Here is a 72,089-nt window from a genome sequence, read left to right as displayed (position 1 = left end):
ATTATTGAGCTGTAGTTCCTGTGTCTTCAGTTTCGTCACAATCGGCCCACCACACAATTTGTTTTGTTGTTATTCTCGGAAATATACCACATTTACCTCAACAGCAGGTATATTAATTTTGTATGAGCATTGCAGACTCTTTACTAAATTTCAAAAATATTTTATAATGCAAGTGGCAATAATTTGTAGTTCAGACAATGTCTGTAGCAGTGCTTGTGGCCATTGGTCGACTTAATTTTAAGATCATGGTGTCTACGTCTGCGCCTACTCGTACGCACTGGCGGAGGGTACTTGTGTACCAGTGCCAGTTGCCCACTTGTCCTGCTCCAGTCGCGTGTGGTCCGCGGTAAGGCGACTAGCCGGTAAGCCTCCGTGTGGGCTCAACCACTCTCTCTGATGTCATCCTCATGGACTTTTCACGAAACATAAATAGAAGGAAGCAGTATTCAGACTAACTCTTGACCGCTCAAAATACCCAGTGTCTGAATTAACCGATTTTCAGTTTTCTACAGTTGACTTTCAGTAATAAACGTAGAATTCGAACAAATTCTGAAAAAACTAATGAAGTTGAAGGAACACGATATTTCAATCATTATGCGGTTGATGCTGTGGCAGAAATCGGTCTCAGTGTCTGCAGCAAAGATGGCGCAAGTGAAGGAGACAGGGCGCAGCGAATACGACAGGCCAGCTGTTGTGGCCGAGCGGTTCTAGGTGCTTCAGTCTGGAACCACGCGACCGCTACGGTCGCAGGTTCGAATCCTGCCTCGGGCATGGACGTGTTTGATGTCCTTACGTTACTTAGGTTTAATAGTTCTAAGTTCTAGGGGACTGATTACCTCAGATGTTAAGTCCCATAGTGCTCAGAGCCATTTGAACCATTTGAATGCCGGCCCGTGTGGCCAAGCGCTTCTAGGCGCTACAGTCTGGAACCGCGCTGCTGCTACGGTCGCAGGTTCGAATCCTGCCTCGGGCATGGATGTGTTTGATGTCCTTAGGTTAGTTAGGTTTAAGCAGTTCTAAGTTATAGGGGACTGATTACCTCAGATGTTAAGTCCCATAGTGCTCAGAGCCATTTGAACCATTTGAATACGACAGCGAAAGGCCACAAGTTGATCACTTTCCTGCATCCTCCCTGCTGGATGACATCCTTTGTTCACCCTGAAGCAACCAGAAAATTAAGGATTCAGTTATTATCCCAAGTTAAATGTACGTCAGTTAAATTATAGGTATATCAGTTAATTTTACCTTCTGTTCTAGGGAACATTGTGGACGTTTTCTTCTTATGTGAGAGAGAGAGAGAGAGAGAGAGAGAGAAGTTCGTACAATTTCAAGCCATTGACGTAAAAGTACAGGAGACTCGTCAAAGCACAAAAACTTGTTTACAATTTTCCTTATAATGCCAGTAATATAATATACAGTACTGAATAATTACTTAACCCTGCTGTTCTGTTCGGGTCTATATGACCCGAAACGAATATGAACGTTATTTTACATTATGTAAATACCAATATATATTTATGAAACTTTGTGACTTTGTCTGAAAATGGATGAGCAGCATGTGTTTTAAAAGGTTTTAAAAAAGTTTAAGAAGTTTGGGCTTCAACTGTAATAGTTGCATATGTAATGTTCGGGTCATAATGACCCGACACAAATATGTTTAGTGTAACTCGTATTTATTTCTAAAATCTGGAAATGGCGAAAATTATTTTTGTTGTGTTGTGTGGGAATAGTGACTGCATCATTCCAACTTACTCTCAACAATCACCTAAAGCTCCATGCGTTCACAACAATGGGCTTGTTTGTTGCTTTCCCCAGGAAATAATAATTGGCAGTTCTCAATAATTGGAATGCTTTGTTTCTGCCCAGTTTGACTTGTGACACCATGGCGATGAGACCATTGAATGATCGTGAGTTGGAAGAAATAGTAAATGCCTCACCAGATGAAGGATCACTTTCTGAGTTTGAAGATCACATCAGCAATGCATCTGAAAGCGAGTGTTCCGATGACAGTTACGACAGTCCACAGCCCATACAAAATAGTGTAGAGACTTTTCTTTCTAAAAATGGGAATATAGAATGGCAGTTGCATCCACCAGCACAACATGGTCGCCTACCAGCTTCGAACATCATCAAGAGTACCCCAGGAGTTACCAGGTATGCAGTCAGCAGAATATCTGATGTAAAATGTTCATTTGAAGCAGTATTTCACACAGCGCTTCAAAATGAAATAATAGAGATGACAAATATTGAAGGGCAGCGAGTTTATGGTGAACAGTGGACAGATATTGATGGTTCTGTTTTCCATGCATACTTAGGACTCTTACTCCTAGCGGGTGTATATCGATCTCATGGGGAGTCTACAAAAAGTTTGTGGGATAAAGATACTGGGCGAAACATATTTCGAGCAACCATGTCTCATGAAACATTCTGTAAGATATCACGTGTCCTGCGATTTGACAAGAAATCTACTAGAGAGGAAAGACGACGTACTGACAAACTTGCCGCAATTCGTAGTATTTGGGAGAAGTGGGTAGAGGTCCTTCCTAAACTGTATAATCCAGGAGAAAATGTTACTGTTGACGAGCAGTTAGTAGCATTTAGAGGTCGCTGTCCATTCAAGCAGTATATCCCAAGTAAACCGGCAAAATATGGGATCAAAATATGGACCATGTGTGACAGCAAAACTTCATACGTACTGAAAGCCCAAATTTATACAGGAAAGGTGAGTGGAGCGGCACCAGAAAGAAATCAGGGAATGAGGGTGGTATCTGATCTCACTTCTGAGTTACGTGGTCAGAATATCACGTGTGACAACTTTTTTACGTCGTACAATTTGGGGCAGCTGCTTCTGAAAAGGAAATTGACTATGTTGGGAACTATACGGAAAAATAAGCCGGAGCTTCCACACAAAATGACCAACAAGGAGGTACACAGCTCTTCATTTTACTTCACAAATGACACTACTGTGGTTAATTATATTCCTAAGAGACACAAGAATGTTGTACTTATGAGCACTCTCCACCATGATGCGGAAATCAGTGACAGGGCTGATAAGAAGCCAAAAATGATTTTGGACTATAATTCAACCAAAGGTGCTGTAGACACGCTTGATCAGTTATTAGGTACATATACATGCAAACGAAAAAGTAATAGGTGGCCAATGATAGTTTTCTACAATATTCTTGATGTTTCTGCTTATAATGCATACGTTTTGTGGATTTCGGTTGACCCTAATTGGAATGCAAGCAAATTGACTAGAAGGAGAATATTCTTGGAGGAACTTGGAAAGTCACTGATAAAAGAACATATTGCATCAAGAACGCATTTCCCAAGAACAGAAGATTCTTTGAGAATGGTCACAAGCATCCAAAACCCGAATGATGTGGGTGGTGTGTCAGAATCGGTAACAACAAGAAAATCTACAAAACGTGCACGCTGTAAGTTCTGTCCATCAAGTAATGACAATAAAACAAACATGGTGTGTGGAAAATGTAGTAAACATATTTGCAAGAAACATGTAACCTACTTGTGTCCACAGTGCAAGCAGTAAGAAAAGAACTGTAGTATTTTATAAGATGATTGTATTGAAAATTCTGTTGTTTCAAATTTATGTGAATACTTGTGCCTAAACTACAATCAGTAAGAAGAGAGGATTCTAAAGTTGTAGTGCTTTCTATGTTGGAATGTAATAAAAAAACTGTAGTGTGTTCTGTACTGTAGTGTGCTCTAAGATGAATATCTGTAATGACAACTGTCTGTTGTTAGAAAATGTCAATACTTACGTCTAAACTGTCAACAATAAGAATAGAAGTATGGAAAAACTGTAGTGCTTTCTAAGTTGAATGCCTGTAATGGAAACTGTCTGTTGTTTCAAATTTATGTGCATATTTAAATGAAAAATATCCCTCAATAAAGTTGTATGCATTGTTATTATTATTATTATTACCATTATTATTATTATTATTATTATTATTATTATTACTAACAAGGTACTGGAATAGAACAACAATGTCGATAGCTAAAACTGTACCAAAATTTATGTTTCTAAAGCATTTTGATATGTCGGGTCATATTGACCCGAACAGTATATATGTCAAGTAAAAGTGAACAGAACAGCAGGGTTAATTAAGCAATTAATAATTTTTCAAAGTAACATACTTTTAAGATTAGCGGTCCTAAGTAGTTGCTATCTCCTGCTCAAATTTTCAGCTTGTCATTTATGAATTCTTGTACTGAAAAGTAACATCTCTGCGCTAGTTTCTCATATAAGGATTTTTTCAATGTTTCTCAATTTATGCTGAGCAATTCTCTTCCTTTCACTTTGATATCAATTTTCATACCCATATAATGTGGACTTTGAGCATAAAGTTTTAAACGGTGGGTGGGCAGCATAAAATTCTTTTGATTTCTGATGTTGTAATCATGTTGAAAATGATTTGCTACAAATAAATAAGGGTTACTGTGTACAAAGATAATCAGTTCATATATATATATAGTGAGGGAACACTTAGTATACCCAGATTTTTTAGGAATGGGCGACATGCTTTCCTTCACCCTATATTGTGCATATTTCTAATAACGGTTTTCTGAAGTTTTAGTTGTTGTTATGGTCTTCAGTCCAGAGACTGGTTTGATGCAGCTCTCCATGCTACTCTATCCTGTGCAAGCTTCTTCATCTCCCAGTACCTACTGCAACCTACATCCTTCTGAATCTGCTTAGCGTATTCACCTCTTGGTCGCCCTCTACGATTTTTACCCTCCACGCTGCCCTCCAATACTAAACTGGTGATCCCTTGATGTCTCAGAATATGCCTTACCAACCGATCCCTTCTTCTAGTCAAGATGTGCCACAAACCTGAAGTTTTAGTATTCGACATATATCGTATGTGATTCTCCCACCTGTTTTTAATCTTTGAATGCAAAGCGAGCGCTGTGCTTCACTGCTGCCACACGTAGTAAAATGCTTCCAAACTAGGCCCGGTGCCATTCAACAACACCACCTGTAACGTACCCTCTCTATTATGTTACTGTTGTTTTGTGTTATTGTAGTTGTAGAGATATGAAATTATTGTAGCGGTTTGCTTAGTCAGCCGTACTTCCGAATTGTTTGACATTAAATGGAGCCTCAAATTTGCGTAATAAATACTTCGCGTGAAGTGCGATTTGCGGCATAAACAAAAATTAATTGCGGAGATGCAATCCACTGAATATTAACAGAAAAAGCTTTAGAACAATGCACACGACTGACTAGACACATTCAGAGGGTACGTACATTCGCGTGCGAGTGATTGCGATCTGATGAGAGAGGTCTATCTTAATTTTTTTCGTAAAATGATTACGTCGTAACACACTCGGAGATTGCGAACGTAGAATCAGGGTAGAGGCACGTGCGTTCTTTCATTCCCCATGGCCTGGCTACAAGAATTGCCATTATTTAAATTTAAGAATATTTCTTTTTCTATTTTTATACGAAAAGGAAGATTGCAGGTTCTGAATGTCTCGGCAAAAACACATCTTAGCGGCCACCAAAGGAAGGTGGTGAGCCCAGTCACGCACCTCTATTGTGGAGCACCGCCGTCGTGAAGATGGTCGCCCCCATCTGAAATTCGCCTTCTCGAATTAACAGAATAATTTGTACTCCATTTGTATGGGATTTAGGCTTGATCTTGACGGAAATTATAAAACACAATTTCCATCAATTTACACCTTCATTTAACACACACACAGAAATTATACAGTACGTCTTTACGCCAGCACATCAGAGCAAAAATTAGTTAATACTAGAAGTAATAAAAGAATCTCTAAATTAGTCCTTTGCCTATCAAGGATAAAACAGTTTTTCAGAGTATTCCTCTGGTATGACAGTCGAACAAATTTTCTTCTTGTATCTTTGAGATTAAATTACAACATTTTTTAGTTCCTTTTCACACAGTACAGACCGGGTGCGGGCGACTCTCCCCTCACACCGCACCCACACGCGTGGGCGGCTGCAGCTACGCTATTGTCTTGCCTGCCAGCACTGCACCTATTCTTGTTTCATCCTTCCTCGTTTCTAACTGTCGGCGTCGTTGTTAAAACAACACTGATCGCTTTTCCCTCTCTCTCCAATAATTCACTCTTTCAAAACAATGGAAAAAAAATGTGTGTGAAATCCTATGGGACTTAACTGCTAAGGTCATCAGTCCCTAAGCTTACACACTACTTGTTAACCTAAACTATCCTAAGGACAAACACACACACCCATGCCCGAGGGAGGGCTCGAACCTCCGCTGGGACCAGCCGCACAGTCCGTGACTGCAGTGCCCTAGACCGCTCGGCTAATCCGGCGAGGCAAGGCACTGGAAATTTTACAGATAAACATTACTAGTATTTTTTAAAAGTTTCCTTTAAAAACAAAAAAAAATATTAGCACTGCTGTCATAGCAAAATGATATGCCGCTTTTTTCCAACCCATTCTTAGTATAAATTGAAAACAGCTGTTAGAACCGAGGCCAAATAAATACACAAAAATACCGGTGACTTGTGACTAAAATACCGGTACCTGTTTTAACGGTTTTAACCGGCTCGTTTCTCCCATCCCCACCCTGGCTCCTCAATTACGCAGTTTGTCAAGCTGTGCGAAGCGACCTTCACACGTCTCAAAATATGCACTGCTGTTGATAAGTGTGGGGAATTCCGATAAGGCGGACTCGCCCATCAGCTTATCGCTTGTCAGCTCACTGGCGTTTCCAGATAAATCCTTCTTAGCGTGAGAGTATACTCTGATACCAATCGGAAAAAATGGTTCACCTTCTTACATAAATAATTTATCATTTTTTTCTCTTGAACCAGTAGGGTATAAAAATGTATAAATGTTTTCATCGGAGCAGTGACAGCTGGGATTTCCAAGAGCTTAAGAGACCGTACCTCACAAACGGCTTCTAATCAAATTGCGTGCCTATGGAGCACTGTTTCAGTTGTGGGACTAGATTCATAATCTCCAGTCGTAAATGTCACAGTTCGTAGTAACTGACGGAACGTCATCGAGTGATTCCTGGTATTCCCCAAGAAAGCGTTAGAGGTCCTTCGCCATTTATAATATACTGGGTGATCAAAAAGTCAGTATAAATTTGAAAACTTAATAAACCACGGAATTATATAGATAGATAGGTAAAAATTGACACACATGCTTGGAATGACATGGGGTTTTATTAAAAAAAAAACAAACAAAAAACCACCCCATATTGCTAGACACGTGAAACATCTCTTGCGCGAGTCGTTTGGTGACGATCGTGTGCTCAGCCGCCACTTTCGTCCTGCTTGGCCTCCCTGGTCCCCAGACCTCAATCCGTGCGATTATTCGTTTTGGGGTTACCTGAAGTCGCAAGTGTATCGTGATCGACCGACATCTCTAGGGATGCTGAAAGACAACATCCGACGCCAATGCTTCACCATAGCTCCGGACATGCTGTACAGCGCTGTTCACAACATTATTCCTCGACTACAGCTATTGTTGAGGAATTATGGTGGACATAATGAACATTTCCTGTAAAGAACATCATCTTTGCTTTCTCTTACTTTGTTATGCTAAATATTGCCATTCTAATCAGATGAAGCGCCATCTGTTTGACATTTTTTGAACTTTTGTATTTTTTTTTGTTCTAATAAAACCCCATGTCATTCCAAGCATGTGTGTCAATTTGTACCTCTCTATCGACATTATTCCGTGATTTATTCATTTTTCAAATTTATACTGACTTTTTTATCACCTGGTATATATATATATATATATATATATATATATATATATATATATATATATATATATATATAAATGATTTAGGAGACAATGTGACCACTGATCTTAGACTGTTTGCAGATGATGCTCTGATTTATTGTCTAGCAAAGTCATCGAAAAATCAAAACCAGTTGCAAAATCATTTATGCAACATATCAGTATCGTAGAATAATTGGTAACTACCCAAAAATAACGAAAAGTGTGAGGTCATCAACATGATTACTAAAAGAAATCCGTTAAATTCCGGTTACACGACGAACTGTACAAATCCAAAGGCTGTCAAATCAGTTAAATACATACGTTGAACCATTACGAACCACTTAATTAGAAAGACCACATAATAATACTTTGGGGGACAGCGTTTTATTGGCACATCACTTAGAAGTTGTGACAGGTCTACTTAAGAGACTGCCTACGCTAAACTTGTCCGTCCTGTGACAGAATATTGTTGGGTGAAGTGGGATTCTTACCAGACAGACCAGACTGACGGAAGACATCGATAAAGTTCAAAGAAAGATACTGTATATCACTGCCATACTAGCTGAAAACTGTGGGGTTATTCGTGTCACTAATGAGTAAAGGTGCATTGTCCTGCTGGAAAATGTTGTCTCACTGAATTTGCCAACCGTATCCTCAACGCTTCTATGTTCCCTCAAGAAACACTAAGGGTTAGTTTAGCTTAAAGTTTAGCACAACATGACACCACAATACGTTAGTACTGTGCAGCTGGGGTTGCGTCGCTGTGCGACTGAGCTGTTCTCATGCGTGATGTAGATTACGTACCCCAAGCATTCGTGTTTCCTCAGATAAGAACAGAGTTTACTTTACATTATAGTTTCCCATAACACGATACCCACATACTGTGCTGTATATCACTGCGAGATTAGCTTCATAGCATTTGCGTCGTCTGAGCTGCACTATGCAGTACTAGATCAAGGGGCGTTGTACTATTTGGAAAACTATGCCTCATTCATACCGTAATCGGTGCTGCAAAAAGGGCGGGCTGGTATCTCGATACTTCACGGTTCTCCAAAAAACCGGTAGGGATTACTTTAGGTGTCAGTCCCCTGCAACATAATAGTAAAAGGAGGTACAGTACGTAACTACCAGTTACGTCTGGGATTGTGCAACTGTCTGGTTCACTTATGAATATCCTTACTACATGATCCTGCTCCATTGTTTTTGCACGAAACATTGCAGAGGCAAGTCTCTTGAGCACACTTCCATGTTTCCTCAACAAACGCTAGTAGTCCAGTGAAATGATAGTTTACCTATAACAGAACTGCGGAAATTCTTTTCACAGCTATTCTGTGTGTTTTCCGGGCACGGAATCATAATTACATGTATGGTTGGTTGGCTTCAGAACTAAAAACTCAATATTTTCCCAATTTTTTCAGTTTGTCGTTTACATCTAGAAAACTACCCCTTTTTCAGAAAATGACCACTCTCTACAAAATTAGAGTAGACAAAATATCCCACAGATTACACTCGTCTCCATTTGGCTGCTGGTGGCCCAGGTAACGTTTCTTGGGCACCAGGAGGTCCAGGTGTTTCCTGCAATGTTTCCTGCAAAAACAATGGAGTAGGATCGTGTAGCGTCTTTGGGAATTGAAGGTCCAGGCGTAGTGTTAGTGGCGGTGGAAAGTAGCGGCTGAAAAGTGAGTTGTTGGTGTTCTTCAACTAAAAAAGTTGCAAATGAATCATTAATTTAATGATTGAGAGAAACTAATAAGTAAAGATAGCATAGTGCTGCAAAATATTTCACAAATGCCTCAGACAATGGTACTACAAGGATCTCATACAGATATGATCTTCTATATCTTCTATATCAAATTCGTCATTTTGGAGAACAACCCTTCACATTGCTGGCACAGTTTCCTGCAGAACACTCCTGCCCGCCTACCTTCACACCGCCCTTCGCAACCTGTCTTGCGTTTCCAAGATATCAGCTGAGGAGATCTCTCAGGAGTCGTGAGTTTCAGGGTGCTAATGGGAATCAACCAGTTTTTGTTTTTTATGACAGCGAACCGATTGTTCTGTACGGACAAGTTACTCTGTAACTGCAATAGATGATCTGAAGATGGGCAGCTAGTCCGAAACCGGTAATTGAAAATAAAGTATAGTGATCGAAGACTGAAACGCCATATTTTATTCAACCAGTTTTTGTCAACCCCCACCCCCACTGCTTGGCATCCACGAGGTACAGTGTAAGTGACTGATGTGGGATTTTTCTCCAACAGATCCGTACGGTGGAGTTGGCATACCTTCGAACAAATTTGTGATTCATATACTCGTTATTTACAAAGGAAGTATTATATGCACAAAGGAAGTTGACTCTCGGGCAGTGTTTGATGGGAACGACCATAAAGTCATTTCCCATTTACAGTCGCTCCCCTCACCCACTACGCTGAGTTTCAACTTAGTTTGCGCGAACATTATAAGCAAAGTGCGGCAGTTGTGTCTGATAGTACTCAGATGGACAGAAGACTACCAAATCCATATAGCACTTGAGAAGATCGACGAGAAAGCAGTGCTAGGAGATACAATTTAGCAGCACCCAGACAGTAACAGTTTCACAAGTACGTTTTTCTTTCAAATGCGAGAAAGAAGGGTAGACTAATCACTATGGTGGTGACAAATACAGCATAACTAGATACGTCTCCAAATGGGCAGCTGCTGATGCTGACACACTGATAGAGTAGATGTCAATATCCCTAGCTTTGGTTCAGAAGAGTGTCGCAATTCCGGAGGAAGATGTTGACCTTCTGTTCAAAATGATAGGTCTCGAAACTCACCCCCTGTTCTCCCCCCATTCCCCCCCCCCCCCCCGTCCCATCATTGCATTTTTCTTTATGCCAGGGAGAGGCACAGCCCGTCAGCTGCTCCTCAGACAAGAAAGTGCAGTGAGGAAGAGTACTGCAAACCTCGTGCTCTCCCTGTATCGAGGCAGTGGTTGCTATACTAGACTATGTGATCAAAAGTATCCGTACACCACCAAAATCATACATTTTAATATTAGGTGCATTGAGCTGCCACCTACTGCCAGGTATTCCATATTAGTAGTCATTAGAGATCGTGAGATAGAGCAGAGTGGGGCCCTCCACGGAACTCACGGACTTCGAACGTGGTCAGGTGACTGGGTGTCACTTGTGTCATACGTCTGTACGCGAGATTTCCACACTCCTAAACATACCTAGGTCCACTGCTTCCGATGTGATAGTGGGAACGTGAAGGGACACGTACAGCACAAAAGCGTACAGGCCCACCTCGTCTGTTGACTGACAGAGACCGCCGACAGTTGAAGAGGGTCGTAATGTGTAATAGGCAGACATCAATTCAGACCACCACACAGGAATTCCAAATTGCATGAGCATCCACTGCAGGTACTATGACAGTTCGGCGGGAGGTGAGAAAACTTGGATTTCATGGTCGAGTGGCTGCTCATATGCCACACATCACGCTGGTAAATGCCAAACGACGCGTCGCTTAGTTTGTTGTTTTAGGGCGCAAAAAACAACTGGGCTCATACGAGCCCAAGACAAAACTGTAGAAGACGAACACAGAGAGGAGGGAAACGACTGTACGTCAGTCCCAGTGGACAGAATAGGAGACAGCTAAAAACAGGCACGTGGAAAAAGGGCTAAAAGCCACCATACAAAAATGTAGTTCCGAAACTAAAAGATAAATGGCCTTCTTCATATTGCTTCGACGGATAAAAAGTAAAACGCGGTCGAAAGCCCGTGCGTCATTCGCTAAAACGGCTGATAAATCAGACGGCAGACCCAAGCTGGAACGTAAATTGTTAAAGAAAGTGCATTCCAGCAGAAAGTGGCGGAGAGTTAGAATTTAGGCACAGTGCGTACAAAACGACGCCTCGCTTAGTGTAAGGAACAGTGGAAAAGTGTTGTGTGGAGTGACAAATCACATTACACAATGTGGCGATCCGATGGTAGGGTGTGTGTATGGCGAATGCCCGGTGGACGTCATCTGCCAGCGTGTGTAGTCCCAACAGTAAAATGCAGAGATGGTGGTGCTACAGTGTCGTCGTGTACTTCATGGAGGGACTTTGCACTCCTTGTTGTTTCGCGTGGCACTATTACAGCACAGGCCTACATTGATATTTTAAGCACCTTCTTGCTCAGCCCTGTTGAAGAGCAATTCGGGGATTGCGATTGCACCTTTCAACACGATCGAGTATCTGTTCATAACGCACGGCCTGTGGCGGAGTGCTTACACGACAATAACATCCCTGTAATGGACTGGCCTGCAGAGAGTCCTGACATGAATCCTATAGAAGACCTTTGGGATGTTTTGGAACGCCCACTTCGTGTCAGGCGTCACCGACCGACATCGCTACCTCTCCTCAGTGCAGCACTCCGTGAAGAATGGGCTGTCATTCCCCAAGAAACCCTCCAGCACCTGATTGAATGTATGAATGCGAGAGAAGAAGCTGTCATCAAGGCTAAGGGTGGGCCAACACAATACTCAATTCCAGCATTACGAATATAGAGCGTCACTACCTTGAAAGTCGTTTTTAGCCAGGTGTCCGGATACTTTTGATCACATAGTGTATTTCACGTTATTCTACAAAGACAAAGTGAAATTTCTCAAGACAGTCGCCAAACATCTAGATCTCGAAACATATATTACTAAATTCGCTGATCCTTCAGCCCAGCCAAAGGAAACAACAGTCGCTGGTGAAAAAATTCTCATTGTCCTTTATAGTGGTAATCACCCAAACTCAATTCAACGAGTAATTAGTACGTGAGATCAGCGTGCAAGTCACCAGCAAACATGGCGTCCTACTGAAGCTGCATATCAACAAAACATCTTGAGAGTTTTCCATCAGGATCAAAAATGGATCGGAATGTACATGGATCCAGAACCGTGGGGGTGGAAATGTCGCTCTCACTGCCCTACTTAGAGCTCAGCTGCCGGGAGACTTCTTCAGTTGATATGTTGCCAATCCAAGACAAAATGGCTCTGAGCACTATGGGACTCAACTGCTGAGGTTATGAGTCCCCAATCCAAGACAGATAGCCAAGGTGGAGGTGAGTGTAAGGCTGCACCAATACTCTGCACGAAACTGTGCCATCATTGTGAAGGGTTGTGCGGCACATCGACGACAGTTTTGGTGTAGAAGATGACCTCGACGACCTGAATTAGCCTCTTGCACTACCAGTCTGACAATGAGACCCCTAAGTGCATTCGACGCCCAACATATTGTCTAGGATGCAACCACAATATTGACTGTTAATGGCAATAGGGGGCGGGACTAGAGGTATCCAGTAGTGAGCACAGGATGAGGCTATGGAATGTAGTTAAACTGCTTAGTCGACGAGCAGCTCACAACAGCGCTATAGTACTAGTGGTGTTGAGACAAAGCAGAACAATGGCAGCGATAAACAAAGCAGACACTGGATTATATCCTCAACAACAGTTGCCAAAATTGACATTCCGCCAGAAAGGAACCCAACAAATGTCGGAGAGTAAGAAAGAAGTGGCAGATGAAATATTAGCGTTTCTGCAAGATGAGTCAGTAGAATTTGTGGCGACATTACGCTGGTGGTTGCTCGTTTCAGGGACGCTCGGTACAGTTAACAGGATTTTTATGATACTGACCTACTGCGATATGAATTTTCAACATTGTGCATCTCTGTCAGCAACTGTGATAATTGAACATGTAACACGTCAGCCTCAGTTGCAAATACACTCCTGGAAATTGAAATAAGAACACCGTGAATTCATTGTCCCAGGAAGGGGAAACTTTATTGACACATTCCTGGGGTCAGATACATCACATGATCACACTGACAGATCCACAGGCACATAGACACAGGCAACAGAGCATGCACAATGTCGGCACTAGTACAGTGTATATCCACCTTTCGCAGCAATGCAGGCTGCTATTCTCCCATGGACACGATCGTAGAGATGCTGGATGTAGTCCTGTGGAACGGCTTGCCATGCCATTTCCACCTGGCGCCTCAGTTGGACCAGCGTTCGTGCTGGACGTGCAGAACGCGTGAGACGACGCTTCATCCAGTCCCAGACATGCTCAATGGGGGACAGATCCGGAGATCTTGCTGGCCAGGGTAGTTGACTTACACCTTCTAGAGCACGTTGGGTGGCACGGGATACATGCGGACGTGCATTGTCCTGTTGGAACAGCAAGTTCCCTTGCCGGTCTAGGAATGGTACAACGATGGGTTCGATGACGGTTTGGATGTACCGTGCACTATTCAGTGTCCCCTCGATGATCACCAGTGGTGTACGGCGAGTGTAGGAGATCGCTCCGCATACCATGATGCCGGGTGTTGGCCCTGTGTGCCTCGGTCGTATGCAGTCCTGATTGTGGCGCTCACCTGCACGGCGCCAAACACGCATACGACCATCATTGGCACCAAGGCAGAAGCGACTCTCATCGCTGAAGACGACACGTCTCCATTCGTCCCTCCATTCACGCCTGTCGCGACACCACTGGAGGCGGGCTGCACGATGTTGGGGCGTGAGCGGAAGACGGCATAACGGTGTGCGGGACCGTAGCCCAGCTTCATGGAGACGGTTGCGAATGGTCCTCGCCGATACCCCAGGAGCAACAGTGTCCCTAATTTGCTGGGAAGTGGCGGTGCGGTCCCCTACGGCACTGCGTAGGATCCTACGGTCTTGGCGTGCATCCGTGCGTCGCTGCGGTCCGGTCCCAGGTCGACGGGCACGTGCACCTTCCGCCGACCACTGGCGACAACATCGATGTACTGTGGAGACCTCACGCCCCACGTGTTGAGCAATTCGGCGGTACGTCCACCCGGCCTCCCGCATGCCCACTATACGCCCTCGCTCAAAGTCCGTCAACTGCACATACGGTTCACGTCTGCGCAGTCGCGGCGTGCTACCAGTGTTAAAGACTGCGATGGAGCTCCGTATGCCACGGCAAACTGGCTGACAGTGACGGCGGCGGTGCACAAATGCTGCGCAGCTAGCGCCATTCGACGGCCAACACCGCGGTTTCTGGTGTGTCCGCTGTGCCGTGCGTGTGATCATTGCTTGTACAGCCCTCTCGCAGTGTCCGGAGCAAGTATGGTGGGTCTGACACACCGGTGTCAATGTGTTCTTTTTTCCATTTCCAGGAGTGTAGAAACCAAACTTTACCCAAGTTTCGGCCAAAATAATTTGGCCTTCTTCAGAAGGGAGTGACACTAAACTACTGCATCCCAAAGTCTGGCCATGTCAAATATAAAAACTACAGCACCGTAGTAGCAAGTCATAATCTACACTACTTGGGCTGAAGAGAAACAGGGGGCCCCACTGGGCGGACGAGGTCGGTGGGCCCCGAGAGCTGCGCCGGAACTACGGTGCCACAGTTTTTACACTTGACATGGCCAAACTTTGGCATGCAGTAGTTTAGTGTCACTCGCTTCTGAAGAAGGCCAAATTATTTTGGCTGAAACTTGGGTAAAGTTTGGTTTCTATTTGCAAATGAGGCTGACGTGTTACATGTTCTACTGCATTCTTATTTCTTTTTTTAGTGTTCGACCCTGAGGTTGGTTTGCAGCAGAGCACCATTCCTCTCTTCTGTCTGGCTTCCTCTTCATTTCCACGTATGTGTTACACCCAATGTCATTAATGATCTGTTGCATGTATGTTATCCTTGGTCGCCCCCCGCCGATTCCTTCCCTCAATAGCTTCTTCTGCTATTGTTCCGATGATGTTGTTGTGTTCGTAGGATGTGCCCTAAAAGTTTGTCTCTCCTTGTTTGGATGTGCCTCCACAGACATCTGGTTTCCTGTACTCCTCTACTCTCTACTCTTCTCCACTACGTTATGCACATCAAATTGCGAGCGACATAGTCTACAGTCATTTCAAGGGAAGGAGTGGTTGCTTGCGTGACTGTAAATAGTTCGACAGAGTTGGAAGGCGTAAGATAGCGGAATTCCAAACAAATCGTCATCTTGACGATGCAGAGCAAACTGCGGAACCGACCCGAACATTTGTATTAGATAAACAAACTTTCCCTGTTGTTCAGTAGAGGAATTTGTCTGCTGCTTCGACCAATCGGCATTTGAAGAGGAAACGCATACGAAAGGAACCCTGGAAATTATTGATACCAGTAATGTCTATATCAACATCAAAGCCTTAGCGCATTCGTGTACAATAATCTGAATGGCAAATAAAAGTGTGCTTGGAGAAGCTGGAAGTGCTCTACCCCTTAAGATTCTTCCTCGTGTGCGTGGTCTTCGCAAGGGCAGTAGGGAATATTTACGTCACTGAAAACACTGCAAACAAGAGTGGGAAAGTGAGTATAACAGAGCTACAGCTATGATGTGGACAGTGCCATCGGCCAGCAGGTGCTCAAAACAACTTGGTTTCGCTTGATTGCCAGTCTGCAAATAAAATACATACTCCTTCAGAGCAAAGTATCCCTCCAGAAATGTGTGTGACATTGCAGTTCATCTACCACAAATTCAGCCTTTGGATGTTTGTTTTTCCCGTGCCTATAAAACACATTATCACACTATCTGCTGCTACGCCTTAAACGATAGTCGGTTCCACAACAACCTCCACGACAGGCTGTTTCGCATTCAGATGCATAACGGCACACTCCAACAGTTCTCGTCACCCTGTTACACCAACGTGATTTCTATATGCATGCTTTAAGAGTGGATACCTAGCTGAACGTCCTGCACTGTTTGTAACTCACAAGGAGTTCGCCTTCGATCTGAATGGTGCGAACCTCTGTGATCACTTTCTACATCTACATCCATACTCCGCAAGCCACCTGACGGTGTGTGGTGGAGGGTACCTTGAGTACCTCTATCGGTTCTCCCTTCTATTCCAGTCTCGAATTGTTCGTGGAAACAAATTGTCGGTATGCCTCTGTGTGGGCTCTAATCTCTATAATTTTCTCCTCATGGTCTCTTCGCGAGATACACGTACATATACGTAAGAGGGAGCAATATACTGCTTGACTCCTCGGTGAAGGTATGTTCTTGAAACTTCAACAAAAGCCCGTACCCAGCTACTGAGCGTCTCTCTTGCAGAGCCTTCCACTGGAGTTTATCAATCATCTCTGTCACGATTTCGCGATTACTAAATGTTCCTGTAACGAAGCGCGCTGCTCTCCGTTGGATCTTCTCTATCTCTTCTATCAACCCTATCTGGTACGGATCCCACACCGGTTAGGAATATTCAAGCAGTGGGCGGGAAAGTGTACTGTAACCTACTTCCTTTGTTTTCGGGCTGCATTTCCTTAGGATTCTTCCAATGAATTTCAGTGTGGCATCTGCTTTACAGACGATTAATTTTTATGGTCAATCCATTTTAAATTACTCCTAATGCCTACTCCCAGATAATTTATGGAATTAACTGCTTCCAGTTGCTGACCTGCTATATTGTAGCTAAATGATAAGGGATCTTTCTTTCTATGTATTCTCAGCACATTACACTTGTCTACATTGAGATTCAATTGCCATTCCCTGCACATGCGTCAATCCTCCTGCATTTCAGTACAATTTTCCATTGATACAACCTCCACAGCATCATACTTTAGCGCGTCATTCTTCATTCGGTGTTCTCGGTGCAAGTTGATGGGTTGTTTTGAATATTTCTGGAATATCGATAACGTCAGTTTTGTGAAGCGTTATACATAGTTTCTCTGGAAGGTAGATCTCTGTACCTCCCGGACACTCATTCTCTGTCACCCTCCTGATGCACAGGCTGTCATTAGCGACAAATATTTTTCCTGTCATACTTGTTAACACAACAGTTACGAATAAGCCGTACTAAAGACTAAACTAACGACCTCGCACTCTAGGGGTTCCTTGTGAGGCAGCTGAGGCTACAGAAGCTATTAATTCACTTAATATTTTGCAGTATTACGCTGTCTTCACTAATCAATTTTTCTCTATCATAACACTAATCATTGAATTAGTATTTTGTCAGTTGAGGAACAGCAACAACTCACTTTTCAGCCCCGAACTTCCACAGCCCCTGCACATGTCATCAGTACAGGTCATACATCGATAGTTCACTATACAACGTATCGATCTTTGGCCTCGACATTCTATTCTACATGGAGAACCTGCTCGCAATCACGACCCAATGCTGGGCTCGACATTCATTCTGTTCATGACACATATACGTTATTACACATAGATTTCAGAGCCATCTTTCTATTCGGTTTCATGTACCTTATCCACTGTAAAAATAAATTTCTTGATTTCTTCATCGAACATGTTTTCTCAAAGTTCATTCAAAACAACCCGTTTTAAACATAATACACCGAAAGTATGGCGCCGAGGTGAAAGAAACTGGTGGTGGAGCTGTTTGGCTGTAGGGCGCCGAAAGAATGTTCGTAACTTTCGCTTCCCTCCTTCGCCACTTTGAATGTTGCAGACGTCTCTTGTAGGAAATTTAAAACACTCTCGCGTGGTGTGAGGGTTTCTTGAAGACATGTATATTTTTCGAGTCGTATGTTGTGAGAGAGAGTGTTTTCGACGTTTTCGCGGAAGGACCAAAAAGTCGCTGCCTTTTAGCGCGCTCTAGTGCCAATACCGCGCGTCAGAAAAACAAACTTGAGTAGCACATTTTGTAGGAGATTTTGTCTACTTTAATTCTTTACCGTGTGGTCTTCTTCGGGAAAAGCATAGTTTCCGAGACATAATCGAAAAACTGAAAACAATGCGAACATTGACTTTTTTGTGCGCTTCGTTGTGAAGTTGACCGCCTGCAAGGGAGCAAACATGAAACAAGAATCAGCAACTCAAGAAAGAAGCGCTGAGAACAAAACTTTTGTAATTTTGTTACGAAAACAGCTGTGTCGAACACCAATTGACTGGTCAATAAGCGTTACTTCAGGGTACAGTTCTCCACAGCATGATACCCTAAATTGGTACTGCACATCGCGGACGGATGAGCTGAACAACGTGTCGGATAGTGGGGCTGTCTGTCTGCTCCAGTAACGAGTAAAATGGTGTTGCCCTACTGGGAGATCATGTCCCGCTGGATTTATAAGAATTGGTTCACATAGGGACGGCACTCTTCTCCACATTTCCGTGTTTCTTTTAAAAGCACTGCAGGTCACTTTAGGTTACAGCTGCACAAGAAAAACGCCAAATTTGGTTCTGCACATCACTGTCATGGGATAATCGTCTGATTATGGTCACAGTGGCATTCGAGTTGATGATACCTACATGAAAAGTTGATCGTATTTCACAGACGGTACCTCGTTTTACCGCTTTCATTGCTGACAAGTCCGCAGCTCGTGGTCTTGCGGTAGCGTTCTCGCTTCTCGCGCACGGAGTCCCGGGTTCGATTCCCGGCGGGGTCAGGAATTTTTCTCTGCCTCGTGATGACTGGGTGTTGTGTGTTCATCATCATTTCGTCATCATTGACTCGCAAGTCGCCGAAGTGGCGTCAACTAAAAAGGACTTGCAATACGGCGGCCGAACTTCCCAGCATGGGGCCTCCCGGCCAACAATGCCATACGATCATTGCTGACAGCCAGTAAGTCATTATAGAGATGCAACGGAGGCGGTTTTCGTCAGTCGGAGGATGCGTAAATATTTTTTCAGAGTCGTATTTACACAATTGTTATTTCTGAATACAATAGCGCTATGTAAAATAGTCAAGTTATTTAGTTATATGGAAAAAACGAATTTTACCTTAAATTGCTTAATTAATTAACGATTACGTGATATAATGGATAAAAAACGGAATGGCTTCCTGTGAACTGATAGAATGTCATCACAAATTGCTGTAAGTGTCGAAGAACGAGATATTTCTCGGAATTTAATTAAACTAAATAATCCTCAAATCAACTTGTCAGTTTCTTTCAATTTAATGTTCGACGTACATCTTTTTGATTTCTCAAAAAAAAAATCTTTCGGTGTTGCCTGTTTTTAAGTATCTCGTACAGCCGTTGATGTGGAGAGTGGTGAAGTGACACTTCTTTTATGTTCGACCTTTCTGAATTCTACGCATCCAGCAATGTGTAAAGATTCGACGTGTCCTACGGAAGAAGTGGTTGTAGCTCTTTTTTACTGAATACTTTCTCTCCAAATTTTATTATTTACACTATTTGTGTCGACTTGACTGATCTAGGTCCAAAGAACACTTCTGCTAGGCAAGCAGTTCGACAGAGCAGAAACTTTCGGTAACAGAATACATACTTTAATTGAGCGTCGAAAGGATGAAGCACTAAAACTTTGAAGAAAAGACAGGAAAACGTCAGTACAAGTCACTTAGGAATGAAATAAATAGGAAGTGAAAGGAAGCCAATGCCAAAGTGCTACAAGAAAAATGTGAAGAAATCGAAAACGAATTAGTCGTACGAATGAGTGATAACAGTATAGAAGATTCAAAGAAACCTTCGGTGAAATGGAATGTGAAGGTGTCACCACTAAAAGTGCAAGACCAATCCCACTGCCAAATGCACAGAATAGGATGATGGGCAGTGTACGCCGAAGGCCTCTACGAGGGGCAGGAAACGTCTGATGACGTGGTGAAAGACTATATGGGAGTCGATGTGCAGAACATGTCGGATCTAGTATCAACGTGGAAACTTAATAGACTTGCGGTCAAACAAGGAGGAAGACATAGATAATATTCCTTCGGGATTTCTAAAATTACTGGGTAATGTGGTAACCGGACGACTACTAAAACTGGTATGTAGAACAAATACGCCTTGAGAAAAACTTTCAAACTTAAAAAAAATAAATAAATAATCCGCACAAGCCCAAAGACAGTAAAGTCAGATAAGGACGAGAACTGCAGCACTACCAACTTATCAGCACATGCATCCAAGTTGCTGACAATAATAATATACAGGAGAATGGAAAAGAAAATTGTGCGTCTGTTAGATGACAGTCAGTTTAGCTTTAGGACAGCCAAAGGCACAAGACGGGGATTGCTGACGTTGCGCTTGATAAAGGAAGCAAGAGTTTAGAAAAATCAAGACACGTACATAGGATTTAGAGCCATTGAAAAAGCGTCCGTAAATGTAAAATGATGTAAGACATTGGAAATTTTCAGGAAAACAGGCGTACAGACACAGACAAAACTTGGCCAGGTGCGAGTACCACTAGCACCCACAGGGTTCCCTTCAGCCTTAATTACGTATGTGAACAGCCCATCCATTCTGGCGATCGAGAAGACGATTCATGCCTGTCATCGACATTAATAATGGCAGGATATCAATTCCAGGAATTCCAAGACTTTCTAGAATGTTTAAATATCAGGTTTGATGTCAGATAACAAATGACAATATTTTTAGTCTGATATCGTTAGAAATTAACAATTTTCAACATTTTTCCTTTGCTTGTACCGTGAAATCTTTCTTATTGCACAAATGTCATGGTTATAATTCAAGGGAACGCACAGTAAAGGTTTTAACGAGTGGTTTTATGTGTGTAGACTGAAATGGAGAGTGAAAATTTAGTACCAAGGGCGGGAATCAAACCCGGATGTCATGCTTACTAGGCAGGTGTTATAGCCACTCAGCCACTTTGGCACAGCGGTTCACACAACTGCGTGGATTACCCTGGTACGCCTCCGTCCTGCGTCCGAATTCTCACTGCCACCACAGTCTACTTTAAATTCCCCCTTACACAAGAACGGAAAGACTGAGGCTCTCCATGTTCTGGAACAGCACCTCAGTATTGAACGTAAATGGGGGACCCAGCCTGAAACCCAGGTTCAGATATCTATGCAAATGCAATGACACCAATTTTACTGCTCTCATACAGATAAGATTTTATGTATATAGACTGAAGGAGCGAGTGAAAAGTTTTACCAAGGCAGGGAAGAAATTGAGAAGAGTAATAACTGAAGAATGACTTATTGTCCACCTGCAAGATCATGTTTACCTGAGGTGGTAACTAAATCTAATTGTGCTTTATTAATAGTGCAATATTCGGTGGTCTGTTAACAAACAAACATCATATGGTAGCCAAAGGAGGTACTATTGTCATAGCCAGGGAATTGAGGACCATAGCCGGCCGCTGGTGGCCGAGCGGTTCTGGCGCTACAGTCTGGAACCGCGAGCCATTTGAACCATTTTTTTGAGAACCATTCTAATTAATGAGTGGTGTATTGTCCGACAGAAAGAACATGTGTTGCTTATAATGTAGGAACTACAGCAAAGTAGGCTGTATCTTATGTCCGCACTATAACACCACAAATTTTCCGTGATAACCTAATTTATTTGACCTTCTGTCACTCAAAACAAAAGTTAGATTTCACAACACTTCGCTGGCTGTAGCGCCAAGGAGAACTCAGAGTTACTAGTAGAGAATACAAGTTCAAGCCACAGCCAACCAGTCGATACCGACGCGTCGCAAGTTTCCAGCCAGGGAGGCCACACTACGGTTCGGTCGTCGTGAATCCAGCAGCCGGATAGTGACACAGTCATCGGCGAAGATGGAACTGGTTAAAGGGGCTCAGGGAGCTCTGTTAAATCCGCAGGTCCAGCCAATCAGAGTGTCGGCAGATGGCGCCCTTATACGGTTGCTCACTCCGCTGGCGAGGGCAGCGCCACCGGGGTAATCCGTGTCGATAGTGGTGTGTACGCTGCCGCTAACCCCGCGACGACGCCTTCACTGGCGCCAGTTGTCGACATCGTGTGCGGCGCCAGCGGTACTAGCTGTGTGCCGCGCGTTTCAGCTCAGCGCGCCGCGCCGAGTTGACGGCTGCTGTGCGGCGGCCGATACGACACTTTATTGTACAGTTCAGTCATTACTCAACAAGACGAACACTGGTTTGGTTAATGTTCCACACATAGAGGTACCTAATGACGTTAATGGAAAAGAAAGCGAAGAAAGCTTATGTGACGGTGGTTCCCAAGAGTAATAAAAACTAAGCTCCGTCCTAACAGGCCTTGGAAGGCCCAACGGCACCGACCGGCCGCCCTGTCATGCTCCGCCCACAGGCGTCGCTGGATGCGGATACGGACGGTCACGTGGTCAGCACACTGCTCTCCCGGCTGTGTGTCAGTTCACGAGACCGGAGCTCCTCAGTTTGCCTCAAAAGGGCTGAGTGCACCCCGCTTGCCAACAGCGCTCGGCAGACCGGATGGTCACCCATCCAGGTGCTAGCCCACTCCGAGATCGCTTGACTTTGTAAGTAGGCTGTTTCTGTTTTCTTATTGGTAACGCCACGTAACGCTCTGTATGAAAATCACTGGCTGTGCTGTGTGCAGTCTGTGGCTAGTTTGCATTGTTGTCTGCCATTGTAGTGTTGGGCAGCGGCAGCTGGATGTGAACAGCGTGTAGCCAGTGTTGCAAATTTAGTGACTTTGTCGCTAGAAATGGCGACTTTTGTCTTCGCCTTAGCGACAAAAAAAACTTTTTAGCGACAAAAATTATTTAGCGACTTATCTGGCGACTTTTGGAGTACTGACGACTTTTGAAGCACGAATCAAAACTATTTTGGGCCAGTATTTTCATTAACAAAACTAAGATTTTAACTATAGAATGGTTACTACACTAACTTTGTTCTAGATTTACTAAGATAATTAATTTCTTAGCATATCATGTAGCATTGTTCAGCATTTAGTAAACCTGAATGTGGGAATTGCCTACAGAGTAAGAAAACCTTGACTATAGAACAATTCATTATTCATTATCCACTAGCCTGTTATCGTCGATAGCGTATCGATCTTTAATTCTTCAACATTTTAACTCCCTTTATTTTTCGAATTGACAAAAAACATACGTAATATTAAGTATAATAAAATACATTTCTGTGTAGCAATCTCTAATTTTTCGAAATGTTAACTCGCAGTCAAATTATTACCACAAGCACAGTGGTCACGCAAGAACAATTCGGTGGGGGTATCTCAGACATTATTACGTTTTAAACAATGAACAATAGGACTGATATCGAGTTACCGAGTGAGTAGATTGTTTCATGACCTCTAGTTCGCCTGAGTTTTAATGTACTTTCAGTAATTATAAACTGGTGAAACTTATGTTGTGGTGGCTTACATAATGGATTTACCGCAGAAGAACAAGCAGTACGCTCAAAAATATCGGGATGCGTGGGAAGCAGAACCTGAATTCAATGGGTGGCAGAAACCAGTCGTTGGAGACTTATCCAAGGCAAGATGTCAAGTATGTGTAACAGAGTTTTATGCTAAATTGTGTGATATTAGAAAGCGTTCGAAAACTATTAAGCATAAACAAAAAATTGATTAAAAAGCAGAAGCCACCTTACCTGTGAAAATTGTTCCGAAAACTACAGTTAGAATAGCAAGCAGAGTGGAAGGCGCCCTTTCTTTATTTATTGCTGAACATTGTTCTATTTTAGCTGTAGATCATTTAGGAATACTGTGGAAGAAGGTGTTTTCCGGTGATGAGGCCCCAAAAACATGCAATTAAATCGTACAAAGTGCACTAACATTATAACTGAAGTTTTGGCTCCATATTTTACAGAATCATTGGTTGAAGATATAGGTAACCAAAAATGCAGTGTACTAATAGATGAATCCACAGATGTATCAATATCTAAAATGCTAGGTATCGTTATACTATAGAATGGTTACTACACTGACTTTGTTCTAGATTTACTAAGATAATTAATTTCTTAGCATATCATGTAGCATTGTTCAGCATTTAGTAAACCTGAATGTGGGAAGTGCCTACACAGTAAGAAAACAACCAAACCATTAGATCAGCATTTCTTAAACTCGCTGTAGTAGAAACTGCAGATGCAAGAAATCTGGCTGCTGTTCTTGTGAATTCTTTGAAAGATCTCAAACTTCCAATCGCTAATATAGTAGGAATTGGCACAGATAATGCTTCTGGAATGGTTGGAATAAACAATGGGCTTTCGAACAACTCGAGAGAATATGGTTTGAGCATTTGGTATTGATCCATTGCATTTGTCACTCTCTTCAGCTTGCAGTTTCGCACACCTCAGTGGATACTATACCTAGAAACAGAGTTTCTTGTATGGGAAACCTACAATTGGTTCTCCATTTCACCCAAAAGACAAGAGGAATATAAAAAGGTTTATGAGACAATAAATTGTGGAAAACAGCCACTACAAATTTTGAAGGTCTGTGCAACACGTTGGCTTTCAATTGAACCAGCAATACGAAGAATTCTGGAGCAGTGGGAAGAACTAAAGCTACATTTTTCACTTGCCATGATTCAAGACAATTGTTACACTGCCGATCTTTTGTACAAGATGTATTGTGACGACTCAAATCATCTTTATATGTTTTATCTTAAACATGCTTTAAAAGAGGTATAAATAGCAATAAAATCTTTTGAAGGAGAAGACAATGACCCCACTAAATTACTAGATACACTAGTATTTCTCATGCAGTCACTCGGACAAAACATAGTTTTTCCAACTGTTGATTTGTTCACAACACCAGTTCGAAGCAAATGTATGTACGCAAATCCGAACTTGGCTTTATGTTTGACCAGAAATTGTCTGAGTCAAGTTTGTCTGAAGAAAATGAAGTTTATTTGAAGAAGAGATGCATTCAGTTTAGTCTGAAACTCATAAAAGAAATTCAGCAAAGACTGCCAAGTAACGTTACGATCCTGAACAAAAATGTCAATGCTGAATGTTGAAGAAACACTAAAGGTGAATAAAAATAACGCTGTAGCGGATGTAGCCAAAGAATTGGGTTTTAGTGGCGATTTCATAGACAGTATGCTTCATTAGGTGGAATAACACTGCTAACACTGTTTTATTTTGGAGTGAGGTTTTGCAGTATAAAAATGCCGCAGGGGAGAATCCTTTTTCTTTGATTTCACAGCTTGCAATGACTGTTCTGTGTCTACCGCATTCAAATGCAGAAGTGGAAAGAATATTCAGTTCTATGAACATTATAAAAACTAAACAACGTAACAGATTATCGCTAAAGACAATTAATGCTTTGATCATATTGAGAGACCAACTGAAGAAACAAAATAAAGGTTGTGCATCTTTTGACATACTGTCAGACGTATTAGAGCTTATTGGAACGAACAAAATTTACTCATTTGTGACAAAACCAGTCGAACTGCAACATCATCTTTTGAGCGACGTTCAACACTCTACATCAACTACAGTTCTGTCAGAGCATGAAACAGAAGAGTTATTCGATCTTCTGAGTGACGACGATGAATAGCTCACATGCCGGTATGTACATATTTTGTAACCTAATTTGAGTTCTTCTTTTCTTTTGTTACAAATATAGTTGTACATTTCTAGTATATTTGAGTACTGTGATTGAAACAACAATTTATGCATTGCGTCAATTATGATAACATATTTAATTAAACTTTAGCGTATTTTATATGTATGTTGTTCCAAGCGATGGGTCAATTAATTAAGACAACATAACAATTACATATGAGACGATTTTTATTAATATTTTGTTACCCCCCACCCAGTGGCTTATTGCACCATTCACAGCACGAAATTTTCAGAACATCCCTAGTAAAATCAGTTTTAGCTACTTTCTAGCGACTTTTGATATTGAATCTAGCGACTCGGGTTTTTTTGTAGTTGGCAACACTGCGTGTAGCGTTGCGCAGTTGGAGGTGAGCCGCCAGCAGTGGTGGATGTGGGGAGAGAAATGGCGGAGTTTTGAAATTTGTAAGACTGGATGTCATGAACTGATATATATATTATGACTATTAAGGTAAATACATTGTTTGTTCTCTATTAAAATCTTTCATTTGCTAACTATGCCTATCAGTAGTTTGTGCCTTCCGTAGTTTGAATCTTTTATTTAGCTGGCAGTAGTGGCGCTCGCTGTATTGCAGTAGTTCGAGTAACGAAGATTTTGGTGAGGTAAGTGATTTGTGAAAGGTATAGGTTAATGTTAGTCAGGGCAATTCTTTTGTAGGGATTATTGAAAGTCAGATTGCGTTGCACTAAAAAATATTGTGTGTCAGTTTAAGCACAGTCATGTATAATTTTTCAAACAACTTCGGTGATCTGGCGGGAACTGGTGTTACCACTGCGGCAAGACCGTTGGCTCCGAAGAGTAATAATTAAATAATGAGGGTGAACCTTGAATACGATTTATCACTGTCAAGTAAGCGAAATCAAAAAGCACTTTATATATATTGCTCACCGATTTTCACTCAAAAAAATGGGCTTTATTTACATTGCTCACTTCAGTGTTCACTCAACAAATTGATGAGGTTACATTATATTACTTTTTCATACATAACTGCCATGAAACTAGTTATGAACACTACACTAAGAAATCTGTGAAACATAGTGAGGCCCGAAAGGTGTAACGTCGTGAGTGAAGATGGAGATATTGTAAAGACGGAAGATCATGTGTCGCTCATGCTGTATGGGGAAAAACTGAATGAGCTTTGTTTGTGCTGCACATTTGATATTTGCCAAGGAAACGCATGCTGTCATTTTAGGTTAATGTTCCATACACCGAGAGGTACAAAGTTTTTCCTGTATGCCCCAGCAAGGGACCTGAGGTAGACAGCTGAGGGTTGTGAAGAATGATATTCTCCATAGAGCACAGAGCACTGTGCAGCTGGCAGATCATGCGGCAGTAATGTTGTAGGAACTGGTGCAAAACGGCTTTATTCAAGACTTGCGCTTCACATTTCTCTCAACAAATCCAAGAGATTATTCGAGGTTACTGGTCCCTGCAAAGTGCTGTTCATAGTTTTCTTACAGGTCACAGCAATGGAGACTGTGGTGAACGTCAACGCCAAGTTAAGATGTAACTGGTGTTGAAGCACGCTAACGAGTGATCAAATTTCAATAGAGGTCAGGTGACGTCCAGTAGACAGCGTTAGTCGCTGCAGTTTCTCGCAATTTGTTTCGGTTTCAGACATTTTACAAGTAGTTCTTCATCGTATTCAACAATGCAAAGTAATCTGGATGGAATTGAAGTGGATTGTGATGATAGTACCAGATGAAGGAAAATGGATTGAAATATCTCACGGAGTTCAACACTATGCAGTGTTTCCTCATGATTTTGTCGGACCTCTCGATGGTTAACACGTCAGGATACAACATCCTTCTTATACTTAAATTACAAACATTTTTGCCTAGTGCTGTTGCAGTGATATGGCCCTGAATATCGCTTTAGTTGGATAGAAGTTCGTGCTTATGAAAGACAGTGTCTCAGAATATTTCAGAGAGTCTGTTCTATACTAAAAACTCAATGAAAAACCTTAGGACATAACGAGACAAAATCATATAACATAAAACCACGATATGGCTTTCCTTACGTGATCGTAGGTGGTGACATGTTTGAACTAATGCAAAATTTAATGAGAGTCTATGGCGTAAAGCAGATGACTTATTGTGATATAGCGTGTTATAAGGGGAGAATACTACATCACCCAATATATATATATATATATATATATATATATATATATATATATATGTGTGTGTGTGTGTGTGTGTGTGTGTGTGGATTGTGCTGTATGCTTCGTACAAGTGACTACAGTACTTCATAACTATGTTGGAATGAGAAATGGATTTAAACATGGAGACAGCTGAGAAGGAAATCTCACAAGTATGGGAGGAATACTGTTTATGCATAGTCCATTCTTATTATTTAGCGGGACCACAGTTACCTTAAATTCATGATTTAAGATGAATTCATCAAAGGGGAGGGTAGGCTGAAACAAAATAATTGCAGTAAATGAACTTACCCTTTCACTTCAACGGCATTGTGGCCATCAAACATTAACCTTCTAGTCCCGCAGTATGAACTAGTATTGACAATTTCTTCTGTTAGATACAGATCGTCCAACTGAAAATTAATAACAGTGGTGATTATCTGCTACCATCAGTATCATGTACAAAGCTGTGGTAGCATGACACTAGTTACAAGACTATAGTAGAAATATTGGTTGAAGGGAAACGTATTCTATCACTCTCATTTATATCACTAAGTGTTGTCCTGCTGGAATATGATATGTCAAAAGTGTTGAGAAGGAGTTGCCATCTGTCTCCAGCTGCCACCTTGAGGAAATGTTTTCTAGTAAGGCTGTCCACACTTCACTAGCAGATTATCGGTCCACTACATGAACCAACAGCCGACCCACACTTCACTAGCAGATTGTCAGTCCACTGTATGAACCAACACCCGAAGGAAACATACTGCACTAACTGCAACGAGTAGAGTAATACAGATATCAGTCGTAAGATTTCGTGTATTTCCTCAATAACTAAACACAGTAGAAAGATAACTCGTTGAATAAAGTATAACTATAACTCCTTCTGACCTTGCAGGTATTGTACTAAATCTCGGTTTCAAATAACTTTATGATCAGTTCATATTCCACTGTAGGAAAAAAAATTAGAAGAATGAGGTCTCCACCCCATTTGGGTCGTTTTATGGTAACTAAATGTGCTGAAGCAGAAAGAAAAGTCATTAAAAGATTGTTGTGCAACATTTTAGAGCTGTTCCACCGTGTCACCAGTTTGATGTAGCACAGATATTATCAGTTGCAATTCATTTGTGATGGTCTGTTGTTTGACACGGGACTGCTGATGCCTTGTAACACATATCTAGAGTAATGTGTTAAGCGGAAGGTGAGCTCAGTGACGCCATGTTTCAGAATCAGCTACAATGGCGACGGCGAATGAAGCTGAGGATACCGCGGCCGTGGAGATCCGTGGCCCACTGCAGCCGGGGGATGGCGCCGTGGCGGCGCTGTCGGCTGCGGAGGCACGGCCAGCGGCGCGTCCACCTCCAGGAATAGGGTACGCACTCGCGGGATGGCCCATACCGTCCCAGATACACATAGGTGTCCGCCCACAAGCCAACACTTCGCGGTACATTGTGGCGCCCTTGACATTGAGTTTGCTTAGCAGTGCCTGTTCTGTACCTTCCCTGACAGCTACACAAGCTGTGTTGAGGTACTTCATAACACTTTCTTTACCTTCCCATAACAGGTTCATCAGGTCTCTAGATTGATCCATGTTTCAAAACAGATACATCAATGAACATATACAGGGTGGTCCATTGATAGTGACTGGGCCAAATATCTCACGAAATACGCATCAAACTAAAAAAACTACAAAGAACGAACTCGTCTAGCTCGATGGGGGAAACAAGATGCCGCAATAGTTGGCCCGCTAGATGGCGCTGCCATAGGTCAAACGGATACCAACTATGTTTTTTAAAATAGGAAACCAAATTTTTATTACATATTCGTGTAGTACGTAAAATGAATGGTTTAGTTGGACCACTTTTTTCGCTTTGTGATAGATTCCGCTTTAACAGTCACAAACGTGTAAGTACGTGGTATCACGTAACATTCCGCCAGTGCGGACGGTATTTGCTTCGTGATACATTACCCGTCTTAAAATGGACCGTTTACCAATTGCGGAAAAGGTCGATATTGTGTTGATGTATGGCTATTGTGATCAAAATGCCCAACGGGCGTGTGCTATGTATGCTGATCCGTATCCTGGACGACATCATCCAAGTGTCCGCACCGTTCGCCGGATAGTTACGTTATTTAAGGAAACAGGATGTGTTCAGCCACATGTGAAACGTCAACCACGACCTGCAACAAATGATGATGGCCAAGTAGGTGTTTTAGCTGCTGTTGCGGCTAATCCGCACATCAGTAGCAGAAAAATTGCGCGAGAATCGGGAATCTCAAAAACGTCGGTGTTGAGAATGCTACATCGACATCGATTGCTCCCGTACCATATTTCTATGCACCAGGAATTGCATGGCGACGAATTTTAACGTCGTGTACAGTTCTGCCACTGGACTCAAGAGAAATCACGGGATGATGACAGATTTTTTGCACGCGTTCTCTTTAGCGCTGAAGCGTCATTCATCAACAGCGGTAACGTAAACCGACTATATATGTACTACTGGGCAACTGAAAATCCACGATGGCTGCGACAAGTCGAACATCAGCGACCTTGGCGGGTTAATGTATGGTGCTGCATTATGGGAGGAGGGATAATTGGCCCCCATTTTATCGATGGAAGTCTAAATGGTGCAATGTATACTGATCTCCTACGTAATGTTCTAACGATGTTACTACAAGATGTTTCACTGCATGACAGAATGGCGATGTACTTCCAACATGATGTCCGGCACATAGCTCGCGTGCGGTTGAAGCGGTATTGAATAGCATATTTCATGACAGGTACATTGGTCGTCGAAGCACCATACCACGGCCCGCACGTTCACCGGATCTGACGTCCCCGGATTTCTTTCTGTGGGGACAGTTGAAGGATATTTGCTATCGTGATCCACCAACAACGCCTGACAACATGCGTCAGTGCATTGTCTATGCATGTGCGAACATTACGGTAGGCGAACTACTCGCTGTTGAGAGGAATGTCGTTACACGTATAGCCAAATGCATTGAGGTTGACGGACATCATTTTGAACATTTATTACATAAATGTGGTATTTACTGGTAATCACGCTGTAACAGCATGCGTTCTCAGAAATGATAAGTTCACAAAGGTACAAGTATCACATTGGAACAACCGAAATAAAATGTTCAAACGTACCTACGTTCTGTATTTTAATTTAAAAAGCCTACCTGTTACCAACTGTTCGTCTAAAATTATGAGCCATATGTTTGTGACTATTACAGCACCATCTATCACAAAGCGAAAAAAGTGGTCCAAATAAAACATTAATATTTCTTTACGTGGTACACGAATATGTAATAAAAATGGGGGGTCCCTGTTTAAAAAAAAGTAGTTGATACCCGTTTGACCTATGGCAGCGCCATCTAGCGGGCCAACCATAGCGCCATCTGATTTCCCCCTACAAGCTAGACAAGTTTAGTTCTTTGGAGTTTTTTCGTTTGACGCTTATTTCGTGAGATATTTGGCCTGGTGACGATCAGTGGATCACCCTGTATATCACGATTGAAGAACGTTTATAAGACTTGCATAAATTGTTTTGACACTTGAGCAAAGTATCGTTGTTTGCAGTGATTAGTTGTGCTTAACTCCATGTGTTCAACAAATTGTTACTTGGATTTTGGGACCAACTGTCACGAGAACGGACGTACTGACTGTGTTCACGGCATGAGGCATTTTTGCTTTGTACACGAATATGTGCTGCTCAGTGCAGAATCTGACACTGATGTGTGTAGGTTGCAACCAGGACTGCTGATTCGGTGCATTGTGTTGCTGTAAACCTGTTTACACAAAGCAGTAATTGAAGTTGTTGGGCGTCTCTGTTAGTGATGTCAATGAGGTAACTATAAATGCATACAACAAAAATGGAGATGAGAAGCCAGAGTGTCACACAATACCAGCACTTGGAACACTGTACTCGTATGCTGCAGCAAGGCAGCAATGGTCGTGCAGGGCAGCGGCATTTTTAAGACTTACTATTGTTGATGTAATGATGTTGTAGAAACCTTAGGTTTAGTAATTCAGACGGTCAGACCAATTTCTGTTTTCACGCCCAGTGCTAAACCTGTATGTTTACATACACTGATCAGCCAGAACATTATGACCACCTACCTAATTGCCAGCATGTCCACCTTTGGCACAGATAAGAGCGGTGACGCACCATGGCATGCAAGCAATGAGGCCTTAGTAGGTCGCTGTAGGGACTTGGAACCACATCTGCACACACAAGTCACCTGATTCCCGTACATTCTGGGGAGGGAGGGCGATTAGCTCTGACGCCACGTTCAATCGCAATCCAGGTGTGAATGAGATGGTTCATATGTGGCACATTGGGGGGGGGGGGGGGGACAGCACATCAATTGGAACTCGCCGCTGTGTTCTTCGAACCACTTCAAAAGACTCCTGGCCTTTTGATGTGGTGCATTAACTTGTCGAAAAATTCCACTGACTCCAGGAAATTTGATCGTTACAGAGGGGTGTCTGTGGTCTGCAACGAGTGTACGATACTCCTGGGCCGTCACGTTGCCTTGCACGAGCTCCAGTGGACCCATGGATGCCAACGCGTATGTTCCCCAGAGCATAATGGAGCCGCTGTCAGCTTGTCCCTATGCTGAAGTACCCGTGTCAAGGAGCTGTTTCCGTGGGAGACGACGGATTTGAGTCCTACCGCAGGCATGGTGAAGAAGGTATGCAATGCTCGGCTAACGTCCAGTGGCAATGGTCACATGCCCATTTCTGTCGTAATTGCCCGTGTCGTGGTGTTAACATTGGCACATGCACCAGTCATCAGCTGTGGAGGCCCATAATTAGGAGTGTTCGGCGCAGTGTGTGTTCAAACACACATCTACTTTGCCCTGCATTATAGTCTGATGTTATTTCCGCCACAGTTCGCCGCTTGTCCTGTTTTAGCAGACTGCCCAGTCTACGACGTCTGACAAGTGTAATGAGTGGTGGTTGCCCAATTCCACTACATCTGGACGTGGATTCACCTTGGTTTGATCACGTGTTGAAGACACTCACCCCAGCGCTTCTCAAACGCGTAACAAGTAGTCCAGTTCCCAAAATGCTTGTGCAGAATCTTCAGGCCATCTCAATTTGCCCTCGGTCAAAATCAGATAGACTGCACACCTTACCCATTCTACACGCATACAACATGGTCTGACACTGCATGCACCATGTGTGTGCCTGGCTAGCAATTATTCCTCGCCAAATGACGCTAATATTGCCGGTAAGGGTTTCCATCCATAGTAGGTCAGGAGTATAATGTTCTGGCTCGTAAGTGTATATCTCTTTCATTTTCTTGGTTCGTATATGCTACACCCCTGTAATTTTAACAACAAACAATATTGCTTTTCATTCTGGAAACATCCCCTGACTGTGGCTAAGCCATGTCTCCGCAATATCCTTTCAGGAGTGCTAGTTCTGCAAGGTTCGCAGGAGAGCTTCTGTAAAGTTTGGAACGTAGGAGACGAGGTACTGGCAGAAGTAAAGCTGTGAGGACGGGGTATGAGTCGTGCTTGGGTAGCTCAGTTGGTAGAGCACTTGCCCGCGAAACGCAAAGGTCCCGAGTTCGAGTCTCGGTCCGGCACACAGTTTTAATCTGCCAGGAAGTTTCAATATTGGTTTTCTCACTCGAAGCGTGTATGGATGGTGTGGTATCCAATAAACAATCTGACGTATGCACATGTGTGGCAGGATGTAGCTGTTTGCTCCTCAGACACTTTGTGAGCACCTGAAAAGAATACAACTCCAGGTAGTCCCCCATGATGTTGTGTTTATCCTTCAAGTTCCCTTTTCGTTTCTGTTCAGTTGTGCCTCAGAAAATGTGCTGTGCGCTAGCTTCTACAACACACAGAGAGGGGAAATTTTACCAGCCAAAACACTATACATGAAGGAGCGGGAATCGAGACTCTACCCACTAACCAAGCCTGTTCTCTATGGCGTTGCTTTTGGCCTCCAATGCATGGTGCACGGTTTCCTTCCTCAAGGACCCTGTTGATGACCTTCTGTGTCTCATGCACTGCAGTTACTGATCCACCTCTAATAATCACAACACTGATTATCACTTTTCTGCATGAGTTCGTTCGCTGAATTTCCTTTTCTGCAGATTTCAAAACCTGCTGTCCTTTTCTTGTCTGTGCCTCCTACAGGTTGATCCCTGTTGCACGACCTTCAGATCCTTCAAACATCATCTGATGATCAGAGTATCACATTAAGTACATTCAATGGTTGTTGTTCTAATTTCTGTATGACTGATTGGCGACTCCTTGGAGCGCTGTGTGAACAACAACTATATATGTCAAATTAAAAGGAAGGACAGCATTGGCCGTAATATTGATGTTTTATTGACAGCAGAATCGATTTTCGATCACATAGTGATCATCTTCAGTGCTGTGGTGTACAAATTAAACTCACACACTGGTATCAAGTTATCAATAACCAATGTGATCGCTTTGCAGTTTTGGTTATTGATAACTTGATACCAGTGTCTGAGTTTAATTTGTACACCACAGCACTGAAGATGATCACTATGTGATCGAAAATCGATTCTGCTGTCAATAAAACATCAATATTACGGCCAACGCTGACCCTCCTTTAAATTCTGTATGATTGTTGTTGGTATGCATTTGAACTGTCCTGTCCAATAGTTATTGTATCCCTCCAGCTCAGCTGTTGAGCAAAGTGTGTAGGTTAAAGTTTCCTAAAACTGGTACATGCAAAACTTTCCAAAACACGATATGCCTAGAGTATTCAATAAAGATCAATACCTGTCACAAAAGTTCCTACTATTAGATATTCCCTCATTCTCTAGGAGTAGTAACTGATAATTTGTGCTTCCATTTGAAGCTTCACTTCGGCAGTAAAAAAAGTTGACAAACAGCACTTTCATACTAGAAACAAATGTATGTACAGCTCTAGAACATTTGCCACACTTATGTAACTACTGATTATGTACCCACCAAATTTGTGGCCCAGGCACAGAAAACTTTTCTGTACCTACTGAATTATTGTCACATTTGTTATATGGAGATATTTATTAAGCATTCAATATAATCCTTAAACGTAATACGTTCCACTCCAAAACATGAGACATTTGAATCCAAAAAGCGATACACCTCCGCCTGCATCCCAGCCACCAGCCGCTCAGCTGAGCACTGCACGTTGTCGCCCTTCTCAGACGCCATCAGCACAACAGCCAGAGACCACAACTCCAGCAATAAACTCACTGCTGGGAAAGAAAAGCCTCCAAATAAAAAATAGTAGGTCAAGAGAACGAGAGCGACGAAGCTACACCTGTGACCAAAGCTCTGGTAAATACAAAAAAAATGGAAATTGAGAAAACTGATTCTGATCCCGATCTCTTTGAAGAATGGTGACAGCATTGATGACGTCTATCCCATTTGAGAATCCACACTATTTATATTGCAGTGACATAGCCAGAACATGTAGGTGGAGTAAATTTTATTTTGGGTGAATTTCGAGGAGGAAAGAGGAGTTCATTCAGCTACACATATATCTGAACCAAACAAAAAAGAAAAAAAATGCTGGAAAAGATCTAGAAGCTATGTCTCTGAAGCTTGTGTTCAAGAAGAAAATAATTTTTCAAATAACAAAAATGACATCTGTAATCAATAAGAGTCATGTGATAGGGAAATTTTCAATTCCTCATAATGCTACTGGGGTGGAAAATATCAAATGAGGAACCTTCTTAGTGTTTAATGGTCCTGTTTCTGTTAATTAAAAAATTATAAGATATGCTATTTCGTGTATCTCTTAATTTTGAATTGGGGTCCTACCCATTGGTGGTTGACTTTATAATATTAAAAAAAGAAAAAAAAGCAGAGAAATTTCTGCAGTTGTCTCTGACGTATTTATCACATATATATGCTCCACAGAAAAATCCCACTTACACATATGTATCGTTTTGTGTGTTGTCTGCCTCATTTTTAAGACCTCAATCTTCTGTCTCCAGTGCATGTAACATTATCACATGCGTATCATATTGTGAGCAACACATACCTTGCTTAAGAACTTCAGTCAAAAGAAATGATCCAACGTTTAAAATTTTCTTCTAGTCTACATTTGCAACTTTAAAAAATGAAATAGCGTCATTTTCAGACAGATTATACTCTCTAAGATTTACAAATGTTTTGTAACCTTTAATGTTTTTCTTTCAATAATACAGACAAAATCTGCGATTTTGTATCATCGGTAGGTCACCTTACCCTACCATCTGTTGTGCTTGAATTTGAATAAACTGTTGTTGGCATGCTAATATACTGCTGTGTGGAATTTAGAGGAAACAGTGTAGAACCTGGTTAATTTACTGGTGAGTCATTCATGTTAACTGGCAGGCTAACTGTTGTGGTCAGGGTGTGTTCTATTATCACTGTAGACAAACCCTCAGCGGTACTGCATTTAGTAAGCAGCCCCCTGGGTCCCATGTGTTAATGCCCACCATCATGATGCCCCTCTTTGCAGTACACCATCTACCACAGAGGGCAGGTCCACCACCCCTAGCACTCACTGTCAACCCCACAGCGGTCAAGGCCGGACTCCTGCCGCAGCTGCGCCGCCCACGGCTGCCCGACACACTCCACCACCTGATGACGCCGACGTCTCTCATTTGCGGTGAGTTTCGGCACTTGACGAGCGGAATTTCCACGTGCCTAATACCACCTGTTGGGACATTATCATAAAAAAATCGAGTTTCATTTCTGAATACCACCTGTTTCGACACGAATCATAAAAAATTGATTTTCATTTCTCAATTTTTTTGATAATTCAATGGCTAATTTGTCTGGACACATTATTTCTTTTTTATAATACTTAATTATTATATGAAGAAATTCGAGGCTTGAGTGGGTGTGAAATATATTTAGTACAGGATCATCGAAACGAACTTACACTATACGGGAAATACACCCTTTCCCAAATATTCTTTATATAGTGATTTTTATGCAGTCTCTTCTTTCAGTGATGATTATGTATCATACAAATTAGTTCTGGAGGAAATAGGTGTGAAAGCATTGTTGTTGTGTATTATCATTCAGATAATCGTAGGTGTTATTGGAATGAATAAGTGTGAATATCACTGTACGGAGGTTCTATGAAAGAAATAAAGGAAGAGTAAGCAGAAATAGAGGTAGAATGGCCAAAAAAATGGATATTCTTCACAAGAGTATGATATCACTTGTTTCGAGTGTGTGATTAACTATAATTGTAATTTACTTTAAATTATTTCTTTGGTCACCTGAATATGTGTTGTCTATTGGAAATTTGGCCACATCGGGATTTGAAACTGGATATTTGCTTATCGCATCAGTCGTCTGAACCATTAGTCTGCCCAAGCATGCCTCCAGTTATGGCCCAGTCTTCCACTTCACTGATGTTTCCACCTTTGATTTCCAAACGCTAGTAGCGGAGTTTATCCCACAGGTTTATCAGGGAATAGCAACGCTGGGAGAATTGAGTCTGTGGAGGATCGTGGCTTATGTTACTACGAAGAATGTGTATGAGAACCTCTAGTGATAATGTTTGGAAATCATGGGTGTCATTAGCCACAGTGAAAGTTTATGTGAGATCTGCTGGTATGCTAGGGTGGCCTAATGGTTAAGCCACTTGCATGTGATAGGCAAGAAATCCAGTCTGTTCTGTTATGAGCACAGTTGAGTGGAAACATGTGGACCACTGCGCCTTGTTATATGCAAAGAACCTCATGCATGTGACAGAATTTCAGCTCCTGTGCGTGCTGTTTCTCGTTCATCACTGTGCACTTTTTGCATAACTCCAGCCTGAAACTCACTTTGGATTTTGGAAATCAGGGATGGATGTTAGTTAACTCGCCAGGATAGCTGAGACTGAAAACACACTGCTTCCTGGATTCGGGTAGGCGCGCAGGCTCCGGATCGAATCCGTCTGGCAGATTAACGACGAGGGTTGGTATGCCAGCCAGCCTGGATGTGGTTTTTAGGTGGTTTCCCAATCCCGCTAGGTGAAAACCAGGCTGGTCCCCACGTTCCTCATCGGTTGCACGACTCGCAGACATTTGAAAAACTTTCGCACAATTCCATTGCTTACACGAGACGCAGACAGCTGGGGTACACTAATTCCATCCTGTGGTGGTTAGGGGTGGCGGCAGGAATGGCAACTGGCCACCCTCTGTAACTAACACTGCCGTATCAATAGGAAAACGGCCGACCCCGCGTGACACGGGACAAAGGCCCCCAGGAAGATAGACAGTGATGGATGTTAGTGAATGTTGAAAACTGGATTAATAAGTGATGGATGTTAGTGAATGTTGAAAACTGCATTAATAATAAAAATCTCTACGTGACAGCGAATTGATGGGTTTACAGCATCATTAGCGCTGCAGTTTATTTTAAAGTCACTGATTAATCAAAGCAGAACGCCCCAAGTTATTCTATAATATGGAAATCTCTCCACTATTCAATCGGAAACGTGGCAGGAAAACGAGTATTTCGACAACAGAGTGAGAAAAGTATGAATTGACTTACAAGACTATATTCCTCCTATATAGCGTTTCAAGAACTTGGTGATTTTATTAATTAGGATGGTCAGCAATCTATTTGCGATTACGTACAGTTCCACTGTGCATTTGAAGTCCTGATGCAGAATAAGCAGTCACAGAAGACAGAGGGCACTTTTGCCGAAACTGTAACAGGAACTCAAGCCCAGAAGAACTTTGTCATATTTTGCGAATAAAATTTTGATGAGTCATTTGACACAAGAGATATATGCTAACAAACAGTGAGAAGAAGGTATGGGGAACAGAGCAGAGGCACAACATAGTGAGGATCACTTTATAAAAAAAACAGAAACCTCTTAATATAGGACAACATAGTAACATGCATGCACAAACACATGATCAATAACGTTTACAGTATGTACGTAGTATCATCACGATAAGACTAAGTTATGTATCACATACTGATATCAAAATAAATAAAAGCTCCGTAGAGAATAGAATGCAAGAAAAATCAGGCAACAAAATGGAAAGACGGGAGAGATATGACTTGGGAATGGAAGAACTGTGGAGGACAAAAAATACGTAAATAGTAAATAAAACATGCAACATGTAATCGCAACAGGTTGTCTAAACCGAGAAAAGCAATTGGAGGAGGCAGTAAGAATTGGAGCACAAAATAAAGTGAACTAGGACAACACTTGCAAAGTGAAACAATGAATTGGTTGAGAGAGTTAATAAGAAAATGAGGCTGCACAGAAGAACGTCTAGAGAAAGGTGTATGTAGACATGTTTTTAACAAGATATGGTATGGCAAAAACTGGAGACTTCGCTCTTTGATGGCCAGTGAATGGTTATGAAGACGAACAAAGGACGTTATGTAATATATCATGGGCCGTGGAAGACCATAAAATACTTAAAATATTAACTGTGTGCAGGCATAAGTAAAGAATGTTCAGAAAGACTGTTCAGCAGAATTGCTTACAAGCCATACAAATCAATAAAGTAAACTAAACGCTCTGTTACGGCACATACGTAATATTGGTGATGTGGATGACACTGCAGATTTATTTCAAGACAGGATTAACTGTAAGATATCAACAGTTTTAAAAGATTTGAAAGTCATAGTGGCATGGCTGCAAATTAAGTTATTAAAGGTTTCAGTGTCTTTCAATTACCTTCTGTAGGTGCTCAAGATGGTAGCAAACGAACAGGTGACCAGCTTCACCGTTCTTACATGTTGCTTCCCTTTCCTTCCTTTTACCAGCAGGGAATACATTCTCTTCCACAACATTGGCGTATGTCCATAGAACCTGATGAAGACTACACTGAAAAATAGGACATGGACAAGACATGTTGTGCATATTGTCACCAAATTCTGACTCTTAACAATAAATATGTTCTGAGGAAAAAAATGTGGGGCAGTACTTATTGAACGGCCCTCGTACAAAAGCAAGTCTCAAACAGCGCTTGTGAAGTATAGTTATCTAAGAGGCTGCTGGCCACATTACTGAGTCCGTTATAACATTCTGTATGGTTGCACATGTGGATGAGCATACACACACACACACCAGTAGCCAAAAAGTTACGATCACCTGCTTAATGGCGTGTTCGTCCAAATTTGGAATGTAACTGATTCAAGTAGTTTGTAGCTCCCTGGAGGTATATGTCTATGAGAAGATCACACAGTTCCCATAAATCAAGGGCTCGTGACTTCTCTGGATACAGTGTTGGCCCCTGACAGTACCTCAGATGTGTTGCATTGAGTTCACGTTGGGCGAGTTTGGTGGCCAAGGCATCAATGTGAGTTCACTGTCGTAATCCTCATAACGCTGCAACACAATTATGGCCAGTTAACATGCTGAAGGTGCCATTGTTTGTCACGGATGATGTAGAGTGTGACGTGATACAAGTGCTGCAATAATGTTCAAGTAGGTCACAGCTGTCATGGTGAGGCAGACTACTCCCACAGATCCCATAGAAACTTCTGTTTATGTCTCTTATGGCACAGCACTCCCTCAGCCGAGCTTCATCCATGACATGGAGCATACAGGGATCCTACAGTAGTTGCACACAACAAAAACTACTCAAAATTACTAACAAAGGTTATTAAAACATCAAGTAACATGCTCATAATATCAGAGATCTGTCCTTCTGACATCAGACTTAAGTCTGCATGGAATGTAGTGAAACAAGAGACAGGACAACCAATCATAGAACACAATGACATCACTATTGAACTAGATGGAATGATGAGTCATGGGTAGCAAAGTGTATAACAATCATTTCTTAAATACAGTGCAAAGCGTAGGGATAAACAGTTCAAGAAAAAAAAAATCAGAGCTGTATCTTGAAAAAGTAGCACACATGAAATTCAGTCATACGAATTTATCACAAACTTCTCCTTCTGAAATTAAAAAAATTGTCAATTCACTCAAAAACAAAAGCTCTTCTGCTTATGATGGTGTTACCAATAGCGTACTAATGATCTGTTCCTATTTAACAAGCCCTGTATTCTCTGAAATATGTAATATGTCGCAAACTTAACGAATTTTTCCAGAGGTACTGAAATATACCGGAGTTAAACTCCCCTTTAACAAAGGTGATAAGAGAGATGTCAATAACAAGCGATCTGTTTTACTGCTGACATCATTTTCCAAAATTGTTTCGGAGGGTGATGTATTCTAGAGCAGCATCTTACTTTAGAACGATATTATCCTCAGTGAATCGCAATTTGCATTTGAGAAGAAATGCCCTACTGAGAATGCCATTTACACGTTCGCTCACCATATTTTACAAACATTAAATAATAAAATAGTGTCGGTTGGTTTTTCTGCGATCTTTGTAAGGCATTTGACTTGGTAAATCACTGTATTTTCGTAGATATCTTGAAGTTTTATGGAATTTGTGATGTAGCCAAAGAGTGAACAATGTCATACCATATCAAAAGAATACAGAAAATTTTAGATAGTAATTCAACTAATATAGTCTGGGGACGTAATTCTGACTGGGGAGAAGCCCTATGGGATTCTCGAAGGCTATTGTTTCTTAAATATGTAAACGATCTTCCATGTAATATACAACAAATAGAATTAGTTCTTTTCGGAGATGGCACTACTATTGTGATCAATCCAGGCAATCAAACAGAAATAAACGAAATGGTAACGAAGTTCTTAAAAGTATCATATACTGGTTTTCTGCTAATGGTCTCACCCTCAATTTTAAAAAGACAACATATTCAGTTCTGTGCATCTAGGGGTACTATACCAATGATAAGTGTAAAACATTGTGGGGAAATAATAGATATGGTGGAAACTTCAATATTCTTAGGTTTCCATATTGACAAGAATTGAAATTGGAAAAAGCACATTTTCGAACTTCTAAAACGACTTAGTTCAGCCACATTTGTACTTAGAATCACTGCAAATCTGTGGGAGAAAAAATCAGTAAATTGGTGTACTTAGGATATTTTCATTCAGTAATGTCATATTGAGTAATGTTTTGGGTAACTCATCTTTAAGAATGGAAGTCTTCATTGCACAAAAAGTGAAATAAGAATAATATATGGTGCTCACCCACGATCATTTTTTAGACATCTAGGAACAATGATGTACATAATTACAAAATCAGAAGGAAAAATCACATTACTTACCTCAGACGAAGGTTGTCTTTAGCACGAAAAAAGATGTGCAATGCTGCAACAAAAATTTTTGATCTTCACCCGGTGATATAAAATGTCTGATAGACTGTAAACAAAAATCTGAAAACAAACTGTAAAAGTTTCTCCTTGACATCTCCTTCTATTCCATAGAAGAATTTTTATTACCGTAATGTGGAAAAGGTGGCAGGTAACACTTACTGACTCACAGCATCTTTTTTTTCTTTTTGAAGAAAGAGGATGAGGAAAGCTTAGAAATGCTCAGAATGTAGCCATACGAACAAATTAACTTGCGATGTGAATGTAAAGAGACTCGTCACATATCATTACGATCTATCGTGCAAAATGATCCATGGAACGTGTAAGTAATTCACTAACTAATACGAACGAACTAAGTAACTGTTTCGACCAGACGTTTGCTTAGATGACGGCATGTGTGAACACGATCATCGGCAAGAAATTTGGTTCATCCAACCAGGCAGCACATCTACACTGACCTACAGTCCAGCCCCTATGATCCAGCGCCTGTTACAGCAGTAATTGGCGCTACGACTGGGCCGACATGTGAAGGCGTTGGTGTCTGCTGCAAAGAGCCCCGTGGTCAGCAATTTGCACTAGCCAGTATGCTCCATAGGACTTGTGCCTGTCCCAGATCATCCCCTACCCTGCTTCTCACAGCAGACAATCCTCCAACCTCCAAATTCTGCAGTGAGGCATAGACATCCTACATCTTCTCGCAGACTAGTCGTTTCACTGTCGTTCAATAACTTTCCACAGATGCTCGCGGTAGAAACATGCAAACAGGAAACCAGCTTCATTGTTTTTGAGATTCTAGTTCCCATACTACTGCCCATAACCATCTGCCCTTTATCTCAGTCGTTGATATCAGTGGGGTTCCCCATTTGTGGTCTTCATCACTGCTAGAATAATTCCCCATTCGTCTTCGGTTATATACTTTATTTACTGCTCCACATGCCCCAAATGTCACCAGGTGGCATTCAGTGTCACAGTGGGCAGTGACCATGCTTTGTCCCTTTATATATATATATATACCTATTGTGAACACATCTTTGAATATCTGAGAGTCTCTTTTGTTGTAGACGCACTTCCAATGCTGACCGACAACAGTAGAGCCAATTGTCGAGTTGTGATGCGCCGGTCGGCACGAATAATGGCATCCGCACGATTCAGCATGTCTGCAACAGTGGCTGTGATATGAAGTCCCATGCGTGGCTTATCATGGAGCTCTGTTTCTACATTTCCTGAGGCTGTAACTTTCTTTACCCATCGTCCAACTGTACTCCTATCAACTGCAGCATCGCCGTACACTGCACACAAATGTTTATGGATGTTTCTTTTTCTGCACACAACAGTTCAATAACAGCACACTGCTTGTAACGTGAGTCGCATGTAAACGCCATTTTGACGCTGTACTACGGCTCTGCCATCTGCCAGAACAGTTCGAAACTTCATCGGCGCACGGAACAAACGTGACACGTCGGCTACGTAGGTTAAATGTTTTTTTAAAAAAGTGCGGGGCATTACTTATTAAACGACTCTCGCACAAATGTACACAACTTCTGTGACACCCACATTTCTAAAACTGGATACATTGGTCCCTATATTACGCAAACCTGAACATCAGATGAGTCCTAATACAGTGCACAAACGAGTGTACAGTGATGCAAATGAAAACGACAAATGATTACGATTTTTCCATATGGCTCCATGGCCAGTACCAAAAGGTAGATAACACACAATGTGATTTTTTGAGGACGAAACGCCTGCCGGTGTGGCCGAGTGGTTCGTGGCGCTTCAGTCTGGAACCGCATGACCGCTGCGGTCACAGGTTCGAATCCTGCCTCGGGCATGGATGTGTGTGATGTCCTTAGGTTAGTCAGGTTTAAGTGGTTCTAAGTTCTAGGGGACTGATGACCTCAGATGCTAAGTCCCATAGTCCTCAGAGCCATTTGAACCATTTGAGGACGAGGCAAACACCATAATAATCAATATAACATGACTAATTTTTACAACCAAGGCAAATACACACGGAAATAAACACAGCGAGAAACGAAACTTCAGTATTACACGTTACACAGTAAAGGAGAAGGGCAAAGAAGCCACCAGAAGAAGAGGTAGATGAAATGCAACAGAATGCCGGATGTGGGAAGCAAGTGCAAAATATTTTTACACATTTAAATACCCTGCACGTGAATCCAGAGAGAGATAGAGCAGAACTACTGCAGTAGGTAATGACTTTCACCAGACGAGAAATATGAGAGGTGATCAACTCATCTTCAGGATTAAAGCATCAAACCTTGATGGAATACCTTTTCCAATATCTGAACGCTCCTAAAAATTTTTGAATCCTCATACGCACATATAACGAAGTTATCAGCCAAACCAATATTTCACAGACACTTTACTGCAGGGTAAGGGGTATTCCTCTCAAAGAAATAAGACTGTGGCTTGACAACATTACTCAATATGAAGTTCAAATTTTAGCACGCTCATTACATAACACATTGACACTACTTCTTTTAAACATTGTAGGTGGTTGCCAAGGCACTACAACCGTGTTAGATTTGCTGAAGATACACAAACACGTTTTAAAAGTCGTTACCATTCGGGTTTTGACAATGTGTATGATCGAGTGAAAAGTAAAAAGGCGATGAACATGAGGTACAACATTGTAATAGATGAGCCCTCCTGACTCAATGTTAATGGACAGTTTATGACACCATTAGCAGTACATAGCCAGATTGAATAGGGATGGCTACTGTCTGCAACGTTAGACGCAACACAAAATGGAACCAGTCTCGAAACATTACCAGGACTTCAGGTTTCCAATATGAAGATGGTAAATCAGGGATGTGTAAACGAACCAAATCAGTTTGCTGACCAAAAAGAAGGAAGATTTATAGCAAATCGAGAAAATTTTAACAACATATGTCCAAGTAGTGGAGTATAAAAAGATTCCAAACTCTCATAAATGGGCATAGATAGAAACGTAAATAGGCTGAACATGAACTAGTTTAATTTGACCAGGATAAATGGTTTCTGTTGATGCAGAGTGTAAACATAAGAGAATGTTTGCACTGATAAAGGACCCTTAGATGGGAATTTTCGATAATCTCCAAATGTAAACTTCATGGACACAAATGCCATCAGTAAAATAATGTAGCAACATTCCTTCCACTGCCCACCACATTTGCTAACAAACACAGGCAGTGCTATGTTTGTCAGTGTGGCGTGGCACACGTCTTCAGAACTGCCTTTGTACCGCTACGCCACAGCTAACAAAAGTACTGCTGTGAACCACAGTCAGTGGAGCTCAAGCAGTGCCCCTGAACATCACGGAGGATAAGAAAATATTGCAGAACAACCACAGTCCTATTTACAGATGTCTCTTAATTGCAATGGAGTCCCCTAGCGAAAACCTCTGGATCAATATAGGTTAGATATATCATAAACTTGATTATGTTCCACTGCATTAAGTTGACGTCAGATATTAGTAAATACTAATATAAAAAAATGCCATGCTGATCACACAAATCAAGTCATCTGATAGAATGAATTTAATAACATGTTCACAGTCATGGAGAAATTGTATAGGAAGCTAATAAGTCCACATCTGCATTGCCTGTAATGGTCTTTCGTAGAAGGAAGGAAGATTTGAGTGGAACATATTGTTCACAGTGTGGTTGTTGGAACACAAGCTCGGATTTTGAAAGGAGGGAGAAGGAAATCAGCCATGACCCTTTCAAAGGAACCATCCCAGTATTTGTTGAGACTAATCTAGGAAAATTCATAGCAAGCCCCTAAATCTGGAGGACCAGGCAGAGATTTGATGCATCTTTCTCCAATATGTGAATCCAATGTGCGAACCACTGAACCACCTTTGCACGGTACATTAAGTACAAGGAATGCTGTATGGATTTATATATAAGGGGAAAATTTTTTTATCACCAGAGCAACTTACATCCACATCAAATAGAGGCACACTCTTCAACTGAATTCGTCTGGTCGCCATTATGCTGCTTGTAATTATCTGTCACAGCGAAAAATAAAAAAAAGTTTAAGGTAAGTGCTCACTGTAATGAGGGAAACGTAATTATGGTGCTGGTCTATAATCAGTTTCCATTTGTCTTCTCTGGTTCACTATGCTGCAAGTTAAGTATATCTGAACGCTTAGCACTGATTGCTATTTCAGTCTATTTTAAATAATTTAATTGTTCTTTACTCGGTCATTTCTTTTAACTGTATTTAATTCATTGCACTTCCAGTATTCTTTATATGAGGTACATCTTCTCAAATAGTGCTCATCATAAATGAAACATCCCAATAAGTTGCCATCTCTGCCCGTCCCAGAAACCACACACAAAACAATCTCCTCCCACTGCGGGAACATATGTGACTGCTTTAACAACAGTTTAGAGCATATAGTTCACCTTATATTCACAACCAATTACACAGGTACCAAAGACCCCTTACAAATGTCCCAGCATACAGTAAAGTAACTCAGCTGCTCTGAACATCTGTTGGACTGGAGCAGCGGTTTCTTGTATTGGAAGCGATGAGACATCCAGCTGATAATTAAACAGCTGGTCGAAGGAACTGCAGAATAATAATGATAGATGCAGTAGGCTAAAAGTCTTATAGTGTCACTGATTCATACTAGCAGCCAGCTGATTACCAGTACAACACTGGCGGTAGACACAGATACGGACATCTGTGTGAGAGCCACCTTGGTTGCTCCATACCAGAGTGGCCAGCTCCACAGTTGAGTGTTTGATCCACACCTGCACGATTAACACATGGGAATTTGACCTCTGCCAATGCTATGTGTGTTTTATAACGAAGTCCTACCACTGTTAGTATTTCCTGTAAGACTACAGGTCCCTATAAACCAATGCACACTCCACGCTGGGAAAAGGTGCTCCAGTTCCAGCAGAACCTGGGCTAGAAAACCCCATGTGGATCGAAACCACTTCCAGGCAGTTGGTCACTGTGCACTCACTGACAATTCTAAATTGTCTGCCTGACTATTCGATATGAAACATCAAAAAACATTTCATACATCTGTCAGAAAACAAAGACATATTTTGAACATACGACCTGCATGAGTCAGTCCTTTTGTTTGCTTGTAAAGACTATTTCAGTTGGAACAGCGAAATCAGCATCTGCATGTGCGCATAATATTTGTAGACAGTGTGTGTGTGTGTGTGTGGTTAGTGTATATGGGGTTCATGATCTGTAACATCTTCGTTGGCATGATATTAAAAGAATTTTACTATTGATTGTCTTTGGTGTACAAATAATTTGCTGCACTTCACTCTTTACCACATGTAACACACAAGTTATGGTATTAGAATGTAGTTACTACCTGTTGGGTTCATTGGATTGAGGTTATCAAATGCCAGTGACAAAGTGCCGTTTCTCAGTACTTAACATCAATAGCGTAAGGAACACAATATGTTCAAGTAGCTAAGTAGGCTTACAGAAATATGAGTAACGTACATAAGTTGATGAGGTATTAATTTCTTCTTAAGGCCTATAGATTTTGTTGCTGCATTCGGAGACATGGGAGCCATAAGAATAAAAAATGTTTCAAATGGCTCTGAGCACTATGGGACTTAACTTCTGAGGTGATCAGTGCCCCAGAACGTAGAACTACTTAAACCTAACTAACCTAAGGACATCACACATCCATGCCCGAGGCAGGATTCGAACCTGCGACCGAAGCGGTCGCGCGGTTCAAGACTGTAGCGCCTAGAACCGCTCGGCCATTCCGGCCAGCCATAAGAATAATCTCGTTAAACAGTGAGTGAGTGTGCAGCAATTCAGTAGTGTAGGCTTGGTGTTTGGGTGTGAGATTATGTGCAGATGTTGATGGGTATCTTTCAGTGAAGACATGTTTATATGTTTGTGTGAAGGGGTGGCCACAGGGAGAGCTGATTTGGTGTCTTTGTTGTATCTAAAATATGTTGACCAACTTATTTCGTGTACTGCAAACATTTTCTCTTCTTGGTGTCCGCATGACACAAAATATACGAGTAAGTGGTCTGGTATTTATTTGCTTCCATCTAAGGAAATTGCCTGATATGTGATTAATTTCGTGTATTTGCTTTTTAAGTGTCCGAAGGGACTGCTACACACAGAGAGCTACTGTTGGCTGTACTAACTGTCTGTGTTAGTGAAGCGTATGATGAATGACAATAGAATTATGGGGCTGAAGGGGCTTAGTGTTTGACAAAATTTGACAACTGAATTATGTATCAGATGGAATTCAGGAGTTTTGGTCGGAAAGTGGATGAAGACTTTGATGAGGTGGTAGTGCTGAGCGTCTGTACCTGATAATCTGTTTTTCTGTATCACAGAAAAGGGATTTCTTGTTTGACACAGGACAGATGTTTATTCATACCTGCTGACAGTTTTGTTTCTGTGATATTTCTCATGGTTTTGTGACAGTGTTTATTGTAGAGTTCAAGGACCTCAGCGTTTTGTGCAGGAGCGTTTCTGAAGAAGAGGGCGACAGGAGGCTGATCCAGGTGGCTCAGCAGGGGGCTCTGGAGCAGCTGCACCTGTTGATGGCGGCGGGGGCGGACGTCAGGATGAGGGACGCGTCCGGGCAGACTGCCCTACATTGGGCAGCAGATAAGGGACACCTGCAGGTGGCGAGGTGTTTGTTGGAGGGCGGGGCCGAGGCTGACGCCAGAGACGGCGGGCAGAGCACTCCCCTGCATGTGGCTGCACTGTACGGCCACACGGCTCTGGTTCAGCTACTGCTGCAGTGGGAAGCCGACCCCAACGCCAGGAACGAGTTGGAGAGGACGCCTCTGCACTTTGCGGCAGTCTTCGGCCACGAAGAGTCGGCAGCTGCACTGCTCGAGGCAGGGGCCGACAGAGAGGTCAGGGACGGAGGTGGGAAGACCCCTCTTCAACTCACCAGGCAGTACAACCAGCAGAAACTCGCTCAGATGCTAACATAACAGTACCATATGTCAGTAAGGAAATAAAATTCACTACATTATATTTCGTTATATCAAAATTAAGGGGCTCCAGAACGCCCTATACTTGCAATGTTAAAATAACGCTTATAAATTACATCTTTCCTCACAAAGTATTTGAGGTAGGAAGTTGAACTTTTTACAGATTATTTATTGGAATATGGGCTACAACTTAACACAGGGATTTTACAAAATTTCAGTTCAGTTATTAAAGATGATTTTTTTTCAATTGTAATGAAAATTCACAACATTTTTTTGCAATTTTTTATTTATATATTCAAAAATATACAGTTTTTTGGAAAAAGGCTGTGTTAAATTATGCAGAAGGTACTGTGTAACATTTACTGAAAGATTGAAACAAATATGTTTGGAAGATCCTTAGAAAACATGTAATTAGTATGAGAAAATAAAAGTTTTGGGAATCGAGCGACAAAGATTGGATTAACTTTTTAGTGCATTCCAGGTCCATAGGATGGATTATCTTCATCCTCTGCAAACTCCTCCTCCAGCTTCTTCTTGTTCCTCCTCCTGTTTACTCTTGCTTGTATTTCTAGACTCTTTACAGCCCTGTCTGCAGCCCGAAGGCGTTCCTTGTCTAAAGCAAGCATCGCTCGTACCACGTTAGAACCTATCTTCATTCCCATATTTCTAAATACCTTTGGCTTTCCAACATTTCTCCTTTTCTTAAAAGCCTTCAGAGGATTTCTAATAACTTTACTTTTACTCATTATTATACTTCAACAAAACAGAGACTCAAGAAACAGAATTAATTACGAATATTTTCGAGATAACGACAGAGTAAATAAACATGAAACAATCGACAATCACACCAGCGATATATATTAAACCATCACAGGTTATCCACAACACATACTTTATCTCACATCACTAAAATGTACCTGATGAACACGGACGTTAATAATAACACCATTTGACAGCAGTTTAACAGCGCCACAGTGGGTCACGCCCATGTAGAACACATTTTTAAAAAAATTTAAAAAATAGTTGTAGTCTTCGGAATTGAATAAATTATATATCTATTAAAAGGTAATAGTCTGCAGATTCAGAAAACGCAAAAAAGAAAAATTGAACTTTTCATGATTTTGAGCCTTTCTGGAGCCCCTTAAATGGTAACAAAATTCTGTGTGCCCAACATAGTGGAGAACATATAATTGTTCTAGTGATATTCCAACAAGCACTAGAATGAGAGATATCAAAAAACTAAAATAAGCAACACTTCTTTAGAGGAAACAGTTTGAAAAACATTTCTTGAGAAACCTCTACAAAACTCAACAACTGAGCGCAAGCAACTCATAGCAATGCAGCCAATCGTTTTCTAAGCCACAAATCATAAAATATCTTCCGTTCTTAAAGATGTCACCTGGTTGCATCCAGATAAGTTATATGAACCAATTCTTTATCTTCTTCTTCTTCTTCTTTCGAATAACCCATTTGGAGGGTACGATGAATCAACTTTGGCTACTCTTCATTGTATTAGATTTCTTCAGTTTCCAAATTTCCTTCATCCTTTTAGAGTGTTGTTCCCTTTCTTCTTGAGTCCACTTTCGTCAAGTTATTTTCTTTCTCTCCTGAAATTCTGCCTTTTGAACTGCCTTTCTGAAATGTGTTCTGTTTTCTATTGTGTCTATTGTAACTCCAGCATTTTCAATGTCCTTTTCAGTCTCTATGAACCATGCTGGCTTGGATTTGTAGCTATTGAGTAATGTGAATGTCCGCTTGGTTAGTCTGTTGTTATCCATTCTGAATATATGTCCAAAAAACTGTAGTCTCCTCTTCCTCATTACATCAGTTAGTTTCTCCGTTTTCAGATATAGCTCTCTGTTTGGTCTTAACCTGTATTCAGCATTATCGTTTCTTTTAGCTCCCAGTATTTTCCTTAAAATTCTTCTTTCGACCTTCTCTAGTTTCTCAAGATCTCCATTTCTTGTTAGTTTAAGTGTTTCTGCCGCATAGAGAGCTTCAGGTCTGGCCACTGTTTGGTAGTGTCTTAATTTCGTGTTCCAGGACAAGGATTTTTTATTATAAACGTTTTTGGTCATATGAAACACTCTTTCCATTTTGTGCACTCTAGTTTCTATAGCTATCTTTTCTTTGGCATTGTATGTAATCCACTCTCCTAGGTATTTAAAGGAATCTGTTTAGTGTATTGTGTTGTTGTCAACTGCAATATTTTGAGGAGCATCACAGATGTTTGTCATAAACTTTGTTTTTTCATAGTATATTTGTAGTCCTACTTTGGCTGCTTGTTTTTGTAGTTCTCTTATTTCTTCTTGGGCATTGTCTAGTGAATCTGTAATCAATGCCATGTCATCTGCGAAGGCTAAACAGTCGACAGTGATCTTGTCTGGATTTATCCCTAGTTGAATCCCTTTAGTATTGATGGCCTTCCTCCATTCTCGAACTACCTTCTCCAAGACACAATTGAAAAGCAGAGGTGACATACCATCTCCCTGTCGAACACCTGACTTTATTTCAAACGATTTTGAGAGATCTCCTCTAAATTTTACTTTCGATTTTGTATTTTTCAAAGTACCTTTAATTATTGCAGTTGTTTTAGCATCGAGTCCCAATTCTTTTAAGATATCAATTGAATCATAGGCTTTTTTAAAATCCACAAAAGTAATTACATATTTTAAGTTCCTGATTTTCCTCATTTCTATTATGTTCTTTAAATTTAGTATTTGTTCTGCACATGACCTTCCCTTCCTAAATCCAGCCTGATACTCTCCTAGCTGTTTGTCAAGTATTTCTTCTGCTCTTTTTAAAAGCGCCTTAGACAAGATCTTATAGGTCACTGGTAAGAAGGAGATTCCCCTATAATTGCTAGGATCCGTTTTCTTCCCTTCTTTATATTATTTTATTACTGAAAAATACTTGACAGGAGCATATGTGGTGAAATGTTCGCCTAGTGGTAACTGCACCACACACAGATTACTACCAAATAAGGCGTTTGGTTACAACGCGTTTCCAGTTCTGAATTCAGACTGAATTTCCTTCTCTGTCACCAGTACAGGTGACGGAATACTTCGTGAATTTAATTACAGTCTAACATTGGTAGCAATATTCACACCATATCATCAGCCCATCTACAATTATATCATCAGATCCCCTTTAATTAAAGAGAATCGAACAACTGCCTCAAATAATTCATTTCCCACACATTTGTAATGTGCTGTTACAAAACGTACTTACATCTGTCAGATAACATCGACTTTCACTCCCAAATCCCAGTTGTTGTTGTGGTCTTCAGTCCTAAGACTGGTTTGATGCAGCTCTCCATGCTACTCTATCCTGTGCAAGCTTCTTCATCTCCCAGTACCTACTGCAACCTACATTCTTCTGAATCTGCTTAGTGTATTCATCTCTTGGTCTCCCTCTACGATTTTTACCCTCCACACTGCCCTCCAATGCTAAATTTGTGGTCCCCTGATGCCTCAGAACATGTCCTACCAACCGGTCCATTCTTCTTGTCAAGTTGTGCCACCAACTCCCCTTCTCCCCAATTCTATTCAATACCTCCTGATTATTTATGTGATCTACCCATCTAATCTTCAGCATTCTTCTGTAGCACCACATTTCGAAAGCTTCTATTCTCTTCTTGTCCAAAATATTTATAGTCCATGTTTCACTTCCATACATGGATACACTCCAAACAAATACTTTCAGAAACGACTTCCTGACACTTAAATCTATACTCGATGTTAACAAATTTCTCTTCTTCAGAAACGATTTCCTTGCTATTGATAGTCTACATTTTATATCATCTCTACTTCGACCATCATCACTTATTTTGCTCCCCAAATAGCAAAACTCCTTTACTACTTTAAGTGTCTCATTTCCTAATCTAATTCCCTCAGCATCACCCGACTTAATTCGACTACATTCCATTATCCTCGTTTTGCTTTTGTTGATGTTCATATTATATCCTCCTTTCAAGACACTGTCCATTCCGTTCTACTGCTCTTCCAAGTCCTTTGCTGTCTCTCACAGAATTACAATGTCATCGGCAAACCTCAAGGTTTTTATTTCTACTCCATGGATTTTAATACCTACTCCGAACTTTTCTCTTGTTTCCTTTACTGCTTGCTCAATATACAGATTGAATAACATCAGGGATAGGCTACAACCCTGTCTCACTCCCTTCCCAACAACTGCTTCCCTTTCATGTCCCTCGACTCTTATAACTGCCATCTGGTTTCTGTACAAATTGTAAATACCCTTTCGCTCCCTGTATTTTACCGCTGCCATCTTTAGAATGTAAAAGAGAGTATTCCAGTCAACATTGTCAAAAGCTTTCTCTATGTCTACAAATGCTAGAAACGTAGGTTTGCCTTTCCTTAATCTTTCTTCTAAGATAAGTCGTAAGGTCAGTATTGCCTCACGTGTTCCAATATTTCTACGGAATCCAAACTTATCTTCCCCGAGGTCGGCTTCTACCAGTTTTTCCATTCGTCTGTAAAGAATTCGCGTTAGTATTTTGCAGCTGTGACTTATTAACTAATAGTTCGGTAATTTTCACATCTGTCAACACCTGCTTTCTTGTGTCTACTCCCAGGGCCTTGTTTCGACTTAGGTCTTTCTGACTCTGTGAAACTCTTCACGCAGTATCGTATGTCCCATTTCATACAAATCCCTGTATACTACAGTAATTTTTTCCGCTTTCCACATATCACACAACCATCAGTGTATTTCCCTCAGCACAGCGTCACACAGGCAGAGCGCCTCCAGGGGCTGCCATGCAACCTGCCTGCCTCACAAGCTGGAATATAACGAGAACATAACTGTTACAAACTCACTAAATTTCTCTCCAAGGTTTTGAGATAGTCAGACAGTCCAAAACGTAAAATGTGATAAAGGTTCATAATGTTCACTGTAAAACACTTGAAGAAATGGCGTGAATCCGTAGTGCGGTCGCAAATGAAAGATAATACATCCAAAAAATGGCGTTCCTATGATCGTAATGTTGTTGTGGTAACATTTTGTCTTCAAACTAAATTTGCCCAAAGGATTTAAGGATGCACTTGAGAAGCATCTAGATCAGCAGTTAGTGCAACAAGAGAACAAAATATAATTCACAACGCCATATACGAAATATGGCACAGATCACACAGTGTAAATATGAGGCAATAATGAAAATCATAAAAGAACAAGAAATAAAATTCCGTGTTTTAAGCCTCAAAAACAAATTTTAATTGATACTGAAGGTGTCACAAGGCACTTACTGCTACACTAATTAAGTGAAATATCATACCTTTATATATATAAATTATACTTTTCTTCTTATTTTCATTGAATATCACAACAGAATAATTTCCCTGAATTTTTGGGGAAGATAAGCTATTCTGTATTGAAGCAGAAGCAAGCAACCACAGCTGCAGATAACGGGAGTTTCATACCTCAATAACTGTACAACTAATGTCCTTCATATACTATTTCATCATCGAACCTTGGTAGAAGTTTGCGTTTGAAAGATATTTCAAAATTATTTTGATGCAGATGACTCAGATTTTCTATGTGTCAAGTACCGTTTGTAGGTCCCTAGCACAGCATTTAATGCTTACCGAGCGAGGTGGCACAGTGGTTAGCACACTGGACTCGCATTCGGGAGGACGACGGTTCAATCCCGTCTCCGGCCATCCTGATTTAGGTTTTCCGTGATTTCCCTACATCGTTTCAGGCAAATGCCGGGATGGTTCCTTTGAAAGGGCACGGCCGATTTCCTTCCCAATCCTTCCCTAACCCAAGCTTGCGCTCCGTCTCTAATGACCTCGTTGTCGACGGGACGTAAAACACTAACAACCACCACCACCATTTAATGCTTCTGACTTAAGTTGTTATTTTGTCCTTTACCCCCAATACGCAAACAAACAAAACAGCAAATATTTTAATATGCTTCCATATAATCACTGAATACCTCAAAAAGGATGGCCACATCCAAAGCTGGCCAACGTGGATTTTGAAAAAGTCAAATATGTGAGATTCAACTTACACTTTCCTCACCTGTCGTTGATCAAGGGAGTGAGGTGCATCAAGTATTTCTTAATTTCCGTACAGGATGTGACTTATTGCCACAGCAAACATTTACTAAGGAATGTCCAATATCAAATAAAATTTGTGACAGGATAAGGTTTTCTTGGTAGGGAGAAAGTAGCATATTGTCTTGCATAGAATGTCATCAGTAGAAGTAGAACTAATTTCACTCCTATCCACTGGAAGTGTCTTGATGGATATTAATGACTTGCCTGAAAGTGTCAGTTATAATAGATGAGACTTATCTGTCATGAAATGGATATGATAAGACGCTGGGCAGTTACTCAGATATACATGTCTTTTTTTATTTTTTTGAATAGTGTTCTAATGCATGACACCAATGGCAAATAACAGCTAACAGGACATCGTAAACGTAGAGAAAGAAGGACAGGATTAATGGTCACAGGTGCCTCTGATCCACGAGAGAGCATGTTAGAAATACCGTACAACCTAAAATGTCAGACACCCGTAGACAGACGCCAACTATCCTGTAAATAACACTTCAAAGCATTGGAAAATAGCATTAGTTGAGGAATACAAGAGTGTACCAAAACCCTCTATGTGAGGGGTTGAGCGGACAAATTTTGACTAATTACACTGCACACAGAAGAAATTACGCTCTCTTCTCTCACTTCATTCGCAAATCTTCCCACAAACCTAAGTGTCCCATGCTGTTTATACTGATGGAATAAGTATTAGATAACCTGAAATCAGATCACGTACTTAAATTACTGTCATAATCTCGAGAATTAGTAAACATATGAAAGGTAGAAACTGGCAATTTCTGTAAAGTTACATTGAAGCGAGTATACAAGTGTTTTTTGTCGTACTTAAGTGTCGACATTGACAAAAAGAAAAATAAAGGTTCCGTGGAATGGAAGTTATGTACAGTACAATATATTGCAAAATGACAATAGCGGACAGATCAAGAAATGAATAGATGAAAAGAATAGTGGAAATAGTCTCAAAATTGGTGCATAGGGTAGAAAGGAAACTATTGAGGTAGCATAGCCATGTGAGACATTTGGATGCTGACATCTGCGTGTTTAACATACCGACTCCCAAGCAGGAGGAGGAACAAGGTAACACAGTCAAGAGAAGCTGTAGGAAAAACTGATTGAAATATTCGTCTCCAGAAACAGCGTGATGTTCACTATCGGCCGGCTGTAAATTTCTTCTGTTTGTAAAATAGCTGTATTGTAATAGAAAAAAAAGAATTTCTCAGATGCTGCTTCCAAGTATGTGTTATGTAATAGGTTTACAACTCTAACACATAGTTCCCGAATGGTAGTGTTTATCTAATTCACTCAGACTGTACATTCCACTAAAGAACAAGAGTCTGTATAGAATCAGTGAGTTAGAAATTGCGACTTAGTATTTAGAGTAAAAGTGATTCAGGATTCAGCTACAGATTGTATATGTGCTGATGCATACTTAAATATTTACACTTTTAAGGTTAATTATTCATGTAGACCCCCAGTCACTGCACCACACATTTTAGCACTGTAAGCAATGTATACAATTGACTAAATGAAAATGAGACGAACGTAACTCCCCGAAATACATTTTTCAGCGCCATACAGCATAGTTCCATACTTAGTGACTGTTCTTATGATCAACTGACAATAGTTTTGCTAGATCACTTCTCCAGTAAGTGTTCAAAGTTATATATGTGCTCCAGGTAGTTATTTTTTGCAGAAGACAAAGAAACCATAATTTTTTGTAAGAAAATTCCGCCATTTGACTGTTAATTGTTCGTTTATTTACGCAGTCAGTGTTTCGGCTTTTTAGCTGTTCATAAGTGCATATTGAAATGTTAAAATGTGTTCTGACCTGTCTGTGACATGTCATCATCACAGACAGGTCAGACATATTTTGACATTTCAGCATACACTAGAGAATGGCAACAAAATCGAAACAACGGTCTTGTAAATAAATGAACAATTAACAGTCAAATGGTGGGCAGTTCTCATAAAAAAATTCCATATGACTGCTTTTCCCACACGATGGAAAGATGGAAAATAAGAGTTTTGATTAAATTTGTAACTCCTCATTGCAGCAGAATGTGATCTGATCTGAAACTTCCTGGAAGACTAAAAACGTGTGTGGTACTGGGACTCAAACCCAGAACCATTGCCTATTGTAGGCACTTACTCTACTGACTGATCGTTCCAGGTACAACTCACACCAGCCCTCACTCCTTTCTTTCCTTCAGTAACTCAGTCTAACTTTCCAGACTCACTGACTTCCAGGAATTATTGTGTAAAAATTATTTAGGGGACCTGCTGAGAACTTTTGGAAGGTACCTGTAGGAGGGAGAAACACGGAAGTGAAGGTGTGAGGGCAGGTTGTGTTTAATGCTTGGATAGCTCCATGAGTAGAGCAGTTATCAATGTAACGTTTATCGATTCGACTCCCAGTGAGACATACAGTTTATACTAGTAGTAAGTTTGAACCATGGGTATTGTCGATTTGTGAATTCATGTTGATCTCATGCCACTGGTCGGCTAATAGTTATGTGAGTGTTGAGTATTTGGTTGGGTAGTTCGTGGCTGGCCACATGTGAATGTGTGGTGCGGGAATGTGGCGACGTGGTTGGCATGCCAGCTGAGCGAGTTACAGCAGCCGGGTGACTGAGGCTCTGAAATAAGTAAAAACGACTGATATATCCACCGAAAACACCAGAGATGCTTACAGACATACAATGGGAATGCTGGAGGCAGCTTCTATTCGTGATACTCAGGTGAACTCGCTAGCGATTTTACCACACTTATAAAAATATCGTTAACCATTTCAAATTTTTATATACATACATATGTGTGTTTGTGTATACATATAAAAGTCAATGTCCTGACTGATTCATTACCGCCCATTGAAATTCGGAGAGGGCTTTGATTCTATACGGTAGAGGTCGTTTAAGAGGGATTTTCTGTAATGCTTCCCCTAATGGGGTGAAATAGGGGGTGAAAGGTGTTTTGAAAAATGATGCTATTGCGGCAATTTTGAAGGTAGATCTACAGATAGTAGTATTTAATTTCTTGGTCAGAAATAAGGAAATATGTGTCCCAAAATTTTGGGAAATTTAACACCTATGGGGATGAAATAGTGGGTGAAAGTTTTATTTAAAAACGAAATAATTATTAGAGAACTTCTAGAGCATTTTTAGAACTACATCTATGAAAAACCGTATTTGAGTTACAAATAAAAAAACAAAAATGTCATTCTTTTTAGAAATTCAACCTCTAAGGGAGGATAGGGGATGAAATCTCACAGGAAATTTTTAAAGCATTTTTACAGCTACAAGTATCGAAATTTGCGTTTCGACTCAGTTAGAAATAAAAATACACATTTCACTGTTTTTTGGATATCCAGCCCCCAAATGCGTGAAATAGGAGTGAAACGTTTACTGAAAATATGTCACTGTCAAAGCATTGCCAAAGGTAAATATGTAAAAAGTGGTGTTTGACTTCTCTGTTAGAAATAGAATAATGCATGTTTCACTGGTTTTGGAAATTCAACCTATAATGGGTTGAAACTGGGGATGAAAAGTTTTAAGAAAATATTTCTTAATATTAAAAATTTTTGAAGTTAAATCTATGAAAACTGGTATTTTATTTCTTGGCTATATATAACATAATTTGTGTTAGGGGATGAAAGTTTCTACGGAAAAATCACAACAAGAATGCAGAAGGCATGATTAACAAAAGCGTTATCTATCTAGCAGATTCGCTTTTATGCCAAATGTTCATTTGGAAAAGACCATGCTTGTGTGGCCTAAATTAGAGTTTAGAAGGTTTTTGCAGTTTTTGAAGAACATAAATATTCGATTAAAGAAAAAAAAATGAAATAAAATAAAATAAAATCTATGGATACAATATGGTCAACAGTAGCAAAGCAGTGGGCACTAAGCTAGTACTACCGCATAATGACAAGACGTAATTCGATCTTGCTACCAAACACCTCAAAAAGTTCTTGACCAGTTTACTTCTAAGTTTTACATGATACTCTAATTAACGTTTGAACAGACACAGACGACATAGTTTTCTAATATGTATGTTATATAAATTGTGTGTACTATACAAAGGGAAAAAGTTGTTAAAAACTGTCTCGAAAGGTTCTTGACTTGTTTACTTCCAATTTTTACACAATACCCTAATAAACATTCATACAGATGTAAGCTACATATTTGATTAAACAACAATGTGCAGGGCTTCTATTACAACCAACTGCAAGAAAGACAGTGCTGTGCCGTATGGTAAATTTTGTTTCTGACAGTCAGGTTTAAGCATGATAGCTGGGTACTTAATACATTAGAAAATTATTTGTCTGATATAGTCTTGATCCTTATGTACAGTTTTAAACAAAAATTTTACATGTAACTATGTGCTGTTTTGTTTTCTCCTTGCAGTTGGTTTTAACAGAAAGTGGGAAAGTTGTAGTTATGGTTTATAATTAGAATACTGCTAGCAAATATGAATCGTCCAAAACTTCGAAATCCTAACCATCCGCTGATTAAAACTGTGCAGAACAATGTTACTGAAGCTACAATCTTCACTGATCCAACAGCTGCGTAGGTCTCTCATACCCTGTACAACAATCATTCCAAGCGATTGACGCATTCATTTTAAGTTATTTCAGTTCCAATCAAGGTTTCGATGGGAATAAACATAAATAAGGCTCAAGGTCAGAGTGGAGGGTAGGGGGCCGCAGCTCGTGGTCGTGCGGTAGCGTTCTCGCTTCCCGCACCCGGGTTCCCGGGTTCGATTCCCGGCGGGGTCAGGGATTTTCCCTGCCTCGTGATGAGTGGGTGTTGTGTGATGTCCTTAGGTTAGTTAGGTTTAAGTAGTTCTAAGTTCTAGGGGACTGATGACCATAGATGTTAAGTCCCATAGTGCTCAGAGCCATTTGAACCATTTTTTTTGGAGGGTAGGGGTGAATGGATAGACAGTACGTGGAGTATGTACATGGAGAGGGGAATGGACAGAGAGGGGGAGAAAATGTCCCATTCCAATACACATTTAGCGATTGTGAAGCATTGCCAGTTTGCTAGTCGTTTATAAAATATATAATTACTTATGCAAGTATGCAATATTTCTATATGATAAGTTATTTTAAAGCTCCTGATACCAGAAATGAGCAGATCATGTCACTATATTAATGAAACAAGCAAGTGAAGTATTACGAACAATTTGTTGAGTATAACATGCGGAGAGATACCTAAAGCAATATTTCTGCTAATGAACACAAAATATTAACGTCAGCATGAGAATCTCAGCCAATGATCACGTTCATTTCTGTGTCTATTTAGTGAGATCTACATTTCTTTTGACTAGTGTAGGACTGCAGTATCAAGGTATGCGAAGAAATTGTTTTGACTTGTTTCACTGCAGATCTGGATGTAATGAATGAAGTTAATTAACTAATTGTTACTGCTAATTTTACAGTGATTATTTTCAAATGAGACAGAAATTAACAAATAGTATTTAATATATATTATCAACTGTCTAAATCTGAAATTGTCTAATTTTCGTGAACAGGGGTCTAATGGGCTTAAGTGTGAAATTTCGGATGAGGAATATTTCAGTGTCTGTGAGTTCAGAATTCTGAATATTTCGGATTAGTGAATGGTGTTGAATATAGAATCTCAATCCTAGTTTCAGTGATTGTATGTTTTAGAACTGCAATTAATTTGTTAGTGTTTAAACACTTTTAGACAGATGTGAACTGTAACAGATTTGTTGCATTGAGTAATTTCATCGGTGGAATGAACGTGAACGATTTTAGTCGGGATTAGATTATGGCTGTAGGTTTTCATGATTTTGTTGCACAACTCTAAGCACTTATTCTGCACTCGCTATTGTCTGTGAAAGCTATGCTTCCTCTAGGCATCTACATTTTCTTTGCTATCTTGAACCACTGACGCTATAAATTATCAATTAATGTGAGACCATCGTTTACGTTTGTGTGTACATTGCAATAAACGTATGGTCAATAGCTTAAGCCATCACCTGAAGCCCACATTATAATCCCACGCGATTATTTCATATTGCATGCTCTTCCATTGCCACTGTTTATTTATTGTTTACGTATTTATGTTTATATTCGCTAATATCTTGGATAATGATTGATCTATATTTGCATTAGGGCTTAAAAGCACCAATGCATACGCAATCTCCTTAAATGAGCCACTGTTATATTTAAGGTTATACACTTGCCGACAGTTAGTTATGTTGCAACAATTGACTAATGTTAACTGGGATTAATGACTACTGCACAGTATCAGCAGCGTTGCATTTGGTTTCTCTCATCTGAGATAAACTGTAGATGCTAAGGACGGTAAAGCTGCAACCCACTGTTGTTATTCCCAAGTGTTGGGTGAGGATTATTACAATTGGTGAACTTCAGTGCACAAAATTGATCAACATCTGGTGCTCGATCTAGCGATGCTATGTGGACAACACTATGCTGGAATAACTTGAGAGGTTAATGCTTCCCCAGCTCCGAATATGTCGCATGTGCAAAGGGGGGCAGCCTCTTAGCAATTGATTAATGTCTCTGTGACAAACATGGAATATCTAGCAATGAGGGCCACACAGAGCTCCATGAAGATGAGAAGGAGTCAGGAAGCAAAAGGTCACATGAATTATAGAGGTCGAGTGAGAAATACATTTGGCAGAAGACACTTGGATGGATAAAGAGGCATGGAAGTTGGATCGCAGTAGACGACCAGTGATGCTGTGTAGCAGCTGTGGTGGTACGCAGGATAGGTACGGAGTTGCTGGCAGTGAGAGGAAGCTGGGCCTCACAGAAGGATCGGCGTGGCCAGTACGCGGTGAGTAAAACAGACGTCAGAGATCGCCTCGACAGCCACGAGCCAGAGTTGTGCTGTAGAGTGGGCCAGTTCCCCAAAGCGAGTCACTGGCGCCAGGTGCGGGTGCGGGTGGTGCTGTGAGCTGAGGACAGAGCAGCTGCAGGGTGGGGTGTGGCGGCAGGCCAGAGCAGCCAGCCACTGGCCGTGCTCGTCTGTGTCCACAAGTGCACGACGAGTGCTACGCTGTGACTGGTGGGCATTGAAAAAGTGCCTAGACACTCTGACACAACCTGTCTTGTAGAGCTGCCAAGAACAGAGAGCACAGTAGACGAGTATCTAGACAACAACAAAGCTTTGACGCACCTCTCTTTGTTCTTTCCACCCCCTCATATCTGACGCACTCTATAGCAAACGGTCTCGTATTTTGAATCGATTCCATTATATATATATATATATATATATATATATATATATATATATATATATATATATATATATGAGGGTGAGTCAAATCAAAACCTTAAATTTGTAATAACAAATCGAAATTTCGCGCCGTTATCCTGTAAGTTGGTAAGCGTGCTACAAACAGAGTGGCCTGTAGGTGATAGCATAGTGCAGATGCACACATACTGTCGCAGTATCAGTATAAAGATGGCCGCCCCACTTGCGACTTGCTCCAGGGAAGAACAGCGGTCTGTTATTCGGCTTTTGCGTAGTGAAGGTGTGAAACCTATTGAAATTCATCGACGAATGAAGGTTCTGTACGGTGATGCGTGTTTGTCACAGCAGCAAGTATACGAATGGAGTAGGAAGTTTGCAAATGGTGTGACTTCAGTGGAAGATGCTCATCGTCCAGGTCAGGCACAACGAGTTGTGACTCCACAGAACATTGCAGCAGTTGAAAGCCATAGTCAAGGAAACCGGCCGAGTGACACTGAATGACATTGCAGCATGTTTACTGATTAGTCATGGGTCAGCAGACCACACTGTGCGTGATGTGCTCCAGTTCCACAAACTGTCTGCAAGATGGGTGCCACGGCAGCTGACTCCTCAAATGAGAGAACGACGTGTTGATGCTTGTGAAGAACTTCTTCGGCGCTTTGAACGAGAAGGTGATGGCTTCCTTGCAAGAATCGTTACTGGGGACGAAACCTGGGTTCACTTCCATCAACCGGAAACGAAGAGAGTGAGCAAGGAATGACGCCATTCCTCATCACCAAAACCAAAAAAGTTTCGAACAGAACCATCAGCAGGGAAGGTTATGCTGACTCTCTTTTGGAACGAAAAAGGCGTCATTTTGAAGCATTACATGCGTAGAGGGACCACTGTCACCAGTGCATCATACACAGATCTCCTAAAAAAATCATCTGCGACCTGCAATCAAATCAAAGCGACGTGGATTGCTGTCAGCAGGTGTCCTTTTGCAACATGACAATGCAAGGATCCACACTGCCCGTACAACACTTGCAACAATTACAGAATTACATTTCGAGTGTCTTCATCATCCAACATACTCACCAGACCTTGCCCCAAATGATTTCCATATGTTTGGACCACTCAAAGACGCAATGGGAGGAAGGAAGTTCCGTGCTGATGAAGAGGTACGCCACGCGGTGCGTGAGTGGTTGTGTGGAGTACTAAAAGAATTTTTTTGTAAAGGAATTTATACACTTTCTAAGCACTGGAGGACATGCATTGAGCGTGGGGGAGAATAAGTTGAAAAGTGATACAGTTATGTACCACGTCTGCACAATAAATAATAGTTTAACATTTTTTTAACGTTTTCATTTGACTCACCCTCGTATGTATATGAAACTTTCGTACTCCCTGAGAAAGGTGAGGCAAGAGAAATAGGTTCGATATAAATCAAGGTAGTATAAAACGTAGAATTAACGCGTAGTTCCGAATGGCAACATTAAAGTTGCAATGTGTATTACGTGCATGTCAGTATCTACTCATCAAAAGCATACACAATGACTCAAAAACATGCTGTGGTAAGTGTTTCCTGCACATTTTCTATGGAAACTGTCAGAAGCAAGGAGTTTGGCAGATAACACGAAACAAATGTACACCATTACAACAGAAAAACGATGCATCGCAAGGAATTAGCCAAATGGGACAGAAATCGGTAGATATGATGTACATGTACAAACAAATTATTCCTATTTCAGAAAAACTCGATGATTTATTCAACAGAGAGAGTTTCATAAAGTGAACAAGTCAGTAATGCGTTGGTCCACTTCTGGCCCTTACTCCAGCAGTTATTCGGCTAGACATCGATTAATATTGTTGTTGGATGTCCCCCTGATTGATTCTGTCCAAGTGACTCGATGGATAGTCAATATTCTGAGCTGGTTGGTGGACGCTGCCCATATACTGCTCAAATGGGGAGAGCCATGCTGACCTTGCTGGCCGACGCTGGGTCTGTCAAGGACGAAGACAAGCAGTAGAAATTTTCGCCAGATGTGGGTGGGCACTGTCTTACCGAAATGTAGGCCCAGGATGGCTTGCCATGAATAGCAACAAACTGGGGTATAGAATACAGTCGACGTACTGCAGTGTTGTAAGGTTGTCCATGATGACAAATCTATGAAATGAGATGGCACCCCAGACAATCAATCCTTTCTGTCATGTTGTATGGTGGGTGACAGACACGTTGGTACCCCGGCACTATCCGTGGCGTCTCAAGACACGCCTTCGGCAAGGAATGTCATTGACCAGAGCAGAATTGTCTTCAGTGGTGAGTCCCACTACGAACTGAGCCCCAACGACCAGCGAAGACGAGACTAGAGAACACCTGGACCAGCGGTGCGATACCAACCTGATGCTCGCCCGCCATACAGCCTGACAACCAGCAGTGTTAGTCTAGGGTACCGTTTCCTTTCATAGCTGAAACCCTCTTCGATGCAGTCTAATGCAATTATGAGAGTCTCTCTACTGGAACTACGAATGTAATAATGGATACACATTTTACAAACACTGTTTAACGAACTTTACGCCATAAATCATTGTTTTGTACGAGTCAGTGATAAATTTGTAACCTCTCATTGTTGAGATCTTCAGCTTGAAGAGTGGTTTGACGCAGCTCTCCGTGCTAGTCTGTCCCATTCGAGCCTTTTCGTTTCCTAGTAACTACTGCCACCTATATACCTCTCGTTGTTGAGATCTTCAGTCTGAAGAGTGGTTTGACGCAGCTCTCCATGCTAGTATATCCCATTCGAGCCTTTTCGTTTCCTAGTAACTACTGTAACCTACATACCACTCACTCTGCTTACTGAATTTATCTCTTGGTCTCCCTCTTCGATTTTTACCCCCCACACTTCGCTCCAGTGATCCCTTAATGTCTCCAAATTGGTCCTACCAACTGATCCAGTCTTCTAGTCTTGTTGTGCCACAAATTTGTTTTATCCCCAGTTCTTTTTGGTACCTCCTCATTAGTTATGTGATCTACCTATCGAATCTTCAGGATTCTTCTCTATCTTTCAAAAGCTTCCATTCTCTTCCTGTCTAAACTGTTTCACTTCCGTACTTGGCAGCACCCCGACACTTATATCTATACTAGATATTAACAAATTTTTCTTCTTCACAAACGCTTTTCTTGCGAGTCTACATTTTATATCCTCTCTACCTCAACCATCATAAGTTATTTTGCCGTCCAAATAGCAAAGGCATCTACTACATTAAGTGCCTCATTTCCTAATCTAATTCTGTCAGCATCCGCTAATTTCATTCGACTACATTCCGTTGTCCTCGTTTTGTTATTGTTGATGTTCGTCTTATATCCTCCTTTCCTGAGGCTCCTCTTGCCGTGCAACTGCTCTTCCAAGTCCTTTGCTGTCTCTCACAGTCTTATAATGTCATTGGAAAATCTCAAGGTTTGTATTTCTTCTCTCTGGGCTTTAATTCCGACTCCGAATTTGGTTTTGTTTACTTCTTGTTCAATGTTCACGTTGAACAACTCCTGTACAAGCTGTATTTTACCATGCTACCTTCAGTATTTCAAAGAGAGCATTCTGGTCAACATTGTCAAAAGATTTCGCTAAGTCCACAAATGCTTTAAATGTACGTTTAACCCATCTTTTAAGGTAAGTCGTTAAGCCAGTATTGCCTCACATATTCCTACATTTCTCCGGAACCTAAACGGATCTTCTCCGAGATCGGCTTCTGGCAGTTGTTCTATTCATCTGTAAGGTATGTGTGCTAGTAATTTGCAACCATGACTTATTAAACTGATAGTTCGGTAAGCAATCTTTAATTAGTTTATTAATTAAGTTGAGGAGGATAAAACAAATTTTCATATTTATGAAGTCAATAATGTTCATAAACAGTGCCATTTTACTTTTGAACATATTGCAGAAACTACAAAATTTATATTTGTTCCCGAACAGTCTGTTACAAAAGGTTGTATGTAGTAAAAATATTAACGCATAGCTAGATTTCTGTATTCAGTAATGGCAATGGCTCACTGTGCTTGATTTTCATGATGAGTTTCGGTAGCATTAATCGCTGATTAATCAGCGAGGTGCATGTCTGAACGCTGCTAATTCGCTGACACTTCCTATACTCACTCGCAGCAGATGCAAGGTGGACGCGGTCCCTCACCAGTCTGATATTTTGCGGACGAGTGACGGCATCAGCATTGTGGGATTGGTAAGGGGCAGACATCGGCAATCTTCTGTTCCTTCCCCCCCCCCCCCCACCCCTGTTCAAGCTGACAAAACGTTTAGAGCAACTTGTACACACCCTGTGCCTGCACTCTATGGTAGTTAGATCGTGATGACTCACCATGGACCAATAGTGGAGTAACAGTTAGCGCAGGGTGTCCACTTCTCTCTGTCTTTAAAAAGTGGTGCGTGGAGGATTGAAGCTGTAGATTAGGGGTTGGCAAGTAATTTTAGAGCGGGTCCGAATACTTCTGAAAATTTTTAGCGAGGTCAAGAAGAAAAACCTCATATTCCTTACTAATTTTTTGTTTTAAATTTCATTCACAAAGAGAAATACAATAGTTCAGCATTCAGAAATCCAGAAATAAGGCTATATTCCTTCCTAATTTTTTTAATTTTTACTCTCAACGTTATGTGAAATAAATTGATAGGCATATATGTGTCGGGTGGCTTGCGGAGTATGGATGTAGATATAGATGTAGATATGTAGTTCTGGTGTCGCAGAAGGGATAACCACCAACGAAAATGGAGGATTAATACAATTATTATCAATCGTCCAAGTAAAGGAAAGTTTGTGTTGTTACACAACAAACTTAGGAGTTATGTGGAGAAATTCTTTGATTATTACCGCATGTCTGTAGCATATTTCGACTTACCGCTCTCGAATATAGAAACTAACTTAGAAAAACAGGATACCAAATTACATGACTATGTCGGTGCGGAAGAAAAACTTGCAGTAACACTGAGGAACGTTTTTTAATTAGATAGAGTAAGTAATATATGGACAAGAACATACACTTAACATATGATTAACATAAACTAGGTTACAATGAAAGCGTGTCTGCCCCGATAGCTGAGTGGTCAGCGTGACGGATTACCGTCCTAGGGGCCTGGGTTCGATTCCAGGCTGTGTTGAGGGTTTCCTCCGCTAAGGGACTGGGTGTTGTGTTGTCTTCATCATCATTTCATCCCCATCCGGCGCGCACGTCGCCCAATGTGGCGTCGAATGTAATAAGATCTGCACCAAGGTGGCCAGACCGGCCCCGCAAGGGGCCTCCCGGCCAATGACCCCAAACGCTCATTTTCATTGAAAGAGTTTACATTACAAGTCCATGTCAGCTGCCTAATCACTTGTAATGTTCTTCAAATGACAAGATCGAGTCTTCATACGGGAGTCCAGTAACTGGTGAAAAGTAAGTGACTGGACTCTCAGGGTTTAGGGCTTTGTGTGATAGTCAATGTCAACGTACTGACAGTGCAGTATTTATGAAGGAGTTAGCTGTAGTGCTGCTCTCTACAGTCTTTTGGCTGTAAGATTTTATTAATAGTAATGTTTTTTGTTTGAAAGTATCGTCGGTAGTCATTTCTTTCAAGTAAGGGAAAAGAGATGTGAAAAACAACTCATCAGGACTTTTTTGTGGTACAGCACAAGTTGAACTATCTGTCAAAACTTTTATCGACTGTCTTCAAAATGGGTCCTGAAGTTTCCTTTTATTTGTTTTGGCAGTGGAAGGCTTAGCAGCAGTGTTAGGTGGCGGTGCACTGTCTTCATGATGCTTTTCCACTTCATCATCCTCAAGAATAGAAGCATCATTCATATTTCCTAAGGTCATGAAATGAGAAGAAACTTTTTTGGAAAAACCCACATGCCACTTTGTACTGTGCAAATGTGAGTGATAAGTATATATTAAGCCGGCATTGAGCAGGTAATTGACTACTGTATCCGTTGGAAATACATTTAAATGTTACAAAATGGCAGGAGAAAGGTTTTATTTACTGCCTCAATTCCATGAATTCTTGCAGGAAAGACATCTGTCTATAGCGGACATATGGTTTTTTTGTAGTCGTTATGCTGCTACTCTTTTTATTTTTTAAAATTCTTTCAGACTGCGACTGTATGCATCACACACATTTTTCCACCGCTTTTGTACTTCTTTTCCTGTAGGGACGTTAAAAATAATGATTCTTCCACCCGATCATCGAAATTAATTAATTTCCATCAACCTGATATTGTGTTTTATACTCTACTTATTTATAACAGGTATCTTATATGGGATGCTCCATGGAGTCTCTGCACTATAAGTTTTTACTAGGACGCTCAACTACTGCATCTACAATTGAAGATAACTGCAGTGAAATTTGGAACTGCTTATAACCAAAGTACATTCCAATGCCTACGAAAAAGGATTTGCAAGAAATAGCTCTGAATTTAGACAAAACTACAATTTTTCCTCACTCCATTGGTGCCACTGATGGTAAGCACATGCTGTTGGTGAAGCCCTGGAATAGTGGAATTTTTTGTCATAAACAGATTCATTGCGTTGTGCTTATGGCAGTTGCGGATAGTACTGTTACTTCTGATACATTGATATAGGAGGATAGGGACACGACAGTGATTAAAATATTTTTAAAGGAACTAACTTCAGAAGAGTACTTTATACTGAAGTGGGTATATATCTTTTGCACACGCCAAACCTTTGGCTAGTGAACCAGACAATGAAAATGTGCCTTTCGTATGTATAGGAGACGATGATTTTGCTCTTGATAAACACTTGATGCGGCCTTTTGCAAGAAAATCACTCACATTCTCGAGGAGAGTGTTTAATTATAGACTGAGTAGAGCAAGACGTGTAGTAGAATGTTCGTTTGGCATCCTTACTAACAAGTGGCGAATTTCCCACAGGGCCATAATGTTAATATTTACTTGGCTGTAAGTATTCTAAAAACTTGTCGTATGCTACATAACTTTGTGCTGGAGCATGATGGCTATCGGTTTGAAGTACTTTAACCTGTTCTCTGGAACCTGTGGAGAACGTAGGACTAAGAAGTAACAACTGTGGTTGTGATATTAGAGATAAGTTTTGCAATTACTTCTGCTCTGTGGAAGGATCGGCATATAATGTCAGCAAAGATAACAAGACGGCTGAAGATGAGTATGTCGTTGATGTCATAAGCTGTACTTCGTTGTATTAATAACTGATACATTTCTATTTCACATTGTCATGTTACACTGTTTGGTTTATGAATTAAATACATAATACTACGAATATGGTCACAAGAACACTGTTTCTTCAAACAACCCTTTGTAGTTTCCCTTTTAACTTTTGAAATAAGTTATTCCATAAAGCCTAAAGTTTTAGATTTTTTTTTCAATTGTATCCTCATAACTGTTTTTTTCCCTTAAGTAATTCAGACTATTCATTTTTCTGACTTCTTTAAAATACTGGAAATAGTCTGAAAAAACCCTAAAAGATTATATTAAATCATTCAAAGTTCGAACACAATTAAGTAATGGGGTGTAGGACGTCAAACGTGCCGACTTGGAGCAGGAGAGGCACCACTGAACATTTTAATTTCCACTATCTACACTTTTACAAATAAAATCATAAAACTTTGTCAGCATGACCAAGAAGGATTCAGAATTCACACTATTAGCAGTGGAAGTTCTAAAACATACAAAATATTTTTTGTTTACATGTGAAATTTCTTTATTTTTTTACTTACTAGTGACAGCATTTGTTGCTGTAGGTACACTTTTTTTCATAAGTAAGAGAGATTCTTCGATGAATTTTGCACAGCATACAAACCGTACTTAAAGGTGTATGAAACTCTAGAATTTTCCAAATCTATTAAGAACTGTGGAAAAATTGAGGTAATTAACTATAAAATTTGTGTTTCTTCTAAACATGAAGTTTAAAATATAACAGTTCATTTGTTTTTTCATAAAATAAATAAATTATATAGTTTCATACACCTGTGAGTATGGTATGTATGCTGTGGAAAATTCATCGAAGACTCTCTCTAACTTATGAAGAAAAGTGTACCTATAGCAACAAATGCAGCCATTAGTAAGTGAAAAAATGATGAAATTTCGCACGTAAAAAATTTATTTTGTTATGTTTTCGAACTTCCACTGCAATGGGTGTGAATTCTGAATCCTTCCTGGTGATGCTGACAAAGTTTGATGATTTTATTTGTAAAAGTATAGACAGTGGAAATTAAAATGTCCTGTGGTGCCTCTCCTGCTCCAAGTCGGCCCGTTTGACGTCCTACCCCCCTTAAATTGCTTTGGCGCAACAGGTTTGTATGTATGTCAAACTATTAAAGGGAGAAAGGAAAATACAAATTAAATTACTTTTTTAGTAGTTGCCTAGGCGAAAGTTACGCCGATTGTCATGAAACTATGCATGCACCTATATACAAGAATGTACATATATCACCTTACCCGTTGCATTTTGTACACCCAGTGATAGCGAGTTCCACTTCTGAGCCCAACAACATCTGCTTCTGTCTTCGGCAGACGATCTTTATAAACTTGAGGTTTTAAGTTGTAGAGACAGGGACATTTCTCCACCTCAATTACTTTCAGTCCATTGTCAAAAAGGTCGATTGGAACGACATTTACAGAAGTTTCGGACGTTGCCACAGACAGATGAAACAGAACTGAGTGCAGTATGCTTGTCTGGCAGGGATGACGACGATATTTGCGGCGCCAAAAATAAACCCGGGCCCATTCGACAGCGACAGTCGCCCTCTGGAACTTAACGGAGCAACAAATACAGCCCAGTGTGGCACGTTTCGTTTGCAACATTTTTGGCGGGACAAAAATCGTTGACCTTCAGCGGAGAAAACCGCTAGTGTGGCATTAGCCTTAAGAACGAAATGGGACAGTGCAAGCTTAGAAGTATACGTAGTTTACTTGGTGGCTGAATGGAAATTTAACATTGGGTTTCTGTCTGGTATGATCTTCATGATTGTTCAAAATATTCTGAAGTAATCTGTCAGGTTGGCTATCTACAATAGAATGTTTGAAACGTTATTATTCCGAGAATGTGGTCGGCTTCTACTTAACCCTACCATATTTTCCCCGGTGCCAGGCACTTAAATGTGATTTGGAGAGTATCCATGCAGATGTAGATGTAGAATAGTTAATCGCATTGCAAATTTTATATTAAACTTTTTAACTAAGCTTTATTTCTTCGAAGAAAGGCTATTTTTATTTTATGTTGGAACAAAAGGACATGTAGACACGACAGCAGTGATCACACAAATGACAACACACCACATCGACTACCAACAAGACTACTTAAACTTCTTAGTCTGTCTTCTCTGCACACAAAAACTGCTAAAATGTTACAAGAATAAGTGGGATAAGAGTCGATCCAGAACTCCTCACTGCAAGAAATTGCAAAAATTTCCTGCTTTTTAAATTAGAAAGACAGTGTCAAGAATATTCAGAACATATTTGCGTCCCAGCTAAAATTCCGGCGACGCGGGCAACAGAAGTCAAAA

General features: G+C 41.0%; 1 protein-coding gene across 1 annotated transcript; it reads left to right on the top strand.

Annotated features, from left to right (window-relative positions):
- Window positions 1–29,339: 29,339 nt before the first annotated feature.
- Window positions 29,340–49,253, top strand: LOC126212660 (ankyrin repeat domain-containing protein 6-like). Its single transcript, XM_049940083.1, has 3 exons — window positions 29,340–29,473; window positions 36,599–36,748; window positions 48,773–49,253. Exons 1-3 carry the CDS (start codon window positions 29,340–29,342, stop codon window positions 49,251–49,253), a joined length of 765 nt encoding a protein of 254 aa, XP_049796040.1.
- Window positions 49,254–72,089: the final 22,836 nt, after the last annotated feature.

The sequence above is a fragment of the Schistocerca nitens genome, chromosome 11 (assembly GCF_023898315.1).
Source record: "Schistocerca nitens isolate TAMUIC-IGC-003100 chromosome 11, iqSchNite1.1, whole genome shotgun sequence".
Taxonomy (NCBI): Eukaryota; Metazoa; Arthropoda; class Insecta; order Orthoptera; family Acrididae; genus Schistocerca; species Schistocerca nitens.
Note: the sequence above shows the minus strand (reverse complement) of the source record. Positions and strands in the feature narration are given on the sequence as shown.

Coding starts and splice junctions, on each gene's coding strand:
- LOC126212660 (XM_049940083.1), top strand. CDS start 29,340: ATGGCGACGGCGAATGAAGCTGAGGATACCGCGGCCGTGGAGATCCGT. Junction 29,474..36,598: donor CGTCCACCTCCAGGAATAGG/GTACGCACTCGC, acceptor CCCTCTTTGCAG/TACACCATCTACCACAGAGG. Junction 36,749..48,772: donor GCCGACGTCTCTCATTTGCG/GTGAGTTTCGGC, acceptor CGTTTTGTGCAG/GAGCGTTTCTGAAGAAGAGG.